This window comes from Seriola dumerili, unplaced genomic scaffold, assembly GCF_002260705.1.
Source record: "Seriola dumerili isolate Sdu_G_001 unplaced genomic scaffold, Sdu_1.0 BDQW01000091.1, whole genome shotgun sequence".
Taxonomy (NCBI): domain Eukaryota; kingdom Metazoa; phylum Chordata; class Actinopteri; order Carangiformes; family Carangidae; genus Seriola; species Seriola dumerili.
Window position 1 is genome coordinate 44,566 of NW_019174346.1, and position 72,089 is coordinate 116,654.

The following is a 72,089-nucleotide window of genomic DNA, read 5'->3' on the forward strand; positions in this document are numbered from 1 at the left end:
GTATACATATATATCTATATACACAAGATAAATATGTGCATAAATAGAAATATGTAAAGAAATGTGTAAGTGTATGAGTATTAGGATTGCACTTTACAAACTGCACTTTCCTATACGTATAATGAAATAAAAATAAATTATGAGGTCAAATTGACACTCAGAGGGAAGAGTTGTACAGTTTGATGGCCACAGCCATGGCACAGGCTGCCGCATGTGCACACAAGTTGGTGATTAATGCACACTCACAGGGTGATTAACAGCCTTATACAAATGTACAGATGAGAATATTGTGGTTGTTCACAGAGTAGAGAAGACGTGTTAAAATAGTGGTGTATCAAATCAAAAGTGGTGACATTGTTAAAATTTGTGAATTTTCCTTGAGAGTTGGAGACAGAGTTGTGAAAAGAAGCCTGCACAGGACTTGTGGATACTGCCTTTAGTTTAGACACTGTAGTGTTTCAACAGGGTGCTGGAGTGCTCCAGAGAAGAATGGGACAGAACAGACAGGTGGCTAAAATTATGAAAATACCGCGATAAGAGATATCGCATGCACCTCTAAGGCGCCTACGGGACAGTGAATAGTTATTGCATGTGCAGCTCAGCAGCACTGGCCAGAGAGTGTATATAGTGTGTGTTAATACTGCTAAAGATAAGTAGTTGTTTAAAATAGTAAAACGGTGTTCAAACTGTGTTTGTTGTTAAACTGTACATACCCTTAGGGAGACCAATACTGATGAATGAGGGTGGTGAAGTAGTGGTGAAGATGAAGTGTCTTTTTTAAAACATTATGAGAATGAAGGAGATATAGAGACAGGGAGTGAAAACACATTTTTAGTTAGAGCAAACCTACAGAGGCAAGGAGGGTTTGGAGCTTTGGCAAGATGAACAGCAAATTAATCAAAAGCTGTGGCAAAATCTCCAAGTTTGTTAAGTGCAAAGGGAGTTTCCTGAAATACAGTGGAAGGAGGTACACAGTACACAAATAAATGTCTAGCAGAGGGCTTTGTGGAAAGCCCAACAATTTTTAACAGGGTGCTAGCTCAATTCCCTGGTGGATGATTTGTTAATTTGTTATCTGACAAAACAACAGTGTGAAAAAGACTCTAGCAAAAGGAGGACACAAAGTCAGTAAGGAGAAACTTCAATTCTATCAAAAAGAAGTTGAATGCTTAGGAAGAAATCTATGTGGGGATAAGAGGCTAATTGTCCACATCACAGTTAGAAACTATGGCTAAAGCTCCAAAACCAGAAACAGTGGGACAAATGCTCTCTTTTCTGGGTATGGCGGAATTCAGTCGCCTGTTGCTTTGTGACTATGCTATTAAAACAGCGCCCTCATACAGGGGGCAGGACAAACAAACAACTCAGCCTAACTACAGTGGACAGAGGAAGCTGAAGGAGCCTTCAAAGCACTAAAAGGGGACTTGCAATCTGCCCCAGCACTGGGAAATCCTGATTACTCCAAGCACTTTCATTTATATGTTGCAGAAAAATCTGGTTATGCAAGTGCAGCATTGATGCAAGAGACACCAACAAGCAAGCAGCCATTAGCCTTTTACAGCACCAAAGTAGACAACATTGCCTGCCACTCTGTTGCCAGGGATTGGCAGTGGCAACCTTCGCTTTTCAAAAGGGCCTCAACATTGTCAACGGGGCACAAAGTGTTCCTATATACATCTCACCAATTGCATGCCTTGCTCACAAGTCCAAGGTTCATTCTAACCTAAGCTAGAAAAATAGGTTATGAAGTTACACTTTCAGCACCTGAACGCACTATCCAATGATGCAACACAGTGAATCCTGCAATTAAGATAGTGTTACCTATAGATGGAAGAATGACTGTGTCCAAGCAACAGACACTTGCATGCAAGCACGTGATGATCTGTATAATCAACCAATCACAGCAAATCATAGCAGATCTCACGTTGTTTGTCAATGGCTCCTGTTTCAGAGATGCTACAGGAAACCATGCTGTACTTGTGAGCAAGGCATGTACAATTAGATAAAGATAGCACTTTAACAGAAATTCATGCAACCAGGGTTGGACAACCATGTTCTGCATAGCTAGCAGAAATCAGAGCTTTAACAGCTGCATTTAAGTTGGCACAAGGACAGCATTTTAATGTATACACTGATTCAGCATATGCTTATGGTGTGTGTCACATACATGGAAACATTTTGAATGCATTTAGATGCAATGCACCTCCCAAAGGCTGCTGCCATTATTAAGTGTCCAGCACATCAGAAAACAGACTCCTTAATTTCCAAAGGTAATAACTTGGCAGGTGAAGCTGCAAAACAGGCAGCTCCTAGCACTACCATGGGCCCATTGTTGGTAGATGATGACTGTGTACCTCTGACAACCCTATCTTCTCTTATACTGGCACAGTAATGAGCTGATCCGTTTGAAAAGTTGTGTGGTTGAAAAGGGGGGCTATCAAGGTCACACAAGATGGACTCTAAAAAGGGTTATGGAGAAGTTCTCATAGTTGTCTTGTGCTGCCTGTTTCATTGTTGCGGTTTTTCTATAAGAAATGTGCCTGGTTCTGACCATTGCACAAGGGGGTAGGTTATCAAATGCCTTGAAGTAGTCTGGTGGTCACCATTTTTGGTACCCACAGTTGATAGAACATTGTGTTGGGTCTGAGCTCTACCTCGTGAGCTGGACACCAAATATATTGGATTTCGGTTGTCTATCAATTTATTGGCTATCATAAATTAAGAAAATATCAATAGTAAAAATATTAATATTAAATAATAACTTTTAAAATTAATTAAAGTCCTCAGGGCACCAGCCTAAACTAATAGACAAAATAGCCAATATGGTTTTAGTCTCAATTTATTACCATTAATCTGGAACTCTGATTAACAATTAGTTTACTAACTATAACCAAATTACCAAATCAACAGTAAGTTAAAGTTAAAGGATTGGAATTTTACAAAGTAGAGGTTGGCAATATTCACGCTTGTGCAACATTAAACACACCAGTAGTTATACTTAAAGGCATTTATTTACAATGGAGCAGAGTAAAACACAATGTTTAATCTAGTATATACAGGTGTGTGTATGTGAGTGTATAGGGGTATGTGTGTGTGTCTGTGGTGACACAAACAAAGGCAAGATTGCTGATTCAAAGTGATCACTGTGACCACATGACCTGAACAAAGACTACACAAAATGGCAGTAAACAAAGAAACTACTCAAAATGGCCGCTGAGACCACCTGGTGTGTGTGGGAGGGAAGGTGTGAGTTTCGTGGTTAGCCTAGCTCATGTAATCTAAAGGTACCAGGTTAGAGGGAGGAGGTTAGCTTCATGCAGGTTCTAGAACTGAGACGTACTACTATGTGTGTGAACATACGAGTACCCGATTAACTGTATGACTGACCACAACCTAAGCAAACATTACAACAACAAGACATCAATCAACAAGTACATTAACAAAGTTAAGACTTCTGCTGCTTAGCTATGCTGCGCTGTGCTATTCTGTGCTGGGAAAGGTTAGGCCCAGTCAGAGGTCCTTTCCAGTGTTGTTGTAAAGTCCAGTGAGTTGGGTGGTTTCCTGGGGGAGTGAATTCCTGTCTGGCTGTGTTGCTTTGCTGTTATCTCCTTTGTTCTCCTCACAGAGTTAGCTGTTCCACGCTAACTCTGCTATGACTCCTGTTGCTTGGAAAATCAGCTGGCCTTGTGTCGTAGCTGCTGATTCTGAAGAGAACTTGGTTCACTCTTAGTTAATCCGAAGCAGGTCACTGCTGTTGAGGAGAAAAGCGTTTGCAGGCTGCTGTGAGCAGGCCGGCGAGAGAGCTGGTTTCTCAGATAGCAAGGCTGACCTGGGCTGGGGCCTTGTTGCCCTTTGAAGAGCCGAGAGGAAAGAGCAGGAGCTGCTCTCCAGAGCAAGCGAAGAAGAGAAGAGAGAGAGAAGAGGGCCAGAGGACTGGTTTTGTTTGGTGACAGCCTTGGGGGGTCACATGTCACACACTGACCCACACCGGCTGGCCAGTTAGGTCCGTGGGGGGAAGGGTCGTCCCCAGGTGTGAACGGTGAGCATTTGTGGGGTGTGAGTTCCTTTGTCCAGTGGAGCAAAGACACATCTGGTCTCTTGAATGATGAGTCCCAACAATTGCATGAATGAGAAGTTTGTGCAGAATATAACACAAGGAAAGCCTTTTCAGCTCCAATTGTACACATTCCTCCACCAGACGGTCCAATTGGCACCTACTGATAGATTATGTGGACATGATAATACGAATAGTGAGAATGAGATACATCTTGGTTGTGGTTGATAGATTTAGCAGATGGATTGAAGCAACAACAACAATGCAATCAAAAACAGTGGCCAAGTTTTTGTGCAGAGAGGTTTTTCCACAGTTTGTTCTGCCAGATACTATCAGCTCAGACAATGGACAAGATTTTGTAGCACAAGCTACCAAGATAACGTTAAAGATACTAGGGATAGAGCAGAAGTTTGGGTGTGTGTATCACCTTCAGTCACATGGAGCAGTGGAACGAGCTAATGGTACCTTAAAAGCAAAATTTGCTAAAATAATGGCAGACACCAATGTTTACCTTAATTGGATGGAGGCTTTACCACTGGCACTTATGTCTATGAGGTCACAGACCTACAGACTAACACACCTAAAACCTCACGAGATGTGCACAGGGCGACCAAAGCCTGTGCCATATCTTAGAGGAGGACCCTCATATGGTCGTAAAGAGTTAACCAGTTATGTACAGCATTAACTTGAATCCATAAAGTTATCTTCCAACAGGTGAAAGGTGCCACTGAGGAGAGGGAAGCTGCCATCCCAGACCAACTGCAGAGGATGCGCCCAGGAGAGTGGGTATACATTAAGGCGTTCAAAAGAAAGTGGGACAAACCCAGGTCTGAAGGCCCCTTTAAAGTCATCTCAGCAACACCAACAGCTCTAAAGGTTGAAGGTAAGAAAGTTTGGGTCCACCTCAACCACTGCTGCACAGCAGATGACCCAGAAAGAACACTTGAAGTCTACAGAAGAAGGACATGTCAAGTATTGGATCATTAGGAGCAAGGCAGGGAACTGAATCAGACACAGAAGATGAACTCACAAACCCAGCAGAAAGTCAAAGAGGGCAGGAATCAGACACAGCGGGACCATCAGGAACATGAAGACAGAGAAACCAAATACAGAGGTTATGGAGATTAAGGGCCATAATTATGATGATATTCTTGCTAATACATGGAGTTTTAATACAGAACTTTAAAAAGTTAGAGCCAACCATATAAAAAGGGCAGTTGAATAATTGTGCATTAGCAGGAAAAATCACAGTACCACTAACTAAACATGTCGAAACACTGACCCAAAGCCCAGATAGCAGCAAAATAGACAATCTTGCTGATGAACGGCACAAAACCAAAGGGGTGATGAATCAGTAAAACTCCATCAAAAACAAAGTGTGCTTAGAAGTCTACATGGAATACTTGGTAAACTGAAAACATCAAAATGGGAAAATAATATGTTTTAACAGTGGATGCAGTATGTTGCAAGTAAGCACGCAGTCTTGGGTGACATGTTGCAACACTAAGAGAATTCCCCAAATGATGCCCCTTCCAAGTTTTGACTCAAAAGGCTAATGAAAAGGAGACATGCTTTGCATACTGTGTGGTACACATGGCGGGAGGATATGGGAGATGGAGTGACAATGGGAGAAATTGTCCTGTATACTTATCGGATGAACTGGAGTCTTGGATACCACTTGTGGTCAACATGGTAGAGGACACAGTATTCCCATATTGTATAGCACATGGAAATGATATGATAGCAGTGATAAGACTAGATAAGAAGGACCCCCGTGTACAGTGTCAATGCAAGATGTTCCATGTATTACATACAAGAAAATGGATGCTTCAAGTACAAAACTGTGCAACACAACTAAGAAGGCAGCTTTTCAATGTCAGCAGGTAGTAATGGATGGCTCTATAAGGTTCTATAAGGTTTTATAATTCTATATCAATAGACGGATCTATTTGTCATGGAAGAGGACAAAAATCCCAAACCTTACAATAGGATCACGACCACTGGCAGATGTGTTTTGGTTGTGTGATGACAATAAAAAGGTAACAGTAGTACTACCAGCAAACTGGACAGGAATTTGCACACTGGTTATGCTGACAAGACAAGTAACAGTACTTGGTTCTCCATCACAAAATAAAAAGTAGAACTGAACAAAGTCTAAATTCTATATTGAAGATGGATGAACGCATTTACGTTGCCTGGAACCAGGAACCACACGGAGTGCCCTCAGATAATCAGGCAGTAGGGGAAGACTGGATCATTTCAGGACAAGTATTAGGGAGCATACCACAACCAATTATAGGTGCAATGACTAATGCACACTAAATAGCACATAACAGCAGATTGATAAACTATTTATGGTACAATCAGCAAAGATTTATTAACTGGTCCATATCAGCAATAGGGTCCATGCATGAACAACTGCTTGCAACATCCTTGATGGCTTTGCAAAATAGGTTTGCTTTGGAAGAAATACTAGCAGAATAACAATGAGTCTTTAGTTACACTGGAGAAGAATGCTGTATTGTTATTCCAATGCAAACAGGTGAGGAAGGAAACCTGACAAAAATATTACAAAAGTTAAAGACATAAGGGATGAACATGTGGAAAATTCTAACCGGAATACCAAGGCACATGCCTGGTTTAACAATCTGTCTTGGAGAAAATTCCTACAGTTCATAGGAGTGGTGATTGGAACACTGTTGTTGATTGTCATGGTGGTCATGTGTTGGGGCGGCTGTTGCTCAGGAGGTAGAGCAGGTCTTCCACTAATAAGAAGGCTGGTGGTTCGATCCCCAGCTCCTCCAGGTCGCATGTTGAAGTATTCTTGGGCAAGATGCTCTTCTAGTCTTACTGACAAGACTAGAAAAACACAATATAAGTCCATTTACCATGAGTTGTGTGTTTCCACTTATTCAAATAATAATCGGACAATTTCCCCTTCAAATTCACAATGAAATTCCGTATATGATCATCCACGTGAATGTGTGTATGAGGAAATGAATGTACAGGCAGCAGGTGACCAACCACATGAATGTGTTTGTAAGGAGGTGGATTTGAAGGATGTACAGATTAATTTATTATTAATTGATAAAAATTACAAAATGGCAGAACAACCAAAAAGACAAAAAAACGATGGAAAGGAATCACGACCCAAGAATAAAGGAAAGGCTGAAAAACAATATAATGAACTCCAACCCACATTAGCTCTGTTACCATTTGGTCCAATACAGCTTCCATGCATCTAAAACTGTCTTACAATACTTAGGCTACTCAATGCAATCAAAAGGGTATCTGTTACTATCACCACCCTATGACATCTGTTTGGAAAGAGCTCACTGCAAGAACTGGCAAGCAGCAGAATGTTACATACTAAGACAGTCCATACTGTTTGGCACTCACACTACAATAGCAAGGTATGGGAAGAAAAGCATAGAAAAGCTTTCTGACAAATACAAACACAGTTACAGCCTATATAAAGACAAACTTATGCTTCACACTGGTTGTCATGTACGTTTATATCATATGGACTATGCTAAGGGTTGTATCGTTAAAAAAGTGAACTAATTAAACTTTATGTTATCTTGATAGATAGTCATGGTAGAAGGCCCAGGATACAGTTGGGACAACAACCAACCCTTTTGTCCACCCTCACAAGTCCAATTCCACGAGAATCGGGGCTATTACACAAGGTTCAGATACATCTCCAGTGTAGACTTCAGGTAATCCCCTTTGATCCAGCTAAGATGAGACCAGGCATAGGGTTCTCCCCTCAAGGACCCTACAGGGAACCAATGGTACCAATAGGGATATGCTCCAGGCCCCTCAGGCGCAGGTCCAACTCTGCAGGGATATGCTCCAGGCCCCTCAGGTGTGGGACCAGCTCCAGGACCAGCAGAACTAGGATGGATGGCCCAGCAAAAGAGAGCATCAGGTCAAGCAGTTCCAATCCAAGGGGTACCAACGTAGGAACCTTTCTACCTTCTGCACCACCACCATCAAAGCCCTCACTGCTGTTCTAGCTGGTCCAACAACAAGATATGTCAGTCGAACAGCAAGACATGTCAGTCGAACAGCAAGACATGTCAGTCCAACATCAAGAGATGTCAGTCCCACAGCAAGAACCACCAGCTATGAAAAGAGCCAGAAGAGGAGTCCTACTCTCCAACCTCACCTAGCCTAGGTCCTTAACCTACATGGCCATGGTCACCACCGAATGATCCTGACAGGCAGGCCCAACCTATTGAGGATCCACTCCCACAGCCATCAACTAGCACTGATGCTGAAGATCAAGCTGCCAATGCTGAACCACCCATTGAAGTTGGAGACAAAAACACATTGGCTGATATGATGCTGCAGGAGTTTTGCCACATGATATCCAACCACCCAAAAGAAGAGGGACAGGCACTGAGCCTCATGAAGAGTAAGGAGCTGAAGTGGCACTATAACAAAAATACCTGATTGACAAACATTGTCATTACAGACAACTTTAACAACAGGTGTGGGAATTTGGCCCTTGACAGGGATCTTGTTGCCCACCGCATGAGACTCTGTATCAATGTCCTTGTAGTAAACTTTCATTAAAATGCATTCAGCATTATCAATATACTGAATGTTAAACTTATAAACTCAATGTATCAGCTATATCCACAGCTGAAGTTAAGTTTGTTATAGCATGTAACCTGGAAGGAAGGGTTTAAGTTTTTTTTTTTTTTTTTATGGTTGGAAAGTCCCTGGAAACAATGGTATCAGGGTTCCCTGGATTTGAGGAAATCCAGGGAAGGCTGGACACCATTGTTCCCGGGGCGTTGATAGGTTGTTTTTAGAAAAATAGCTGGAAAATTCACCTGAGAAGGAGGGATGGTTTTAATACATAAGATAAAAGATATAAGAAGGAGCTGGCTTGGGTTTGTCCTGTGAAAAGGAATAAACTCTATTACATGACCATCTCCAGTTAATTCCTCAAACTTTTGAGACTCCAGTATCTGTGCATCACTGTTGTTACATGTTGGTGAAAATGTCCAGACTTAAACTCGGGCCCAGACCTGGACTCCTGCCCTCCAACAGCTATCAAATGCACTAATTAAATCAGAATGAATATTAGTTGTATACAAATTTTCTAGGCTGTTGAAAAACATATTATGAATCATTCATTTGACCTAGCTTGGAGAGACAGTGCAACTATGCCAACCCAATGTGCACACAGAGAGGGAGAGGGAGAGGGAGAGAGAGAGAGAGAGAGAGTTATAGAGAGAAAGCTGGTCATATCAAAATACCGATAGAAAACTTAGAAAGTATGAAAGCTGATGGTTACCATAGTTATTTAAACCTTTATTTGTAAGTGTGTGAAAAACATTTGAACAAATCCTTTCTGCATGTAGAACAAATTAGGTAGACCACACTGCAGTTTTAATCATTGGGATTTATGCTGCCTCAACAACAATAAATCACTAAATGCCTTATGTACTGTATTTTCATTGTTTAACAAACTGTGTTCTTTTAGTTCCCTCACTCGTTAGATGGGCAATATACAATGCCTATTTGTAGGTGAAGAAGATACCATAATATGGTAATACTGTAAGCCAAAGCCAAATCCTGGATAGCCAGCTAGTATAGGCTACCAGCAAAACAACTGGGCAAGCATGTGTCCTACCAGTACACTGTAAGATGAATGACAAAGTTCAAATGTCCTCCTCTTACTCCTCATCACCAGTTACCTAATCATCAACGTTCTCAACTACCAGTTTGTTGTTGAACTATTCCTCCTCGTCATTTTCCTCCTCACCATTCTCCTCCTCCTCCCCCTTCTTCAACTTCTTCAACTATCCCTGTCTTGGCTGAGCTAACAGCACTCGTCCTGCACATTGCTCTAATTCTCTGAAACAGTGGATTAGGTGGTCCTCGCTGCCGTCAGCTGCCCTTTTCAGGCCGCACACCTTGAAGGATGATGATACAATTGAATTTACACACTCACTCCCTCTCTCTCTTGCCTTCTCTCTCTCTCTCTCCATCTCTCTCTCTCTCTCACACACACACACACACACACACACACACACACACGCACACACACACACACACACAAACACCTTGGAGTCTTTCACCAGCTCTGTACTCAACTTTATGTGTCTACCTTGTGTCTGATAGTTGAGTCTCCTCATCTCCACAGGGTCTGAGGAGTGGGCCAGTAGTGAGTCCTTGAAAACTGCCATGTGCTCATCCTTGGCTGGAGATGTTCGCTTCCTAGGGGAAGAAGTGGCGTGATGAGAGAAGGTCACCATTTAACCATTAAACCATATAGGACACAAATTAGTGCAGTTTTGAAATTTAATGTGATGCAAAAATGTTTTCAGCATCATGTTCACCAAGTATAGCTTTGATCATTGTTGAAATATTATGAAAGCTGTGAAGTGAGAATCTCTATAAATATCACACAGAAACCAAGCAATTGCTATGCGAGAAATAAAATTGAATAATGGATTCGCAGTGTATTTTGGAACTTTGGACAAAACCATGCTACCTGCTTTCCCCTTCTGAAAGATGAGATTCCTCTCTCAGAAAGAAAGAGCACTGAAAAAAATAAATAAATACTTAAAAAATGTGAAATCAAATTACTTTCCTCATAGTGTGTTGTGGATTTAATAGATTGGTTTTGGTTTTGAGCAAGGATATTCTTCAGGGTTGCGTTATAAAGTTCAGTGCCATGTCTTTAACACTGTTTGACAAAGGCATTTTTTGAAGTGTAGGTGCAAACTAAAGGGCTGTCACTGCACAATTTGGTATTTTACAGAGCAGAAAGTATGAATTTGAGGAAACAAATTAAATCATCTTGACAAAAAGTAAATAAACAAACTAGCAATTTAATTAGGAAGAGAAGAAATGAACACTAGGAAAAGAAGAACATTTATCAAGCTCTATATTTGAACATTTCTGTTTTCTGCAAGAAAGTATTGTTCAGGCATCAATTTTTATGAAAGAATTTTAGATTTTTCAGGTGTGGCGTTTGTTTTGCAGGCAAAGCTACAGGTGTGAGAGTGACTGAGAGATGAAAAAAACACAGACAGGATTATTCTGAGGGCAAGCTAAGAAGGATTTGTGAATTCAGCATTCAGAGGTGAACAGCAGAAAGCACACCTGAAGAAACAAAAATGCTAAAGCATACACAATCACTAACACACAAGACACACATGCTTACAAGCACTGTCGGTTAAAGCCTTTTTTCCCTTTTACACATGTAAGGTAAAAAAAAGGCTTGAAGACAGCTAGAGAAGCTGGCATGACACTATGGAAGTGTGACAACAATCTGTCACGTCTCATTATCACTGTTAGAAAATACGAGGAGGATGTGCAGAAGCGAAGTGGGACGTAAAGTAGTGTAAAAGAACTGACAGACTCACTAACCTTTCTTGTTTGCTGCATCCAAAGAAAGCAGGCAGAGAGTACCACACAGCGTCGCAGTAAACAGGTGTTTAAAGTGCCACGTTTATCAGTTTGATACATCAATATGGCCACATGGCACGCACACAACATGTGTTGGACAAGGTGGACAAGGCAATGACATATCTCAAGAGGACAGATTACAGATAGAATTTTCTCAACAACTGCAATGAACGCTACCAAAAATTAGCGTTCTCATGGACAGTAAGAGTATGAGTGCTCCACACACTTATCTGAGCTTCTCTAGTAATCTAATTATGTTCATTTGGACAGCTACAAGCCGCATTTTTGTTTCTGGATCCTCAGGGAAAATCACTGGAATTTGTCTGTCCGATGCATAGAATAATAATAGAAAAGAATTTGTTTTGTCCTTATAACCAATTTAAGACAAAACATGAGAGGATCTAGAAAATCAGACCAACATGTTTTGCACTAAGTCTGAGTCTGATGGGTTCATGCAGACACGCAGACACACACACACACACACACACACACACGCACACACTTTCAGTGTTTTGTTAGCTAGATTGTGTTGTAAGCTATCTCTATGCAGCGGTCAATGGCAAAATAAAGGCTGTAATATTGGGGACAGTGATTACTTTTAGCACAGTTAGTTATGTATGTTAGTTATTAGTTAGTGGTTTCCTGTTTTAGTTATTTTTCCTGCTGGATTTGTTTTCCATCAACAGTAAACTGCTGTCCAGGAGCCTATTCATAATTCAGAACTCTCAGCAGCAGACTTTTGGATAGCAATGGAACCATAATTAGGAACACATTTAGCAGTGATGTGATAAATATTTGGCTTGTAAGAATAAAATATGCAAAACATCAACTTGGACTTAGATCAGCAAATGATTTAAGATAGCTATGGGTATCTGAAATTCAGACACATGAAGAGAGAACAAGAGTAAAAGGAGGAATGAAAAAATGACAAAATGAGTGTTGCTATTTGAGCAAAGCAGCAGCCATATGGACGCTGGGGGGCGGGGGACCAAAGACCTCTCCTCTAGTCCATAGCCCTCCCAGTCCACCAGGTACTGACATCCATGTCCCTGATGGCGCATTGCCAGGAGGCGCTTAACAGTGAAGGCAGGAACCCCATTGATGACCCAGGGGGGTGAAGGGTCTGGAGCAGGGAACCATTGCGCTTTCTTTCACAGGTTTGGCACAGAAGACATGGAATGTGGGTTCAACCCTCCAGGGCATGGGGAAATTGAGGCATTCTGCCGTCAAGTTGACCACATTGGAGATGGGGAAGGGACCAATGAAACAAGGAGCCAGTTTATGGACTCCACTTGCAGAGGAAGGTCTTGAGCTGATAACCAGACTCTCTGACCAGGACGACAGGCTAGAGCTAGAGTATGCCGGCAGCCCACGTGCATCTTGTTATATTCTGCTGTTTTCAGAAGTTGGGCACGGGTCCCTCCAGGTACATCAACACCTGTGTATGAAAGCCAATGCCAAGGGAACCCCCATCTCCACCTCCAGATCTGGGAACAAGGGAGGCCTTTAGCTGTAAGCACACTGGAAAGGAGAAAGACAAATGGCAGAACAGGGTTGGGTGTTGTGTGCATAATCAGCCCACACAAGGTTCTTACTCCAGGTGGAGGGGTTGTGTGTAGACAGGTCTCCAATTCCTGGTTCATCCTTTCTGTTTGGGGGTGGTAACCAGACGAGAGGCTGACTGAGGCACCCAACAAAGTACAGAATGCCTTCCAGAACTGTGAGATGAACTGGGGGCCCCTGGTTGAACACAACATCCCTAGGGAATCCATGTATATGAAAAACATCACCTCTGCCATCGCCTTGGCAGTGGGTAACTTGGGCAATGGAATGAAATGCACAATTTTGGAGAAACGACCCACCACCCTGAGAATGGTGGTGTTACCATCAGAAAGTGGAAGTCCAGTAACAAGGTCCAGGGAAATGTCTGACCAGGTCTGATGTGGAACATGCACTTTTGTTCCAGGAACACACAGGCAGACTGCCACATATTTCAAAACCTGCTTCTCCATGGCTGGCCACTAGAAGATGGTCCTCCTAATCCCAGGATGACAGGAGACAAAAGAGGTGTGTGCCCAGAGGATAACCTGAGAACAGATGGACACTGGAGAGAAACATAACCTCCCGCCTGACCTTGTCCTCAATATCCCACATAACTGCACCCACCACACAGGAGGCGGGCAGAATGTCAGAGAATGATAGAGTCACTAGAGGAGTCATTGTCAAACTGACGGGACAAGGCATCAGGCTAACATTCTTGGAGCCAGGGTGATAAGATAAAGCAAACTTGAATCTTTTAAAAAACAGAACCCACCTGGATTGTTGAGAGTTCAGTCTTGTGCATATATATTCCAGATTCCGCCCACACCAAAAAACTTTGCCCCATCCAACCAATGCCTCCACTCCTCCAAACGCCACCTTAACTGCCAGCAGCTCACGGTTACCCACATCATAGTTATGTTTGGCTTTGGACAGTTTCCTGGACAAGAAGGTGCATAGATGGAGTTTGTTGTCCTTGGGGGACTGCTGGGTCCCTATGCCCACATAATAATACCATAGAAATACCTGTTTTTAATGGCAATATCATTGAAGATGAGAGATGTAGGGCCCAAGGAAGGATCTGGAAGAGACTATTAAAAAGGATCTGGATCAACCCACATAGACTACTCTGAACTGGAACTCGGGGAACAGAAAGAAGGCAAACAGATAAGAGAGCAATTTTTTCCCCAGCCCGTTACCTCTCCAGTGGCCCAGTTGATACTGGGATTGTGCTGGACGAGCCACAGGAGACCCAGAATGAGTGGACGGAGAGGTGAGCTGTATAGGTGGAAGAAAAGCTCTTTGGAGTGTCCATGAGCCATGACGATCTTGACAGGTTGAGTGCAATGAATAACTCTGCGTTAGCCTCAAGGGTCTTAGGTATGGAAAACACTGAGAGCTTTAATTATTTATTTATAATTATCGTATCGTAAGGTCGTCTCCCGCTTATCCGGATCCTGGTCGTGGGGGCAGCAGCCTCAACAGAGAGGTCCAGACGGCCCTCTCCCGTTCTTCCTCCGGGAGAATCCCGAGGCGTTCCAAGGCCAGCTGAGAGATATAATCCCTCCAGCGTGTCCTTGGTCGACCTCGAGGTCTCCTCCCGGTGGGACATGCCCGTAACACCTCCCTGGGGAGGCGTCCAGGAGGCATCCTCACCAGATGCCCGAACCACCTCAGCTGGCTCCTCTCGACATGGAGGAGCAGCGGCTCTACTCCGAGTCCCTCCCGGATGACCGAGCTCCTCACCCTATCTCTAAGGCTGAGCCCGGCCACCCTGCGGAGGAAACTCATTTCGGCTGCTTGTATTTGCGATCTCGTTCTTTCCGTCATTACCCAAAGCTCATGACCATAGGTGAGGATCGGAACGTAGATCGACCAGAAAATTGAGAGCTTCGCCTTCCGGCTTAGCTCCCTCTTCCCCACAACAGACCAATTCAGCGTCCGCATCACTGCTGACGCCGCCCCAATCCGCCTGTCGATCTCCCGCTCCATCCTACCCTCACTCGTGAACAAGATCCCGAGATACTTAAACTCCTCTACTTGAGGCAAAGCCTCCCCCCCGACCTGAAGCGGGCAATCCACCCGTTTCCGGCTGAGAACCATGGCCTCAGACTTGGAGGTGCTGATTTTCATCCCAGCCGTTTCACACTCGGCCACGAACCGCCCAAGCGAGAGCTGAAGGTCGGCGTTCGATGAAGCTAGGAGGACCACATCATCCGCAAAAAGCAGAGATGAGATCCTCCCGCCACCGAAACCAAACCCGTCCACCACCCGGCTGTGCCTAGAAATTCTGTCCATAAAAGTTATGAACAGAACCGGTGACAAAGGGCAGCCCTGGCGGAGTCCAACCCTCACCGGGAACAGGTCCGACTTACTGCCGGCTACGCGAACCAGACTCACACTCCTTTGGTACAGGGATTTAATGGCCACTAACAAGGGGCCATCCACCCCATACTCCCGGAGTGCCCCCCACAGGGTGCCCCTGGGAACACGGTCGTAAGCCTTCTCCAAATCCACAAAACACATGTGGACTGGATTGGCAAACTCCCATGCTCCCTCCAGCACCCTAGCGAGGGTAAAGAGCTGGTCCACAGTTCCACGCCCAGGACGAAAACCACATTGCTCCTCCTCGATCTGAGGTTCAACTATCGATCGGACCCTCTTTTCCAGTACCCTGGCATAGACCTTACCAGGGAGGCTGAGGAGTGTAATTCCACGGTAGTTGGAACACACCCTCTGGTCACCCTTCTTAAAGATGGGGACCACCACCCCGGTTTGCCACTCCAAAGGCACTGCCCCCGATGTCCACGCAATGTTGCAGAGGCGTGTCAACCAAGACAGCCCTACAACATCCAGAGCCTTGAGATACCCAGGGCGGATCTCATCAACCCCCGGGGCTCTGCCACCGCGCAGTTGTTTCACTACGTCGGCGACTTCTGCCCCGGAGATTAGATCATCCATCCCCAGGTCTCTTGGCTCTGTTTCCTCTACGGAATACGTGTTGGTGGGATTGAGGAGCTCCTCAAAGTATTCCTTCCACCGTCCCACTATATCCTCAGTTGACGTCAGCAGCTCCCCGCCCCCACTGTAAACAGTGTGAGCGAGTTGCCGCCTTCCCCCCCTGAGGCGCCGGACGGTTTGCCAGAACCTTTTTGGAGCCGATCGATAGTCTTCCTCCATTGTCTCACCGAACTCCTCCCACGTCCGAGTTTTTGCCTCAGCAACTGCCGCAGCTGCACTCCGCTTGGCCCGCCGGTACCAGTCAGCTGATTCCTGAGACCCACAGGCCAACCACGCCCTGTAGGCCTCCTTCTTCAGCCTGACGGCTTCCCCCACCGCCGGTGTCCACCAGCGGGTACGGGGGTTACCGCCACGACTGGCCCCAGCTACCTTGCGGCCGCAGCTTGCAACAGCCGCCTCAACAATAGCAGAGCGGAACAAGGCCCATTCGGACTCAATGTCCCCCACTGCCCTCGGGACGCGGTCGAAACTCTGCCGGAGGTGTGCGTTGAAAATCATCTTGACGGGTTCTTCCGCCAGGTTTTCCCAGCAGACCCTCACAACCCGTTTGGGCCTGCCAGGTCTGCGCGGCGTCTTCCCCCGCCATCTGATCCAACTCATCACCAGGTGGTGGTCGGTTGACAACTCTGCTCCTCTCTTTACCCGAGTGTCCAAAACATGCGGCCGCAGGTCTGATGATACGACTACAAAGTCGATCATAGACCTGCGACCTAGGGTGTCCTGGTGCCAAGTGCACCTGTGGACATCCTTATGTTTGAACATGGTGTTAGTTATGGCCAAGCTGTGACTAGCACAGAAGTCCAATAACTGAACGCCGCTCGGGTTCAGATCGGGCAGGCCGTTCCTCCCCACCACACCCTTCCAGGTCACGCTGTCATTGCCCATGTGAGCGTTGAAGTCTCCCAGTAGGACAATGGAGTCCCCTTTCGGGGCACTTTCCAGCACCCGTCCCAAGTATTCCAAAAAGGGCGGGGAGTCTGAACTGCTGTTCGGTGCATAAGCACTGACAACAATCAGAACCCGATCCCCGACCCGAAGGCGCAGGGACGCAACCCTTTCGTCCACTGGGGTAAACTCCAACATACAGGCAGAGAGCCTGGGGGACACCAAAAAGCCCACCCCGGCCCTCCGCCTCTCACCCGGAGCAACTCCAGCAAAGAGGAGAGACCAGCCCCTCTCAAGGACTTGGGTTCCGGAGCCGACGCTATGTGTCGAGGTGAGGCCGACTATATCTAGCCGGTATCGCTCAACCTCTTCCACAAGCTCCCGCTCCTTCCCCGCCAGAGAGGTGACGTTCCATGTTCCAAAAACCAGTTTCCGTAACCGAGGATCGGATCGCCAAGGCCCCCACCTTGGTCTGCTGCCCAATCCACAATGCACCGGATCCCTCTGACTCTTCCTGCAGGTGGTGAGCCCACTGGGAGACGAACCCATGTAGCCGGTTCGGGCTGGGCCCGGCCAGGCCCCATGGGCTAAGGCCTGGCCACCAGGCGCTCGTCCACGGGCCCCAACCCCAGGCCTGGCTCCAGGGCGGGGCCCCAGTGTCCCTCCGGGCCGGGTACTCGGGTTCTTGATAGTATTTATCATTAGGATCTTCTGAACCGTTCTTCGTCTGGCCCTTCACCTAGGACCAATCTGCCTTGGGAGACCCTACCAGGGGCAAAATGCCCCCGACAACATAGCTCCTAGGGTCATTAGGGCTCTCAAACTCCTCCACCACGGTAAGGTGACGGTTCAAGGAGGAGTATTTATAAAATATTTATAATTATTCATTTATTTATTATTTTCGCTAGTTTCCAATCCATAAAGCTTTCGTCAGCACCAGAATCAACTAATGATGGAGGACAATGAAGACAGGGTGATTAGCTGAAGCTGAGTCAGGGGGTGAGATAAGAGGGCAGAAGAGGTTATTTGGCTCACCGATGCCCTCTTCTACAGTGGTGATCCCATGCTGCTCACAGTAGATATACTGTCCCTCCTGAAGATGGCGATGTCACTCCTCCAGAGAGATGAGCTTGACCCAACTGCAAAGGCTCCTTCAAGGAGTATGTGAGTGCTACAGGAGACCTCTGGCGAGACAAGGAAGTGGAAAAGCTGGATCTGTCTTTCTCTACATCAGTCAACTGTCAATCTCAATCGCTAGAAAGATGGAGGAGTCCCGGTCAGCAGGGTGATCTACGGCCTGATCTACGGAGTTGTGTGCACACTCTGGCGTGGCCCAAGCCTCAGCCCGACAAGTGAGATGAGAAATAATACAGGCTACCTTGGTTTGTTCCGTGGGAAAGGCTGCCACCTGCATCTCAAAATGGAGCCCACAGTCCAACAGTTTTCAGAGTCTCCAGAAAAACGTTCAGTTTCCACCATCGCAGGAGCAGAAGCCACTGGATGCAGAGCTGGCAAAGTCAATGAGTCAAACCGACTCAACAGCTGTTGCATTTGTTTATTCAGGTGACTGACTTGGTCTGAGATGGAGGACTGGATGCCCTCATGGTAAGCGTTGAGCTCATGCACTCCATGGAATACAAAGGGAAGCTGCTCCTCATGTTTTCTGAGTTGACAGCCTTGAGAACGGATCGCAGCCTAAATGGTGGAAGAGATGGCTGAGTCCATTGTGGCCAGTTCGTGCTGTCACAAACACTGGATAAGGACTCAAAAATGCACGATTCAGAGCAGCAATCACAGGCAGGGTCTTTAATGGAAACCAGGTCAGTACATAGGAGGTCAGTCAAACAAGGCAAACAAATCCAAGGGCTGAGGCAAAAAGCTGGGTCAGTCACACCAATTCCCACGCGAAATAAACGAACGACGTAAGGTACTGTACCCCATCTTCAAACAACACCAACAAAACAACAAACGTGCAAACCTGGTTGTGGACAAATTATACATTGAAGGGCAATGTATAATTGCGTTATGAAACTGTATTTTCGCTTTTGTGTTTTTATATTTACATGTCAATCACCAGCGTTTTGTCCGTCAGCTCTCACTCTGCGTTTTTCCTCATTTCCCTTCCCTTTCCCTTCACACCTCTGCACACACACCCACACGCACCTACGTGCGCAGACACACACACACACACACACACACACACACACACACACACACATACACACCTCGTAATACCTTGTATTTCTATAACACCTAGACTACTACTAGAACATTTTATGGTACTCCCAATAACAATTACATCCTGGAATGTAAGAGGTATCAGCTCCCCAGCAAAAAGAACAAAAATATTAAACCACTTAGATAAAATAAAATCCAATATCTGCTTCCTTCAGAAAACCCACCTAACGGAAGGAGAATCTTTGAAACTTAAAGCCAAATGGATTAACCAGGCATACCACTCCGTTTATAATTCAAAAAAATGTGGCACCTCAATTTTAATCAGTAAGAATATCCCATTTGCTCACATCTCAACACTGGCTGACCCAGAAGGCCGCTATACAATTGTAACCGGATCCATTGGAAAAGACACCATGACACTAGCAAATATCTACGGCCCCAACACAGACTCCCAATCCTTCTTTCACTCCCTATTTGCAGCACTATCCAAATTCCCAAACTCTTGCGTTATCCTAGGCGGTGATTTTAACATAACACTAGACTCACACATGGACCACTCCTCATCAACTTCTACAAATGAATCTAATCGCCCCTCAACCCTGCTAAAACAATACATGTCAGATTACGGACTGATTGACATTTGGAGACTAAACAACCCCAGTAACTCTGAATACACATATTACTCACCCTACCACAAATCATACTCCAGAATAGACTATTTTATGGTTAACAATTCCATCACATACAAAATTATAAACTCTACAATTCATAACATCATCATCTCCGACCATGCCCCTATAAGCATCACTTTCCTAGCAGAACACCAACCCAACTTTCCCTTAAAATGGCGCTTCAACAACTCATTACTCAAAGATAAAGAATTTTTAGAATTTTTCAAACAGGAATGGGCATCAATCATCGAGACAAATAACACCCCAGGAATAATGGCAGATACACTATGGGAAACAGGAAAGACTGTCATGAGAGGCAAAATAATATCATACAATTCCTATAAAAAAAGAAAGAAATTGAGAAAGAAAATACTCTCCAAAAAGCAGCAAAGAGATTGGACCACCTAGCTTCCCATACTCCCACCAACTCAGTCATAAAAGAACAAAACACGAACTAAACAACATTCTACATAAAAAAACAGAAGACATTCTCCTCAAGCTCCGACAACAGCAATTTGAATTTGGAAACAAAACGGGAAAATTCTTAGCAAATCAACTTAAACAACAAACTGAAAGATCAATCATTACTGCAATAAAAGACTCATCTGGTACCATCAGTCAAAACCCGTCCACTATCAACGATTGTTTCAGATCATTCTATTCGAATTTATACACCTCGGTCCAGAATAACACAGAGAAGGATGTCGAGCAATTTCTAAAGAATGCCTCCTTACCCAAACTAAATCAAACCCAGTCAGAAACCTTAGAAGACCTCTCACTATAGCAGAAATCACAAAAGCACTTCAACACATGCCAAATAATAAATCACCCGGACCAGACGGTTACACAATAGAATTTTATAAACAGTTCTGGCACCTTCTTTCACCACTGTTCTTCCAAGTAACAGCAGAAATTCACAAAAATAAAACTATTCCCCATCATATGAATACGGCTTACATAACACTCATCCCAAAATCAAACAAGGACCACACACACTGTTAAGGCTTCTGTTATTAACATTATTTATCATTATTTGAGGATTTAGTCTTCTGTCATTTTATTTTGAAATGGTTCGTTTTATGGTGAAAAGCCTCGGTGGCTTCCGGTTTATTGTGATCCCGGCAGTTGCACGTGAGGTTTAGGCAGAAGCACACCGTCCATTGGTAAGCATGTTGAGATGTGACCGCTAATGATATGAATCGTAGATGTTTGTGTTATAATACTAGATGTTAAGCTTTAAGCTGTCTTGCTGTCTTGCTCTGATGAGACTATCGTAGAGTCTTTGCGGTTAGCGCGGTTAGCGTTGCTAGCGCTAACTAGCGGTTATGCTAGGTTCCGCTAGCGTGCTAGGCTAACTTCATTGGCATTTCGGGCTAGCGCTTAGCTAGCTCCTATAAACATTTGGCTATTGATGTAAGCACTAGTATTAGCTGAGAAACACAAGTGTTTGGATAAATGGGTCTTTGAATTTGATTCAGTTCCTTACATTTATTATTTAAGGGAATTAATGCTTTTGTTTATTAAAGGAGTAAATGCAGTTGAATGAAACACAATTTCTGTAATAATATTATGTAACCTTTTATTTTGGTTTAATTTCAGGTTTATGACCTGTGGCTGCCTTTGGTGATTATTTTGAAATAAAAGAACACCTAGGAGAAAAATACCACGAGTTATGGCTTCAGTGTGCTTCTTGGTCTGCCTTTTCGGAGGGCCTTGATTCATATATCCGAACAGTCATAAACCAAGGTCCTGGCCTTTTAAAGTAGTTAAGCGCGGAAAACTTGAGCACGGACAAAGCCCGAAGACCAGAAGAAAGTAAAGGACTGTCTAACCTATCTGACTGTGAGCTAACAGCCCTTCATAACGCAGCCTGCTCATCTGCTAACTTGCTAGCCACAAATAAATCACCTGAAGCCAGAAGAGGTAAAAAGTCTACAAGCCCAGTTGAGGTAAAAGACTATTAAATCCAAAGTGGCAAGAGGCTTGTATTTCGGTTGACGCAAGGGAAAAGTAGCAACATGGCAGCAACAAAGGAGGAGCTTGAGAAGCTTAAGCAGAGGCGTTCTGCAGCCCAGACTGCTTTCACCAAAAGAGCTAACTATCTCACCTCCAGGTCTAACGCACTGGGAGAAAGTGAAATGGTAAGCGAGTGGAGGAATTTTAAATCGGAGTACTCAAGAGTCAGAGATGCAGGATTCGAATACGTCACAGCCCTGAGAGAAGCTGACGATGATCGTGCCGAAGAAATGGCAGAGCACATAGACGGAAAAACAGCAGAATGCGACCGTAAGTATGATGAAACTGAACAGATCGTCCTCATGAGCTTCTGGACCAGGTTTGCTGGGGAGACAATTACCACCCTCGCCCGTGAGGCTGAATCAGCCATGGACCAGGCCGAGGCAACTGACTACAAGCAGATGACCAGGAAGCAACGTGACCTGCTAAATAGGAGTCTGGAACGGGAGAGTTTCGAACTGGAAAAAGAGGTAAATGATTGGATGGAGTTGATACCTAGACCCAAGTTAACAGAGTCAAAGGACTGCATTAGGAAGCTGAAAAAGCGGCGTGAGAAACTAATGGATGAATGGGCATGGCGAGACAATAGTCAAGGCTGGGTCCTGTCTGGTGTTGAAGAGGAGGAGCCAGATGAAGGGACAAAGCAAACCCAAGATGGACAACGGAGCGAGCCAGGTGAGGAGGCAGCGTCTGTTGGAGCTCGACCTAAATCTGAGCCGTTCCACCCTGGAATCACTCAACCTCCAGGAGGGGGCGTCCAGCCCAGCTTGCCCAGCCTGCCCCCAAATCTCAGCTACAGTGTATTTCCAGATGCTGTGGGTGTACCACAAGCCAACGCACTGCAAGGTGGTTCTGGCATGAACCCGGGGACTTATGATGTTAAACCCCTAATCATGCTGGAGCGTGCACGCCTACCTGTATTTTCTGGTGATGTGAGGGATTACTACCGTTGGAAAGCTGAGTGGGAAGACTTACAGCGGCTGGGAAATCCACATGGATTGGACAACGTGAGGAGATTCCACCTCCTCAGCAGCTTAGACGACAAAGTCAAGAGGGACCTTGTGTTGTCCAGCTGTAGATCCGCCGACGATGTTTTCAGAATCCTGGACAATAAGTATGGAAACAAGCCAAAAATAGTGCTGCTAATCTCAAAAGAAGTACAAGAACTTCCTCCCATAAAAGGAAACCAACCAAGAAAGACAATTGAAATGATTCAGGCCGTGGAGAGAGCACTTCACGATCTTCAAGTCCTAGGAGAGGAAGATGCTGTAAAAAATCGGGTAATAGCACAGTCAATTGAGAGTAAGCTGCCTAATTCCCTAAAAGAGAAGTGGGTAACGCACAAGAATGATCCTGCAAGCGGGTTTTCGTCACAGAACCACTTCGACTGTTTACTGCAGTACTTAAAAAGGCAGGAAGACATTCTTGAGGAACTGGATCAGCTGCAGCTACAGCCTAGCCCAGTTGAAAAACCTGAGAGGATAAAGGAGAAGAAAACATTCACCAGAGCCACGTCGGGGAACACTGAAAAGAGCTCTCAATTAAATCCATGCATTGTGTGTGGAGACGACGTGCATGCAGGAAAACTGTTTGCCTGCAAAGTCTTCAAAAGGCTCAACCTGTCAAGTAAGAAGGCTCAGCTGAAGAAAGCAGGAGCATGCATCACGTGCTTGCGGCACCATGGCGAAGATGGTAGTTGCACTCTTAAGTATCTCTGCTCAAAGGATGACTGTCGAAGAGGAGGGTCCTCAGATCACAACTACTTGCTCTGTCCGAAACCACCAATCAAGAGGAGAGATAAGGCAAGTAGAGAGCAGAGTGATCCAAAAGTAGAAAGGAGAGGACTTGGATTAACAGGAAGAGCTCCTTGCTAAACTTTCTCCATAACTGAAAGCGGAGTTCAAGGAAGCTTTCTCCAATAAAGTCTCGACAACAGTATGTGCCAGCACCAGTAATGAGCCGAGAGAGTACCCAGTCATAATGATGCTACTAGAAGTGACAACGAACTCAGGCCAGCTAGTTGGCACTTTGATTGACCTTGCGTCGGATACCAATTACATCTCCAATGAAGCCGCCGAGCGTCTCAAGTTAAATGGTGAGAACATTAAGATGATTGTCCAAGGAGTTGGAGGAATGGAAAAGACGGTGGCTACCAGAAGGTATACCCTGAGGTTGAGAATTAAAACTCCCAAAGGAACAGTAACAGAACACAAACTCCTCTGTTACGGCTTAGAGGAAATTGCTAAGGTGAACCAAGCAGTTACACCACAGAAACTACTAAGGTTCTTCCCTGATATTGAAGCGGAGGATTTGGTCCAACCTGAGAAGATTGATCTGCTAATTAGTCACAGGGAAGGTCGCCTGGTCCCACAGCAAATCAAAGTTGTGGGAGACCTCGTTCTATGGGATGGTCCCCTGGGAAAGACTGTTGGTGGGACTCATCCGGACCTTTTCGAGGAAGTAAACCTCGCAGTACATAGGTCTGAAACTCACTTTGCGAGATCAATGAGAACAGCTTCAAAGGCGTACAGAGAAATCCTCATGGACCCGACAAGATCTAGCAAATCCCAAGTGGAAAATGGAGAAATAATCATCCGGAGTACTGCAACTACCAACAAAGAAATGTTTGAGTGGTTCAGATGGGACAGTGTTGGCGCAGCTTGTGATCCTCAATGTGGTGGCTGCAAATGCGGTAGGTGTCCACCTGGAGGCAAAGAAATGACCCTAGGAGAAGAAAGGGATCTAGAAAAAATCAAGGAGTGCCTCACCTACGTGCGGGCAGACAAGCATTGCAGAACCCCTCACTGGGATGCAGCTTACCCGTGGAAAGGAGATCTTGAGACGCTTCCTGATAACTGCGTGCAGTAGAGGCAACCTTCCTGAACACGGAGAAGCGTCTCGAAAAGGAGCCACAATGGAAAGCTGCATACAGAGAGCAAATTCACGAAATGGTTTCAAGAGGAGCTGCCGTTAAACTCACTAAAGAGGAAATCGACTGCTGGAAAGGACGTAAGTGGTACATCAGTCATCTAGTCGCTCCTAATCCTCACTCAACTACTACGCCTGTAAGGATCGTTTGGAACAGTAGCCAAGAATTCATGGGAGTAAGTTTGAACGATCTTCTGCACAAGGGACCAGACGTCCTCAATCCGATCAGAGGCGTTCTCCTGAGGTTCAGGAGTGGGTTGTACGCCGCCTTAGGTGATGTGAGAAAAATGTACAACTCCGTTTGGCTTAAAGACAAAGAAGTCCAGCTTCACCGTTTCCTCTGGAGGGACAATCCGGAGGACGACATTGAGGTATTCGCTGTCGTCAGAGTCAACATGGGTGATAAGCCTGCAGGCTGTATAGCTCAAGTTGCTATGAGAGAAACTGCGAGCCTTCCTCAGTTCGCCGCCATGGTTGAAGAACGCCGAGTTTTGGTGGAAGACAGCTATGTGGACGATATCTTAACGTCACACAATGACATCAAGACGCTGGAAAAGATCACTAGAGGAGTGGAAGAGATCTTAAAAGCTGGGGGTTTCTCCCTTAAACCTTGGATCTTCTCTGGCCAAAGTGGGAGGTCAGGAGCCACTGCCAACTCCAGTAACAGTGAAATAGTCATGTCTACACCCAAGACTCTGGTTTTACCTAACCAAATGCAGGACGAAGAGAGCAAAGCATTGGGAGTCGGCTACGAACCAGAGACTGACAAACTTCGCATAATGATGTCCATCAATTTCTCGAAGAAGCGAGGTAAAATGAGGACTGAACCAGACTTGCGCGAAGAAGTCAGAAGTAAGACCCCAAATCCCTTGACACGTCGAGTGCTCCTAAGTCAGGTTGCTGCATGCTATGACCCCATTGGTCTAGCCACACCAGCTAAGCAGAAAGGGGTGATGCTTGTGAGGGAATCTTACCAAGAAGCAGGGAGGGACAACCTGGATAGAGATACTTGGGATGACCCCCTCTCGCCAAAACTCCGAGAGGCATCTATAAAACTCTTTGAGGAGTACGTGAGACTTGGTAACATCAAGTTCGAGAGAAGCCTCACGCCACCAGGAGCCATGGGCCGTCCTGTGGGAGTCACGTTTTCAGACGGGAGTGAGGCCTCCTACGGAGCAGTGCTCTATCTTCGGTGGGAGACACAGAACGGGGTCATCGTAAGACTGGTTGAGTCAAAAGCCAAGCTTACTCCCCTTAACCAAAAAGGGGATGTGATTAAGGCAGAGTTATGTGGCGCTGTCTTCGCGACTCGTCTGAAAAGGTACTTTGAGAAGCATTGTCGCATCAAGGTCACTCACTGGATCCACTTTGTAGATAGCCAAACAATCCTGGGCGCGATCCAGAAAGATAGTTATGGTTATCAGACCTTCTTCGCTAATCGCATTGGGGAAATCCAGAAGGCTGGATCGGTAGAAGATTGGAGGTGGATTAAGGGAAACATCAACATATCAGACATCATTACAAGGGGAGCGTCTCCCGAGGAGCTGAATGAAGAGTTGGAGTGGCAAAGAGGTCCTGAGTTCCTCAAATGGCCAGAAGCTGCGTGGCCAATGAAGACAGCCAGGGAAATAGTGACCACTGTTGCTGACGATATTAGAAAGCTCAAAAGAAAAGCTTTCTCAGCTGTGGTCACGCGAGCCCAGCTAAAGAAATTATCTGACCTTAGCAAAACTGACGTCAGTGTAGACATGAGAGACTCATCTGATAAAGATGGCCATCCCACAATGCACCCGCCACCAAAAGGTTGGGGTCCAGAGTTGGCGGTGGAGAGACCAGAGAGGAAACCCTGGAGTTTAAATCTTGTGCGCCTTGTTGAGCCAAAGCGGTTCAGCACCCTGTCAAAACTATGTGGAACCGTTGCCTGGACTCGAAGAGCTGCAGAATCCTGGCTGAATAGAGAGCGTCAAGCCTCGGATCCAGCAAAGTGGGAGGCAAAGAATTCCACCCTGTCTGCAGAAGAAAGAGCAATTGCCTTCCAAGATCTGGTCCTTGAAGCCCAGGACGGCGAGGAATTTCACAACACGACCCTAAACCGCCTGGTTGTGTTTAAGGATGATAATACAGGACTATTGCTGTGTGGTGGTAGAATCCAGTCTTGGAACGAAGATGGTGCAGCTGTCCCATTAATTCCTTTCCAATCCTGGCTTGGTACTTTGCTGGCAGGAGAAGCTCATGAGTCAAATCATGAGGGCATTGCTGCCACACTGCTGCGCACAAGAAGAAAGGCCTGGATAGTGCAAGGTCGGAGGACGGTCAAGAAGGTGATCAACGGGTGCCTTACTTGTAAGAAGCAGAAAGCCAGATTATGCCAGCAGGTGATGAGCGACCTCCCTCAGGAACGTACCAGCAGGGCAAATCCATTTGAATACACCACGCTAGACCTCTTCGGTCGCTTTGAGGTGAGAGATGCTGTAAAAAAGAGAGCTAAGAAAAAGGTCTGGGGAATAGTGTACTGCTGTATGGCTTCCAGAGCCGTTCATGCTGACCTTGTTGATGACCAGTCGACGGAAAGCTTCCTTCAGGCCTACAGCCGCTTCACCGCTCTGAGGGGACACCCAAAGAAGCTCTGGTCGGACAGAGGCTCAAACTTCGTGGGCGCTAGGCCTGCACTAAAGGAGCTGCACAAGCACCTGGCCTGCTTGCAGAGGGTGTCTGTTGAAGACGTGGCTGCCAGGAATGGCACAGAGTGGAATTGGGAATTCCATCCTGCTGACGCGCCTCACAGGAATGGAGCAGCCGAAGCAGCGGTCAAGCTTATTAAAAGAGCGCTTAATAACCTCTGTGGAACGACTGGCTGCTACACCTGGGGGGAGTTCCAGACCCTTCTCTTCTCGGCAGCTAATTTGACTAACGATCGTCCCATTGATGCCAAAGCGCAGGAGCAGGAAGATACAGTGAAGTATCTAACTCCTAACTCCCTTCTTCTAGGACGCACCGGACAAAGAGGAGATATGCTCGGGATTGACATGGAAACCCACCCTTGGCGGAGGCTGAGGGCTGTCCAGGCTGGAGTGGACAAGTTCTGGTTGAAGTGGAGCGAGTTGGCCGGCCCAAACTTGTTTATCCGGCAGAAGTGGCACAGAACAGAGAGATGTGTCAAGGTTGGAGATGTGGTTTGGGTGGCAGACCAGAATGCTTTAAGAGGACAGTTCCGGCTCGGCCGAGTTGTTACTGCATACCCGGATAAAAAGGGGGTTGTCCGAGATGTGGACTTGAGGATCTGGGTCTTCCCGGCCCTTTTGTGTCCAGGGTCCGGAAAGAACACTCTGGCCTGCCCACGACCATCATCATTCGCAGGGATGTGAGGAGGCTGGTGGTTTTGATTCCAGTCGAGGACCAACAGGAGCATGACGAGTCCTCGCCAAGGGTTACCCAAGAGACTGGACTGTTTTAGTTAATAGGTAACCCTGGGAGGCAACTGAGTGATGAGAGGGCAAACCTACACTCAGTGGGAGGAAAGGTGGTGGTGCCTCCCTCCTTAGTTAGCCTTTGTGTTTATGATGCTCTAGGAGGTACTTTGGATTTCATTTAAAAGGGCTATAAAAGCCAGTCCGGACATTTGAGAGACTCAAGTGTGTGTTGTGTTAATTGTGACCTCTTTTGATCTGTGATCAGTCGGTCAAGTGGGAGGTGTGAAGACTTCTGTTATTAACATTACTTTATCGTTATTTGAGGATTTAGTCTTCTGTCATTTTATTTTGAAATGGTTCGTTTTATGGTGAAAAGCCTCGGTGGCTTCCGGTTTATTGTGATCCCGGCAGTTGCACCTGAGGTTTAGGCAGAAGCACACCGGTCCATTGGTAAGCATTTGAGACGTGACCGCTAATGATATGAATCGTAGATGTTTGTGTTTAATACTAGATTTAAGCTTTAAGCTGTCTTGCTGTCTTGCTTCTGATGAGACTATCGTAGAGTCTTTGCGGTTAGCGCGGTTAGCGTTGCTAGCGCTAACTAGCGGTTATGCTAGGTTCCGCTAGCGTGCTAGGCTAACTTCGTTGGCATTTCGGGCTAGCGCTTAGCTAGCTCCTATAAACATTTGGCTATTGATGTAAGCACTAGTATTAGCTGAGAAACACAAGTGTTTGGATAAAGGGTCTTTGAATTTGATTCAGTTCCTTACATTTATTATTTAAGGGAATTAATGCTTTGTTTATTAAAGGAGTAAATGCAGTTGAATGAAACACAATTTCTGTAATAATATTATGTAACCTTTTATTTTGGTTTAATTTCAGTTTATGACTGTGGCTGCCTTTGGTGATTATTTTGAAATAAAAGAACACCTAGGAGAAAATACCACGAGTTATGGCTTCAGTGTGCTTCTGGTCTGCCTTTCGGAGGCCTTGATCATAGTCCGAACACACACTGCTCTAATTACCGCCCAATATCATTAATTAACACAGACATAAAATGAATTAGTGTAGTAGTATGGTATGCTGCTGGGGCTGATTACATTTAAGTCTGCCGCCCCGCACTTTACCTGGCGCTGTAGCCTATCAAGGCAGAGGGCGAGGGGATTTAGTCTTCTGTCATTTTATTTTGAAATGGTTCGTTTTATGGTGAAAAGCCTCGGTGGCTTCCGGTTTATTGTGATCCCGGCAGTTGCACCTGAGGTTTAGGCAGAAGCACACCGTCCATTGGTAAGCATGTTGAGACGTGACCGCTAATGATATGAATCGTAGATGTTTGTGTTATAATACTAGATGTTAAGCTTTAAGCTGTCTTGCTGTCTTGCTCTGATGAGACTATCGTAGAGTCTTTGCGGTTAGCGCGGTTAGCGTTGCTAGCGCTAACTAGCGGTTATGCTAGGTTCCGCTAGCGTGCTAGGCTAACTTCGTTGGCATTTCGGGCTAGCGCTTAGCTAGCTCCTATAAACATTTGGCTATTGATGTAAGCACTAGTATTAGCTGAGAAACACAAGTGTTTGGATAAATGGGTCTTTGAATTTGATTCAGTTCCTTACATTTATTATTTAAGGGAATTAATGCTTTTGTCCTCTCACTTCCTGGTTCGAAGCCCCTCCCGCTTCCCGGCCTTCCGCTTCTTCCTCTGCTCTCGAGTCGGGTAGGTGCGTGGCTGCAGTCTCTGCAGGTTGCTTCTTTTTAATCACATTAACCTCTGCATTGAATTGTTTAACTTTGTGTGGGTGTGTAGTGGTCCCTGGTGGTTGAGGAGATGGTGGCGATTCTCCCTGTTTGCTATAAACATTAACGGACAAGGTACAGACACCTTAACATTTATGTTCAATTCCAACTATAGCCGTTAGCCCAGGTGTTAAACACCTCACCTGTCCAATTTTTTATAGCGGATCCCGAACGCACCGGATCGGGTATTTTTATGAATGTTTATGAATATCAATTTCTAAGAATGTATTGTTTTGAGCTAATTGGTTGGTCATTTATCATTTAGTTTATTTCAATTGAAGGATTGCGTTCATTGGTTAATTTCTTTCTTTTCTTTATTTACTTCTTGTTTTGAGTTTCAGTCCTAGACTGTTAATATTGTTTGGTTTTGTTTTTTTTGGACAATTGTTAGTTTACGTTTTTTTATAAGGGGTTTGTGTTATTGTGCCTTGTGTTAATTAATTGTGTTTTCCCTTCCCTCCATAGTTGCTGAGAGCCGACGGTGGTGTCGGTGTCCTGGGTGGTGGGTCTCCTTTTGTGTGCCGTGATTTTGGATTTGGTTGTTTCGCACTTCACCTTTGTATGCGTGTCACGTGAGAGTGGGGTGCCCTTTTCTTTCGTTTGGACCCCCTCCCTCTACATTTTCCTCCACCGTTGGTCAGCTTCAGCTATTGGAGTAGGGCATTAATTATTAGTTTTGTTTTGAAATACCCTTCCTTTAACTTGTGTGACCAACCTATAATAAACGTGTTAATTATTTTTTTTGCTACTGTGAACCACGTCTCCTGCCCTTCTTTGTATGACTTACCTGTGTGCCTCCTCCTTATAGTCATATTAATTTACAGTTCCCTGGGTGCAATTCCCAGGGTGGCGTTGTTGGTTTCTTTCTCAAATTTTATAATTGAACTGGTATTATAATATTCTGGGCCCTCGTATCACCACAACAGCAAAACTTTAGCCATTAGACTGGAATCAGTAATACCCTCATTAGTCCACATAGATCAAACTGGCTTCATAAAAGGGAGACACTCTTCAGAAAACACCAGAAGACTATTCAATCTTATAAATCTCTACAACAACAACACACACCTAAAAACCACACCCTTTATTATAGCAACCCTCGATGCAGAAAAGGCTTTTGACAAAGTAAACTGGCCCTTTCTCTTCTCCTCCCTAAACCAATTCGGATTTCAGTCATATTTTACCACCTGGATTAAAACTCTCTACAGTTCCCCCTCGGCTTCCGTTATCACCAATGGAATCATATCAAGACCCTTCAAACTACAACGAGGCACTCGTCAAGGATGCCCCCTATCACCCTTTCTGTTTGCACTCTTTCTTGAACCTCTGGCTGCCTCCATTAGACAATGCGATGCCATCTCAGGCATAAAACTAAAAAGCACCCACCATAAAATAAGCCTATATGCTGACGACATTTTACTATTCATTACAAATCCGTTATCCTCACTTCCTGAAATCCACAATCTAATCGACAAATACAGCAAGATATCAGGCTACTCTATAAACTAGACAAAATCCAAGATTTTACCAATCGGTGGGTGGGACAGACAGCTGCAACACCCTCTTCTCAGCCACACAGTTAAATCAATTAAATATCTTGGAATCCACATCTCCTCCAACCCTAATGAATTATTAAAACTCAACCACACACCTTTATTACAAGAAATAAAAGACAATCTAGAAAGATGGAATAAATTACCACTCTCCTTGATCGGACGCATCTCAACGGTCAAAATGAAAATCCTTCCAAAAATAAATTACCTCTTTGCCATGATCCCTATAGCCCCACCCCAAAGCTGGTTCTCCTCTCTGAATAGCACAATCACCAAATTTTACTAGAAAAATAAACAACCAAGAATAAAACTATCCACATTTCAAAAACTTAAGGAATATGGAGGACTCAAGGCCCCTAATTTTTATTACTACTTCCTTTCACAACAACTGCTGTATATCCACCACTGGACAAAAAACACAAACTCACCATGGTTAGATGTTGAAAACAGCCTAACTCAAGAACTGGGCACTAAAAATCTCCCAATCATTGATAACTCCATAAAGCCCCACCCTGGCTACAAACACAACACAATCAACACTACTCTCAACCCATGGTGGAAAGCAAATAAAATCTTCCAATACAAAATATCACTTTCAACGCAAACTCCCATATGGAATAACCCTATGCTTCTGATCAATAATAAACCCTTCATCTTCCAAACCTGGATTACAAGAGGGATCACGACCTTGGGACAGCTACTCAATGATGGCCGGATCACAACCTTCGATTCCATAAAAACAAAATATAATCTACCAGACCGTTGCTACTTTCAATATATCCAGATATGAGATGTGATAAATAAATGCTTCAACACCACAGAAATGAATAACTACATTTCTCCCCTCTACCTAAAATTACACGCACTCAAACCTAAAAAGATGCTGTCCCAGATATATAATCTCCTAATATCCACCGACTCAACAATATCAATCCCCATACACAAATGGACGAGAGACATAAACAGCATACCAATCGACACCAACTGGCAAACAATATGTAACAACATATATTCCATGACAGGCAATTCCAAAACTCAACTAATACAGTACAAAATCCTTCACAGAACCCAAATAACCAACCACAAACTCCACTGTATGGGTCTCAAACAAAGCAACACCTGCACACTCTGCACAACTACAATGGACAATCACATCCACGCCCTCTGGTATTGCCCCCCAATCCAAAACTTCTGGACAAATGTACTAGATAAGCTATCCGAGATGCTTAGCACAAACATCCCATTAAGTCCTATTATTGCCCTTCTCGGCAATCTGTCTGCAACAAACATATCTGAAAACCATAAACCATTCATATTAATAACACTTACCATTGCCAAAAAGATCGTACTACTGAACGACAAAGACAAAACTAAGGTATCTACTCAACACTGGCTCAACGTATTGACAGACCACTCAAACCTAGAAAAACTCACAGCAACTCTGAAAAATAATCTCAAACTGTATGAAGAAACCTGGTCCCCATTTTTAAAATACATTCAGAACTGATTCCTCTTACAACAAAGGACTTTAACACCATTCAACTCTCACCACCATCAATCTAATTATCTGAATCAGACCCCATTCCTCCCTTCACCATCATCATTGGCAATATGACTTGGCCCTTCTTCTACTTCTCCTTCCTTCCTCTTCTTTTCTCGGTTAGTCCTATAAAAATTATACACTATATATTATATCTCTTTACCTTTTAACCTTTCATTTTATTAGAAAACTTATCACTTACTTTTCTGATGTGGGATTATATTGTTATTATGATAATTATACATATATATGTATTTGTTTAATTATTATTATTACTATAACTTTTATTTACCTATTTATTTATTTATATAATATTGTTTTTGTCAATTCTACAACAATCATCATAGCCAGATTACCAGTTGTTTTTTTTTTGTTCTGTTTTGTTTTTGTTTTTGTTTTTTGTTTTTTGTTTTTGTTGTTTTTTTGTTTGTTTTTTTCCTCTTATTATTATTATTATTATTATTATTATTGTTATTATTTAGAATTAAGTATGATGGCCCCCCTCGACCACTATCGATAATGTCCTCCCTTGCCAGTTATTTTGTGAGTTAGCTTGCCACCAGCGGGTTCCTGGGAGCAACGGGAACACAATTTCTTCCCAATCTCTTCACCCTATAAATCGAATTTTATTACTAAATCCAGTTTTTTTTCTCTCTCTTTCGCTTATCCTACTTCATTATTACTATTACTATTGATATTATTTATTACTTCCCAATCCCCATATGTTTTATTTTTATTTTATTTATTTAATTATTCTTTTTTTTATATATATAATATACATACATATATATATATATATATATATATATATATATATATCTTTTTTATTTTATGTACTTACTCCTTTCTTTTTTCTTTTTTTTTGACTTAACTTCTTTCTATCATTAAGATTACTACTGTCATTACTTAATTATAACTATATCATTACTATTATTAATATATTTATTATTATTAATATATTTATATATCATCAGTAATATATTTATATATCATCATCATACTTGTTTACATCATATTTATTATCATCAGTATTATTATTACTTTGGTTATTATCTTCGTATTCTACACACCTGCTCCTATAATACAATCACAATATTTCCACTGCACACCCATGCACAACACACCCCCACACAACACACACACACAAGTATCCACACACAACCTAGGCACAACACTCTCTTGCCGGGAAGTTTGTCCAATGTATGTATTGTATGTTATGTATGTATGTATGTTATCACTTTGTCTTGTCCTATTACACTTAATAAAAAAAAAAGAAAAAGAAAACAGGTCATACACACATTAGACTATACACAGAAAGAATACTTGTACGTTTGCTACAAAGAACGAAGACGAACTGGCACAGAAGACAGGAAGCATACAGACTAAATACACTAGGAGGGGGAAGACAATTGGACACAGGTGCAACACATTAGGGGCAGGGGTCAACAATCACAGTAGCGGGAAACAAACAATGGCAGGAAGTGGAAATCTGAAATGAGAGGAAAAGTTAGACAACCCAAAATACAACAGGAAGATGTGCTGTTGTAGAAAAAGTGGCACAATAACTGTAAATCAATTATTGATTACATGTTTATCAGTAAACATGCGAAAAGGGTGTTCAGTTTTTTCCTGCAACCTGAAAAGATTGTAATATAGTGTTCTGATTAATTTCAACCCAAGTATACATGTCACATTTAACTGGGAAATAGAAAAAGAGGGTGTGTTGCTATTTTTCAATTATCTTATATCCAGAGTTCCAAGGATCAACTCTGCATGAAAGTAGTCAAACATACCTGTTTGCAAAAACAGTGGCTTTAAAAAGCTTCACCCCATGAATCACAAGTTTATATCATAACACATGTCTACTGTTTTGTCATACTCACCTCTTGAAGAGTAGAATAGCAATGACTATGACGATGATGAGAATGACAGCCAGGACTGGACCCATCACCCACGGCATCTCTGGGTCCTCAGTTTGTTGGGTCATCCCATGGTGGAGCTTCACCATGATGGGCTCGGAGAACGGGCTAGCCGCAAAAGTTGTGTGCTGCAAATGACCAGAAGATGATCCAGTGCCAGGTCAGTCACTGAGTTATACACAAGAGAACATCTTTGATAAAGGCCCTATTCAAACATGGATTACCTACTTTAGGTTGACATGCTGCTGAGTTAAAATAATCCTGTGTCATCCAGTTCTCATCCAGCTAATTTAGTTCTTTGAAAGCAGTTTTAAGTTTGGTAGGTGATGTGAACATGAATGTTTCGATTACTGTGTTGTTTATTGATTTCCAACAGCAATAAATAAATTATATAAATGTTCTTGTCAGTGAAAATATGTTTTATTTACCTGAAGAGTAGAAACACATGGCATTTTGAGATGCCATGATTATATATACATACTGTATATCTAATACTGTAAATTTGGATGGATGGGATTCAGTATCCTTCTGAATAATAAGAATTGCTTTAATCTGACTGTAACTTCCCCACTTCCAAATATAACGGTTGCCATATTTGAAAGTTAATTTATAATACTGAAAAACTGATTATGACACAGATATGGGAAATTTATTTCATACCCATCCTGCTGCTTCGAGTGTAAACATGAGAAGACAAGAGCTTCTAAATTAGAGCAGTGCAGAAAACGTGATCCAGTAAGCATGTGGTATATAAAACATCCATACTTTTCTTGTGGAAGATCCATACTATCACTCTCCCTGGGTGCTCTCACACTCATCATCCTACGATCATAAATATCATCTTTCCCAAGTCATTCACCATGAGAGTGACATCACTTGGTATGCAGGAATGACACTTGCTACAGCTGTTCATTATCACTAATTTAATTTTCAAAAATAATTATTTACAGTTTATGTCAATAGAAACTGGAAACACAAAGCAATTTGTAGGAAGTGGGTTAGTCCAGCATCACTGCATATTATTTTTGTGTCTCACATGAAAGATGGCTTCAGCCTTAAATATCATAGTTGGACTGTTGGGAGTCATTCTACCATCTACCAACTGTGAGGAATCACTTGAAACAAGATCACACACCACTACATGACAGAACAAACCTCAAACCAGACCAGATTTGCCAGTTACTGGATTTATGCCTCACAACCACATATTTCCAGTTTAACGGCAACTTCTACAGACAAAAGCACGGCTGTGCTATGGGCTCACCTGTGTCCCCCATTGTGGCCAATCTATACATGGAAATGGTAGAGCGAAAGGCCCTCAACTCCTTCAAGGGAACTCCACCAAGCCACTGGTTTAGGTATGTGGATGACACATGGGTAAAGATTAAAACACAAGATCTACAAGCCTTTACCCAACACATCAACTCAGTGGACAAGAACATCAAATTCACAAGAGAGGATGTCAAAGACAACCACCTACCTTTCCTTGACTGTGATGTCCACCTTGCTGGGGACAGGAGCCTCCACATTGGAGTATACAGGAAGCCCACGCACACAGACCAATACCTACTCTTTGACTCACATCATCCATTGGAGCACAAAATGGGTGTTATCAGAACCCTGCAACACAGGGCTGACAACATACCAACCTCCACTCGGGCCCAAGCAGAAGAACATAAACATCTAAAGGGAGCTCTGAAAACTTGTGGCTATCCGAGTTGGACTTTTGGCAAAACAACAACACGCTCCAGAAAGAATACCAACACGGAGGATGCTGAGAAAATGAAAGATAAACGCAGAAACATCGTCATTCCATACGTGTCTGGGGTCTCAGAGAAACTCAGGAGGATTTTTAACAAACATCAAATCCCTGTATGTTTCAAACCCACTAACACGCTCAGGCAGAAACTGGTACATCCCAAAGACAAAACACCACACAATCAGAAAAGCAACCTGATATATGCGGTCAAATGCAGTGAGGAATGCAATGACCTATATATTGGGGAAACTAAACAACCTTTAAACAAACGTATGGCCCAACACAGAAGGGCAAACTCTTCAGGCCCTGTCTCAGCTGTCTACTCCCACCTAAAGGAAAAGGCACACTCCTTTGAAGACAGCAATGTCAAAATCTTGGACAGGGAGGACAGATGGTTTGAAAGGGGAGTCAAGGAAGCCATCTATGTAAAAGTGGAGAGGCCATCGCTAAACAGGGGAGGGGGTCTGCGACACCATCTATCCCCCATCTACAATGTCGCCCTTTCATCGGTACCCAGGAGAGTCAACAACATAACCTCAGACGACTCTCAACGATCGTCATCCACCAGGGGCTCACCTGACCCTAACGACTGTCGTTCACACGGGATAACAACAGGGTCACCTGACCCTAATGACGGTCGTCCACATGAGACCACAACAATGGTCAGGTGAAACCAGTACTTTCACAGGTACTTTGGTGGACCCACCCACAAGAGGTTAAATACCTGGGTCCTACTCCACTTTCTTGGTCAGACTAGTGCGGACTAGAGAGACCAATACATAAGAACTGATGAAGCTGCTTGGATAAGAGGCGAAACGTCTTCCACAGACAAATACAAGTCCAGTTGCCTTCGATTTAATTTGAGAGAGAGATTCTTGTGAATAGCAAACTCAGTATGTCTGAGAATTGTTGGGTGTACTGCAACAGCAGATCAAGTTACACCATTGGTCAGCCAGCTGAGTGTTGGAGTTTCTCATGTGGTTGTTGTGCTTTCAAAACAATTTAGGGGGAAGAAGCAGTAAGCAGCAGTGCCAATTTAGCACATTTGTTGCTAGATTTACTAACTTTTCAGATCCCTTTTGCACATTTTTACAAGTTAATATTGCTGAAATCACAGTTCAGCCATTATCTGTATGTGTATAGTGATTTTGTCAGATCACGTTGTGGTTATAAAATTAGGATTTTAGCAGTGCAAAGCAGCAGCTTGGAAATGGCTTGGAGGTTAGTGCTGGGTTGCTGCATTTCACTCACTATTTCATACTTGTTCTGTTGTTGGACAACAGACACAAAAATTTAAATGAGAACAAGCTTTATTGGAAATTCAGCTGTATTAAAATGCTGTATGTGAGCATAAAGAGTATGAGAGAATCAAACAGAGAAAGGGCTGAAACCAGCTGACACTAGACAGGAAGCTATATACTAGACTTGTTTGTATTATTTTTGCTTAAATACACAAATACACATTTCTTTTTATTTTGTGGTAAATTAACACTCATGAACATGTTATTATACAGTTTAGTGTGCTTTGACACTCATTATTTCCATTATCCCCTATTTTTTATTTTTTATTTATTTATTTTTTTTTAATGTTTTTATTGGTTTTTTCAAAAGAAGTTAACAGTTCAACATAAAGAGACTGGGCACGAAAAACATACAAAAATAGACATGGTAACAATAAGAAAAACAACAAGCAAAAAAACAAAAACATAACAAAAAAAAACAAACAAACAAACAGACAATTACATATTGCAGTTGCGTAAAACGAAAAAGATTAGTACATTATGATGAGCTATGTGGCAAATGTGTACATGATGTGAAGTGGTAGAAGTCCATTACATCTGGGGTGCATTAAGAAACAAGGGGAATTAAAGCTTATTTTTAATGTAGTCCATGAATGGCTTCCAAATTTTCTCAAAGTTATCTGAGGATCCACATACTGTGTATCTCAACTTTTCAAGTTTAAGAAGCTGTAAGATTTCCCTCAGCCACTGAGTCCAGCTCAGGCTGTACCACCATTTTGAAAACTTCTGATAGTGTGTTGAAAATCGAGCTCCAGTAGGTGTGTAAGTAAGGACAAAGCCAGAAAGAGTGTGCCAGAGAGCCTGGTGAGAGCCCGCATCTATCACACAATGGGTCCACACTCGGGAACATTCTCGAGAGTCTAACCTTGGAAAAGTGAAGGCGATGCAGTACCTCAAATTGGATGAGGCCATGTCGGGCACAGATTGAGGCTGTCTGCACTCCCTCTTGGGCTCTTTTCCATTGCTCTGCTGTCAGGATCACCCTCCCATGCAGACTTTATAAGTTCTAATGATAGGTTTTGTTGATTGGATAAGAGATTATAAACGAAGGAAATAGCACCCCTCTTTGAGGGTTTGAAGGAAAATAAGGTTTCCAAAGGGGACTCCTCAGACTGATTGGGATAGGAGGGTGTGTTTGTTTTAACATAACTACGAATCTGAAAGAATTTGAAAAGGTGTGACTGTGGTAAATTAAATTTCCTCTGCAATTGTGAAAAGGTGGGAAATATTTTATCTATGAATAGAGCCTTCATATTGATTATGCCATTACGTTTCCAAATATCAAAAGAATCATCCATAACAGACGGGGAGAAAAGGTGGCTTGGATAGACAGGAGCGAGTAGGGAACCACTGTGCCAACCATACTGTTTTCTCACACCAGACCATATTTTCAGGGATTGGGTTACAATGGGGTTACTCCTAACACAGTGCATTGACAAAGGCATTGGAGAAAACAAGAGAGCAGTCAAAGATGTCAAACCACAGGAATTATGTTCCATCTGTACCCAAAATGGATTCTCGTCCTACTTATCAAACTGAGCCCAAAATGAGAGAGTGCGAATATTACACGACCAATAATAAAGCTGAAAATTAGGTAGTCCCATCCCTCCACCCAGTTTGGTCGCTGTATATAAGCTTTCCTAATTCTAGGTCTCTTCTTATTCCATATGAAATTAGAAATGATTTTGTCAAGGGTCATGAAAAAGGACCTCCGTATTACTATTGGGATAGTTTGAAATAAAAACAGAAATTTTGGAAGGATGTTCATTTTTATAGCATTGGTTCTACCTGCCAGAGTGATATGAAGATGGGACCACCTCTCCAGATCTTGAATAGTGCGTTCAAGCAGCGGTTTGAAGTTTGCAGCAAACAGACCAGCTATACTTCTTGTCACCACCACACCCAAATGTCTAAAAGAATTTGTCGTAATTTTGAAAGGAAAGTGAGAATATGAGAGACTCTGTGCAGACTTATTAATTGGGAAAAGCTCACTTTTAGAGTAATTTAGTTTATAGCCAGAACCATTATCCCCTATTTTTTATAAAAAAAATATATACTGTGCATGTGTAACTAGTGTGAGTAATTTTCATCAATATCAGAACAGTGAGTGGGTACCATTTGACAGACAGCATGCTCCCCGCTTACCTTCCCACAGCCAACCAGTCTCTGCAACCAGAATTGCAACCAAATATCTTATTTGCTTGACAGCCTGGCACTTACTGTCAGCACAGAGGATGTCAGGAAAGTACTCCAGGGTGTTAACCCCAGGAAAGCAAATGGTCCTGATGCCATCCTGGGGAGGGCACTCAGAGACTGTACAGATCAGCTGGCAGAGGTATTCAGCAAAATCTTCAATCTGTCTCTTTCAACATGCACCATTCCCAAATGCCTTAAATCTGCCACCAATGTGGCTGTCCCAAAGCAAACATCTATTAGTTGCCTTAATGACTTCAGACCAGTGGCTTTCACCGCCACTGTAATGAAGTGCTTTAAGAGGCTGGTCCTGAGGCACATCAAATCAGCACTTCCACCAGCCCTGGATCAACACCAGTTTGCCTACAGAGCCAACAGGTCAACGGAGGATGCCATCAACACAGCCCTGCACACTGCACTGTCCCATCTGGAACATCCTGGCACATACCGTACGTAAGGATGCTGTTTTTGGACTTCAGTTCCGCATTCAACAAGACCATCCCCAGCAGAATGGAGACCAAACTGCTGGACCTGTGCATGAGTCAGCACACATGCAGCTGGATCAAGGACTTCCTAACCAACCGATCACAGTCAGTCAGGTTGGGGACCCACCACTCTTCAACCCTGACACTCAACACTGGAGCCCTACAAGGGTGTATGCTGAGCCCTCTTCTGTTTTCCCTCTACACACGACTGTATACCAACTCAAAGCATAAATACTAAAATAGAATTTGCTGACAACACCCCTGTGGTTGGACTGATACACAATGGTGATGAGTCTGAAGACTGACAGAATGGTGTACCACTAACAATTTAGCACTCAACATCTCCAAAACAAAGGAGAAGATATTCAGCTTCAGGAAACAGGGTGTAGAACCTGCTCACATCAGAGGAGATACAGTGGAGAGAGTATCTTCCCTCAGATTCCTAGGCACACACATCTCACAGGACCTAACATGGACCCTAAACATCACAGCTCTGGTGAAGAAAGCACAGAAGCGGCTGTATTTTCTCAGGACACTGAGGAGAGCCAACCTGTCCCAGCAGCTGCTTCTGTCTTTCTATCGCAGCAACATTGAAAGTATCCTCAACTATGGCATAGTGGTATGGTTTGCCAGCTGCACTTCAGCTGACAGGAAAGCTCTTCACAGAGTCAGGAAATTAGCACAACAAATCACTGGCACTCAGTTACCATTACTTGAGGACATTTACAGAACCTGCTGCCTTCTATGGGCCACAAACATCATCAGAGATTCATCTCACCCAGGTCACCACCTTTCCACCCTGCTGCCCTCTGGAAGGAGATACAGATCCTTAAGATCTCACACTTCCAGATTCCTGGCAAGTTTTTACCCAAGTGCTATCAGTGTACTTAATGGCTGAACATCAGGCAACATATGTCACACGGTGAGGTCAAGTTGGGGTTTTTTGTCCTGTCTCCATGTCTTGTCATTTCCTGTTTTATTTTGAAAAGTAACTCTCCTCTCGTCTTCCCTGATTCCTGATTGTGTCCACCTGTTTCCTATTTGCCCTCATGTGTCTTATAGTCTGTGTCTCCCTTTGTCTTGTGCCAGAGTGTTTCGTTCTGTTCGTGCACCCCAGCCAGTTATCACAGATCTTGCCTTGCCTTGTCGTATGTATTCTTTACCTCCATGCGAGTGATTTTTTGTTTGTATTTTCATAGTTTAGAGTCATCTGTTTTGTCAAGTTTATAGCAGTTTTTGTAGCCTCCTTTGAAGTGAATTTTTGTTCTAATTGTTGTTGCTTAAGTGTAATTGTAGAGCCTCTGTTTTTTGAGTTTAGTGTAGTGTTCATAGTGTTTAGCTTTTGTCTTCCTCCTAGTGGAGTGATTTTCTGTTGGTTTATTCCTTTTTGTTTCTGCAGTTTTGTCCCTCCATTTGGAGTGGTTTTTGTTTATTAGATTTTTTCCCTGATAAGTTTAGTCTTGACTTGTTAGTATAAATTCCATAGCTGGTTTATTTTTGTCACTCACAGCCGAGGTTGGAATATTAATAAAGTCTGCCTTATTGGATACTCTGCATCTGAGTCCTCTTTATAGTCCAGGCCTGACAACATAAGTGCAACCATATCCTTTGAATAATAACCATATCCTGTGAGTGTGCAATATTATGTGAATTACCTATGTGCAATAATAACTGAGTATATGGATTCACTCTGCTTTTATACTTCTGTTAATTTTTTTTTTTTATTTATATGTTTGGAATGTGTCTACCCTAGTTTCGCCACTATATGTACTTATGTTTACTCTGTGTATTACTCCATGTACCACTGGAGACATGTAATTTTGTTGTACAGTGTGCAATGACAATAAAGGCATTGAATTGAATTGAACTGAATTGAATTGAAATGTAAACAGTGATATAAGACATGAGGACCTCTCAGCCACTTTTATTTTGTCAGTGTGGCTTAAAGCCCAGGTAAGAATTGTTAGTTTTTCACCATATCTTAAGGGAACATTTATTATTTATTAGGGCCTGAGCGCCAAGGGTGCCAGGGCCAGAATGGTCCCTTCAGTGAGATAATTGGTCCTATCATAAAGGACATAATGCTTATTTTTCAAATCTTTTGAAATTTTCATTTTATGAACACGTTTTTGAGGTCTTTAGGATTCATATTAACTCACAAAAACTTTGCATACGTTTGTACTAGTGAGTAGTTTGATTTGATATTGCAATTGGGCATGTTGGCACTACAGCACCCCCTAATCACTAAGAGTGTTTTTGAGATGCTAGGAGTGCTCAAAAACTCACAAAACTGCACATACATCGAAAGTCGCATATGTCAATATTTGATATGGGTGTTGGGATTGGGTGTGGCAAAAAGGGCACAAGGGCATCCTAGACAATTTCAACAAAGTAGTGTAGTAAATTTTCACTAAAATATACTATGCATTACAAACACATTGAATGGTAAACTTATATGGCACCACTACTATAACCTGGCATGCCTGGTTTAGGGAAATTCCACGAAAAAATTATACTCAATTATACTCAAACCTGCTACTTTCCACTGACACAGAGAGTTTAGACCTGTGACTTTAACGTCACACGTCATGTCACCTTTGAGAAACTGGTCCCCCAGCACCTGGTATGTGACCGCCTCGATCCACTTCAGTCCGCATACCAGGCTGACATTGGTATCAACTTATCCAGTGCGTTTGACACTGTTCAGCGACTCTTAAGCTCTCTGTGATGCAGGTGGAGCAGAACCTTGTGACATGGATCACAGACCACCTCACATATGTCAGGCTACGAGGCTGCTTGTCAGATGTGGTGGTTAGCAACACTGGCACACCCTATGGTAATGCCCTGTCACCATTTCTATTTACCATCTACACCTCAGACTTGGGAACATGCCATCTGCAGAAGTTCTCATAAGACTCTTCCATCATCGGCTGTATCACAGACAAGGAGAAGGAGTACAGAGACCTGGTCAAGAGCTTTGTTGGATGGTGTGACAGAAACCACCTGCAGCAGCTCAACATTCGGAAAACCAAAGAGCTGGTGGTGGACTTCAAACACAGAAGGAGACCCCCTTCCCCTGTTGTCATTAAAAGGGTGGAGAAGGTGGATGGTGGAGATGGTGGATAGCTACAAGTTCCTGTTGGTGCAACCCTTACGACCAACTTTGTCACGTTTCTGCTTAAACGCATCACAGATAAAGAAACTGTCAGAAGAGTGAATGATGAATTAAAGGATGTTTTCTGTCTTTTTGTGTTCACTAATTAACCATTTAATTCACTGAGCAGCTCAGAGGCTACCAGCAGCTAACGGACACCTTTATGGTGGAATATTTTTTTGCGTGTTACTTGATGCATGATTGACTTATGGAAATCAATCAATACACTTTAAATGCCAATATGACAAATTTGACTTTTTTTATCAGCTCTCTACATATAAACACTTTAGTGATGACCGGATATTCAAGCATTTAAAAACGTAAATACATTTCAACTGAATTCTGAGAACTCTGGATATTTTATTTCATCAGTCTAAGAAAAAAAGTGGTGGAGCATTGTTCTGGTGGCTCTGGCAGCTCCAGCAGCACTACACCTATGCTCACCTGACCAGATCTCGTTGTGACAGACTCACACATCCACAGTAGAGAGAAGAGAAGAAATATATTAAAAGATCGATCTCAGGTTTTATGAATCAATATCGGATTATTGAAATTAAGATCGATTTTAATCAGAGAATCATTTTTTTCAGCCCAGCCCTAGTCATCAGTGTAGAGGATGAAGAGCAGAGGTGAAAGGACACAGCCCGAGTGAGGAGCCAGTTGAGGTGTGTAAGAGGTTTGAGAAGGTGTTGTTGACCAGCACTCTCTGTGACCTGTTGGTAAGAAAGTCCATTATCCACAGGATTGGTTGGTCATCTAGGTGTAGGTCGGTGATGAATTTCTCAGTGTTGGTGCAGTGCTCTGCCTCACACATGGGCACCATTGTGTTGGGCATTGGCTATCATAAATTAAGAAAATATTAATATTAAAAATATTAATATTAATCAGTAACCTTAAAATGAATCTCCATCCTAAAATGAAGCAATATCATACAAGAGGGAGTGATGGTGTACTGATTATCATCATCGCTGTGATACGATCAAATTTTTATACATTGGCTACTGTTGGAGAAAAAAGTCCAGGTCCACGCTAGAGTCTAAGTCTAGATCTCTTCACCAACATTTAACTTCAACAAAACTGCACTTTTACTGGAGCCAAAAAAAAAAAAAAAGTAATTGGAGATGGTCAGAGTCCAATGCAAAAGAATTTATTCTTTCAGAAGAATAAAAGCGAGATCAGATCCGGGTCCGAATTGAAAACAGAGTGCCTGTGCACCATCATACTTAGTTGAGTAATCCCTCTTTCTTAGGTGGGCTCTCCACCTATTTTCTAAAGTGAACCTATCAACGCTATGGCAACAGTTAGCCTGTGTAGATGCATAGAGAAGGCAAATCCAAGATATAAATTTATCCCCAAATCCGAATTTTTTGAGTACTGAAAAAAGATATTCCCACTCTACTTGTTCAAATCCTTAAACAGCTTATTCATGAAATTGGGATGATCCAAATTTTGCTGTGTATATATATATATTCACTAGCACCCCTGCATTTTGTAATAGCAGGCCTACAATAATCAAGTATCTGCCATTTTTATCCGCAACAACCATTTTGGGGAAAATTTGACACTTTTATTAACCCATTTATACCAGATGCTGGGTAGCGCAACATTGCCCCTTCCGCCGGTTGCTGCGTAGCGCAGCATTGAGTCTCCTGCCGGCTGCTGTGTAGCGAACCATTGTTGATTCCTTGTCATTTTCATGACGCATGCAGCATATAATGCACAATCATTGGTTCAAATACACATGTGGTGGGTGTTGATATTTTAAAACCACGTGACCAACAAAATGTCGTATGATTCGTTGACAATAACGTCAACCAATCAGGCATATACGTGCATTTGTTGAACTTTTTCACACCGGCAAAAATGGCTTCGATCGAGGAGTACTGCGACAGCGACGGCAGTGATTTTGAGTTGGGAGAGAGTGAGGAGTTGGAAAGTCAGGAGGAGATAGATGGGTTTGTACCTGACGATCCATTAGATCGAGCCCAGGAGTGGGATTTGTGGCAAGAAGAGGAGGAGGAAGACGAGTTTGTTGGGTTTCAGGTGGACTGGAAGACGGAGGGATACCGGCCCCGGAATCCCAAGCAATTCAATCGCAAACCAGGGCCGAAGGAGCCGATCTCAGTGGATGCAACCCCCCAGGATATATTTTCACTGATGAACTTTGGGAAATGTTGGTGACACAAACCAACATTTATGCTGATCAGACGCGCTGATCAGACACTCGAAGTGGAGCCCCGTCAAGAAAGTCGAAATGAAAACTTTTGACGGTCTCTGCATAACCTTCGGGATCCTGAAACTACCAGCACGCCGGGATTACTGGAGGCAGAACAAGTGGCTGTACCAGACATCGGTCCCCAAGGTCATGTCTTACACAGTAGAGTTAGCGCACTGGCGTCTCCGTCATGGCCAGTAATGATAGTGCTGATAGCCTTCTGCTACTAATAGTAATAATTATTATCATATATACTATTATATATTAATAGTATAATTATAATAATAATAATAATAATAATAATAATGATAATGCCATACTTATAGCATGATCAATAGCAGTGTTGTTGGGCAGTATTCACTACTGTAGCTTGGTGGCTTCACTTTATCCTGAATCAAGTAACCTGTAATAGCAAAACTCCTTGATTGATCAAGATGCTTGGCCACACAATATATGATTTTCTGGGGTATTTCTCTGGCTAAACACAGCACAACCGTTTGTAGTATTGACAATATCCTTGCAACATACAACCTCTTTGGAATTTTTTAAAACACAGATTCATTCTAATTTTTGATAGGGGCAACATATGATGTACTGCCAACTCCCCAGAACCTAAAACTCTGGGTAAATGGAGACCCGCTATGTTCATTGTGTTCAGGTACTGCAACTTTAAAGCACATTTTGTCAGGCTGTAAGGTTAGTCTGTCGCAAGGCCAGTATACGTGGCGACATAACCAGGTTTTAAAAAGCTTAGCTGCAGGAATTGAAGACTTTGGAATTGAAGTGGAAACTGCGGGGATTCATGGACCTCCTCGTCAAAAGATTCCAGGCCCTCTACGAGGTTAACGGCTTTTTCACTGTGGATGAGTGCATGGTCAAATACAAAGGAGGTCTGGCCTTCCAGCAGTACCTCCCCATGAAGCTGGTGAAGTGGGGAGTGAAGGTGTGGGTCATGGCAGAGAGCAAGACCGGCTATTTGAATAACTTCCAGGTCTACACGGGGGCCTTTCAGGGGAAGACCGAGAAAGACCTGGCACACCGCATTGTCTCCGACCTGGCCGGTCCTTACTATGGATCATACCTATCCATATACATGGACAATTTTTATACAGGCGTGCCATTGTTGGTGAACCTGAAGATAAGGGGGGTCCAAGCTTGTGGCACCGTGCGGGCGAACAGGAAGGGCCTGCCCAAAAGTCAGGAGCTCACGAAGAATGCTGGCATGGCCAGGCATGAATTCAGGGTGGTGCAGCAAGACGACCTGACCTTCTGTGTATGGCAGGACACCAAGGCAGTGATGGTCCTGTCCAACCACCATGACCCGACGGCTTTTGGCTTGATGAGAAGGAAGTCGAACGGTGAACGCCAGGTGGAGGTTCGGGTGCCAGCCTGCCTTGCTGACTACCAGAGCCATATGAAGGGGGTAGACCTGCTGGACCAGATGGTAGGTTACTACCAAATCCAGCACCAGTCTACCAAGTGGTGGAGGAGGCTGTTTTTTTATTTTCTTACGGTGTCATGCTACAATGCCTTTGTGGCTGCCAGGTCTGCAGGAGGAGCTGAATGGAAATACAGGAGGAGTGGCTTCAAAGACTGGCTGGAGGACCTTACCATGGAGCTGTGTGTCCCCGTCACAAAACGAAGTGCTCCCCAGGTGCTCCCCACCAGCTCAATTGGAGCCACAGCTGAACATGACCTGGCCCAGATCAACACAAAGAGGAAGACCTGCAGGGAGTGTTCGTTGAAGCACTGTGGCACCAACGTTCGTCCTGGGTCCACACTGATGGGGTGCAGGCAGTGTGACCTTCCTCTGCACTGCGAGTACTTTCATGCACCATGTTGTTCGCCATCAGAGATGATGCTACTTGTGTGTGTGTGTGTGTGTGAGAGAGTGTGTGTGAGAGTGTGTGTGTGAGTGAGTGAGTGAGTGTGTCAGTCAGTCTGTGTGAAGTCTGCTGTTCAAAAGTTCAAAATAGCCATAGAGCTCATAGTTGTGAGCCATGGAGCTCAGAGACTGAGATTGTTCCCAGTTCCACCTCAGGACTTTCCCCACCCCTCCCCACTCCTTTCCCACCTTTCTCTCATACCAAGGTGCCTTGGTCTGTGTGTTGGCATGTTGTAAATGTTATTCGTTATATGAATTAATCATATAAAATATATTTTTCCTTACCCATCTGACTTTGAGATTTTTTATGAAAATGTGTAGGTATGTTAGTGCTAAGGGAGAATGTTTTGATGAAACCTGAGAGTCTTACCTTTTTTAAATGCAATTTATTTCATGTTTCTATGTGCTTCAGAGGCTTAGATATTAAGGTTTTCATAGACGTTGACAATTCTTAGTATTTTTTTCAAAAAACCCTCAGGAGATAAGGACCTTTATCCAAGAATAGCATAGGTTTTCATAGGTGTTTTTTGCAGGCGTTTTAGGTATAAATGGGTTAATCTTGATTGTTACCCCTTTGGCTTTAGAAATGAAATATGAAAAATATTTGCAGCCCATGGGTATGAGAATCTAACATAGTCTTTATTGCATTATTGCATTGATGGGTGTATTGTAATAAAGCTATGTCAGTATAAAGGCGTTTCAAAAAAAAAAAAAAACAAGTTTTTAACATCAAATCATATCAAAATACTAAATCTGAAAACTTACTTCACTTGTTTTTTTGTATTGAAATTGGCAACTTTTCAATTGTCAAAGGACCTGGTCTCAAATTACCATGTTTATCTTAAAAGAACAGAAATATCCCCAATATCAGTTTTATTATATGTACAGAAAAAAAGGAAAATAATTGTACATTTGCAACAGTAATTAGAGGGTTGATCCCCTTGTAAACACTGCTACTTTCATTAGGGAAGAGAATAACAAAAAAGACCTATACTATCAAGCCTAGTATTTTAAATATAAAGATGCTCAAATCAGGAAAGTTACCTGGCTTGTCCACAGTAGGTGTGTATATCAAATAAAATAAAAAATTAGCCAAGTGTAGAAACAGGATATGGTCCCAAAATACCATGTTATTATCTTACAAAAACATCGCCAGCCTCAGGATTTAGTTGTGTGTTGTGTTGTATATACAGAGGATAAACTGTGCTTGTAAACCATTAATTATAGAATTAACCCACTTGGAAACACTTTCAGTGTGTCATGTAATAAACTACAGTATATCGTCCCATATTGCCTGTGTGTATTCGAAATGGTGTAATAATTTTACAAACTCCTTTTCCTCACCTTTGTATGTAACTAGTAGATGGCCTGCTGCAGTAGACCAAAGCGTAAACCTGGGATCTCTTGGGGCTGCTGTTGGACATCATTGAACGCTGTAAGTTCACGGGCTATTTTGGCCATGAGGTCCAGAAATATGGAGATATTTATGTCTTGAATCTTCATCTCCCTCGATCCCCTCACTTTCCGAAGAATGTCAGCACAGAGTAGTAATGTAATCTGGCTGTAACTGCACGAGGACGTTCTCCCGATTTGGGCTTTGGCTGAAGTGTGTGGTGGGCTCCGTCGAGTTGGGTTACTGTCTCAAGCTGGAAAGCCTCTTTGAGCAGGGTGGCCACTGCAGCAGTAGTGTAGAGACTGGCGTCTTGGGGAATACCCACAATCCTAATATTATTGCGTGGTGAGTGGGACTCCAAGTCTTTATTTTTTACAAGTTTGACAATTTGTGCAGAATGAAGTGCCACTGTTCCATGGAACACTGTGATGTTGTCCGTAGAAGTGGACAGAACTTTTAGCCCTGTAAAGTAGGTTTTAATTGTTGCTATGCTGTTAGCTGTTTTATGGCCTACAGCACAGTTTGATAGATTATAAATCATCCCCCAAAGCAGTTTTCAACTCTGTTTTGAAGATTTGTGCAATCTCTCTGAGGAATGAGGAGAGAAGCCTCACCTATTGTAGCCTCTACCAACATGGAGGAAGTTTCCTAGCTAGGTAAGTCTCTCTGAGACCCTATTATCCTTAGCATGACCATGTTGAGCTAACCGCAGATGCAGTGTATGCAGTAAATCGCCAAACAATCAACTTACGTTGACTGTGCCAAAAGAGTGCTGATGAAAAGGTGCCAAAAACCTTTAAGGTGGGTTAATTCTGCAGGAGCTCCCTCAATGTGTGTCTTACTCCATTGACTGCTACGCCGGAAGTCAGCATCACAAATTTGCATCATCATCATCATCATCATCATGTTTTATCTTTATCAATTTAAATATTAAACTGAAACTGGTCAGGTAATGTTTTTGCGATGTTCAAGAAGGCACAGTTGTGGAAAGTACATTACTAGGATTAATGTGTTTATTAAAAAGTTGGTTATATAATTGCTAACACACTTGGCTTGTTAGATAAGCTCTCAAAGGAAAAGGTTAGGAAAGCAACCCTAACCCCCTAAACCTAACCCTTAAAGAAGAGCCCTGTATGGGGTTTTCAGTAGCTTGTGTCTTAATCGACCAGATAAAGGTGCCCTGATGCTCCACGGAAAAAATGGCTTCACTTCCTGAGAGATACACCTGCAGATGACTCATGGACATGACTTGTATCATTGAGAGCCTGGGACTCTTTTGTTTCACAGATAGAAGGGAGGAAAAACATTGCTATTCATGACAAACTCACACTGAAGCTGCAAGAATGTGACCCACAGAATAGAAATCAAGTTTTTACATAGTTTTATGAAAACCCATCCTCATACAGTGGACAGCCATTCTGTCATCCTTTGGTGTAGTTTTATGATTCATTAAATGGCAAAAGGAGTCAAGCACAGCTTTACTGACATTGCACTGCTACATACATGGCAGACTGTAATTGTAAGCTTAATCCAGTCTAATGCTCAATTTTGCTTCTCTTTCACATTGCAGCTAGCTGTAATCAAAATGTTGGAGTATTGATCAAGTGCAACAAAACATTATAATGGAGAAAATAACAAAAACCCCTAGTACTCCCTGCATCCCTCTATCAGCACGTGGATACACAGGTACTGTTGTAAAGATGTTGTATGAATTAAGCAAAATTTTGTATCAACATTTCTGCTAACCGTCAACCGTTGACAGCACTATTCACAACACTTTATGCATTCCTTAAATCGTCTGACTGCAGGCTGAGCAGATGAATCTCTGGTAGGTAAGAAATTTTGGTCAGCTCTCTGCATCAATTCTTATTTCCCACATGGCTGCTAATGAACGGTCATCAGAATATTTATTATTATATTATAACAATTATGTTTAGTGGACTGATGAAACTAAGTTTTTTTGTGCTTACCTCCACACAGACAATAAGGGACAGTAAAATATACTTCCCATATTATTTCTTTAAATACTTATTTTCTGTTTTATTTATTTATCTTTTTTTCCAAGCAACTTTATGGTTGCCAATCCTATCCATAATCTGTGACTTTTATATTCCTGCACATCTTTCCAAAAACTTTCTTTCAAAGTTTGGAAACATACTACCTGGTCTTAAGCATAGGAAAACATATATACTTTTAAACAGTGAAAACAATTGGTAAAGTTAAAGGAACAGTTCGACATTTCGGGAAATACACATTTTCACATTGAAGTCCTTTCCAAGAACAAGGCAAGAATAGTGTTATCAATCTCATCTCTCAGCACAAAAAGTGAGGCTGGAGTTGAGGTCAGTTGAGGCTGGTCAGCCTAGCTCAGCAAGAAATAGTCCCAGCATAAAATCTCCCCTAAAACAAAAATGTCAAGATTGCAAAGTAATGTTGAGTGTATTTTTAGCAAAAACAAAGCACTTACGTTGTTAGGTATAAAGTTATTACCACCAATATTTTTTTTTCCATAAAACTATGAAAAAAATATGTTGTGATAAACCAGAGGGATCATTTAAGGTTAGACAAAGCTTTTACACAAGACTGATGACTGTCACAGTACTTCTGCATTTGCATCTAACATAACATAAACATGGGTCATTAAAACTGATAAGCTGAGCATACTACCCATGATGTTGTTTTCCTGCTGAGCACAGGACTTCCAGTGGTCTGAATACTACAGTTAAATAGTTAAATGTCAAAGGTGAGGCATCTACATCAATGGTCAAATCAAAGCCCCAATTTGTGTACATAGTCATAGATAGTAATTTTCAGAATCTATAATGAGACTGAATTTGCTTAGGTATATAAGGATTGCCAGATGATAGAAATTCCTTACAACTGAGTCTTGACAGAAAAGTATAATTGAGTATCTCGATACACAAATAGGTATCTCTTAATTCTAGTAAGTTCTGGTTTGTGACAGTATCGTTATCTCCTCACCACCTGCCCCAGAATCTATTGTGTATCTGTATCTATTGTCTACAGTGCAACATTCATGCTGCTGAATGCCCACTCACTTGACAATAAATCACTACTCATCCATGACATCATCACTGAAAATGTACTTAACTGAGACATGGCAAAATCAGCAGGAATTTATGTCACTTGATCAAGCCACTCCCTCAGGCTTTGTGTACATACAGAAGCTTCGCTCTAAGGGTCATGGCGGTGGGTTGGATCCCCCAACACCTTGGTGGATGGACTGGTTGCCCACTATCCCATATCTGGCAGCCTCGACTCCCTTGCCCCCCTCAAAACCTGGACTCCCACCCTGCCCCCTGGTTCACCACGGAACCTCATAACTTGAGGCCGCGGACTGGAGAGGCTCTATAAGATATCTGGCCTTACTGTCCACCTTGAGGCCTATAAAGAACATGTGAAGTCCTACAAAGCAGCTCTCTCCCAGGCCAAAACACAATACTACACCCTCATTGGCAACCAGCAAAGCCACCCCAGATTGCTCTTCTCCACCATAAACCAGCTACTTAGCCCCCTTGACCCACACCCCCCAGCTCCACCCTACGAGTGCCCCTGACCTCCGCTATAAGTTTCTGGACTTCTTCCAGGAAAAAGTTGACTCTATCCATCTGCAGCTTCTGGCACTTGCCCTCTACACACAAGCTTCAGGGCATTGCTCCCCCTGCTGCTCTCCCTCTCCTGCTCTCTGGACCCCATGCCCACAGCTTTGGTCAAGGCACCTGCTCTGTGCCCCCTCATGGTGGACATCATCAACTTCTCCTTGGAATCTGGTTTGGTACCTTCCAGCTTGAAAATTGCCTCAATCACTCCCATTCTCAAGAAGCCAGGTCTGGACCCCAATGACCTCAACAACTACCAGCTGATCTCCTACCTTCTTTTCCTGGAAAATCCTAAAATCCTGTAAAGAGTAGTGGCCGCCCAACTCCATCAACACATGTCCTCCCATGAGCTCTATGAACCCTTTCAATCCAGCTTCAGAGCACACCACAGCACAGACACCATCCTCATCAAAATTACTAATGGATTATTGGAGGATTCAGCTCCACCTATGCCAGAGTCAACCACGGTATGTCTCAAGGCTCTGTGCTTGGATCCCTCCTCTTCACCATCTACATGCTCCCCCTTGGTCATATCATCCAACACCACAGTTTCAGCTTCCATTCATATAATGGCAACACAAAGCTTTATCTCAGCACTAAACCCTCCACCCAGCTCCCCCCACAATAACTTGTCAACTGCCTGCATGAAATCAAAATCTGGATGTCATCTAACCTACTCAAACTCAACAGCAATAAAACAGAGCTCATGGTTGTGGCTCCCAAGGCCCTGCTCCAGAAGGTTGGAGATTTACAGTACTTCTGGACATTGATGGCTGATCCATCACCCCACCCCTGGAAGTCCGCAACTTGGGTGTAATCGTGGACTCCACTCTCTCATTCCAGGCACATATCAAGTCCATCACCAAATCTGCTTCTCTGCATTTCTCAATTCTGGCCATCACTCTCTGGCTCTGTAGCAGAGACCCTCATCCACGCCTTCATCACCAACTGTCTGGATTACTGCAATGGAGTCCTATTAGGAGTTCCAAGCAAAACCCTGGACAGGCTCCAGTATGTCCAAAACTCAGCTGCAAGGGTTCTCACCCACACTAAACCCTGGCATCATATTACCCCCACCCTCATCCAACTTCACTGGCTTCCAGTCAAATCCTGCATCCAGTACAAAATTCTCTCCCTCACCTAAAAATCCCTCCATGGTCTAGCCCCCCCAGTACCTGTCTGTCTGACCTCCTCCATCCCTATACCCCATCCCAGAACCCATGGTCTTCAGACACGGGTCTGCTCTCCACCCCCTACACCAGCCTGTGATCTTTCAGTGACAGAACATTCAGTGTGGCATCCCCTACACTCTGGAACTCTCTCCCAGCAGAGATCTGCACAGCCTCATCTCTGGACATTTACAAAAAACTGTTGAAAACCCACCTGTTCACCAAGGCCTATGGCCTCTAGCTCACTCATCTCCTACAATCTCCTCCCATCATTGCCATCCTCATTCTGTCTTGTCTAGTTTTCATTTATTTGTTTTATTTATTTACTTTGTGTCTTCTTACTCTGTAAAGTGACCTTGGGTACCTTGAAAAGTGCTATAAAAATAAAAAATTTAAAGTTTAAAATTATTATTATTATTATTATTATTTTGATATCTTGTAACATGAATGCAACTGTATGTCTTCCCCTCTCTGGATGTACAAAGTAATGTTATGTTCTACTTGGTAATAAATAGATAAAAAAGAAAATGAAAAAAAAGAAACGGCTGTCCTAGTTGTCAGAAAATTGTACTTTGGAAGATACTAGACTTTCTGATTAGACACGACTGGATTTGAAGAATTTGAGGTTGTGACTGTCAGGGGAAGTACAGATGGTCATGGGTTCTTTACAGAAGAGCAGCTGTTTCCATTCTTTCCAAATGTGTGAGTCTGTGTGTGTGTGTGACATCTTTCACTGCCATCTGCTCCCGATCTCCACCTTATGTTTATGTCATATTTACATGCTACTCATCAATGTTCACTGACATGCAGGGGAAATTGCCACTAAACTCACTGGAGAAACTTAAATAGTACTAGACCACAAACACAACAGTTTTTTTCAGTGTCTTGACAGCTCAATCATTTGTAAAGAAATGCAAATAAGTTTATCAACCAAAGTGGAATCCTTCGGGAAAACTGAAGCACAAGTAGGGTTGCAAAATTCCAGGAATTTTCAAAGTTTGGGAATGGGAATATATATGGTAATAAACAGGAATATATGGGAATAAATGGGAATAAACAGAAAATTTACAAAATTGAACCAGATTTAATGCAAGTACACTTGAATATCTATGCTATTCCTCAATCACATGCACACAGCACACTGCTTACTGCAGGGCTATTGAGGCCACACCCCCTACATGCACTGTACATTCCTCCATAACATGCACAGATGATTTCTAGAACCCTGGAGGATTGAAGCCACACATTTGAGCCCACGGACTACATAAAGTCAAGTAAGTGTTGATAATATTATGGAGTAAATATATTTGATATATGGTATTAATATTTAACTTGCAAATATTAAATGAAAATGTATTTATACAGTAGCTAGCTAGCTGGTAAGTTAGGTGCTAAATGTAAGCTATGTAGCACCATTTCATTGACCATTTAAGAGGCTAGTTTATCATGATGCTGGCTACCTCAAATGTGATGCTGTTTCTTCTGTCTCCTGCAAGACGGTTTTTTTGTGACCATACAAGAATTTATACAACATCAATTGTAAGATATTTTGAAAACCATTCCAGTTGTTTAGCTAACTATATATCTGTTCATGCCATTGCATTAGTGTTTTTACAAGTTTTTTGTCATCTTATTCTACAGGAAAATGCTACGTTCGCCTTCCAATGTGGGGAAGCATTTGACACAAGCTAATGTTGATGGAAAGTCTTTGTATGTGTATACTTAGGGTGAGTGGATCATCACCCTCTCTGATGCGGACAAGTTGGTAGGCGTTGCGATGGTCAAGCTTGGTGAAGATGGTGGAACCCTGAAGCAGTTTGAAGGCTGACGAGATGAGAGGCAGAGGGTACTGGTTCATAATGGCGATGCAGTTCAGACCCCGGTAGTCTCAGAGTCTTATCTTTCTTTTTCCTGAAAAAAAAAAAAACAGACGCCCCGGCCGGACATGAAGAGGGGCAGATGATGCCTGCAGCCAGGGAGTCATTACAGTAGATCTCCATGGCCTTCCTTTCAGGAGCAGACAGGGAGTACAGACAGCCCTTGGCTGGTGACGTGCCAGGCAGAAGATCGATGGCACAGCACCATCAGGTGATTAATGGTGAAGGCCACCCTCACCTCCTCAGCGGCAAAGGTGAAAGGCTGAAGCGAGAATAGCAAAGAACAGTTAGGAAGGGGTCACAAGTCTCTGGGTCTCCATCATAGTGCTCTGGGGTTCCCACCAATGGCTCAGGGGCATCTCGGGGCGACGGGGAAGCTGGAACTGGTTCCTGTGCAGTTGGAGCCGGTGAGGGCCTGGGAGCAGCAGGCTGAGTGAGAACAGCCATTAGCTGCTGCATTTGTCCTACTAATGCCGCTAATACTGAGAGATACGTGGATAGGGCGAAGGCACCATTGGGGGGCAGGCAGGAATCCTGAACAATGAGGATGCAGAGTCGCCAACAGACGGGCAGGCAGCGAAGCAAACAAACCTAGAGGGAGCAGGCAGAAGTGTTTTCACCACAAATGAACGTGGAGTCGAACACGAAGCCTGGATCACCCCGGTCCCTCTCCATGTCTTCTCTGAGTCTGTTTTTGGTCGCACTCAGTCACTGACACTTATGGCAGGAAGTGGCTTTGCAGAGTATCTCCTGTTGTAGGTGTATTCGTAGGCCTGCTTAGCTTTGGGATCTGTCCTCCTGACTGTAGACAGATTAGGCCACTCTGGTTTCAGCTGATGGTGGAACTTGGGGACTGTAGTGCGTAGTCTCCTTCCCATAAGGAGCCTGGCTGGGCTTTCTTTTGTCGGCTCTGTGGCTGTGTCCCTGTAGGTCAGGAGCGCTAGCTTGGGGTCCGGTTGCCTTAGGATGCTCTTAGCTGTCCTGACAGCTCGCTCCGCCATCCTGTTAGCTTGGGGATAGTATGGGCTTGATGTAGTATGCTGAATGTCATACTTGGATGTGAAGACCTGGAACTGCTGAGAGGTGAATTGCGGGCCGCTATCAGCTCTTCTGGTATCCCGAACCGTGTGAATATACTCATCAGTTTACTTATAACTGCCTCACTTGTGGTCTGGGTGAGACTCAATACTTCAAGCCATCTTGAATAGTAGTCTATGACAACCTTACCAAGCTTTCCTTTAAACTCACAAAGGTCTGCAGCGAGTCTTTGCCATGGGAGTTTTGGTAAAGGTGTTGTGATGAGCGGTTCCCGGCCTTGGCTTGGTTTGTGCTCATTACAGTGTGGGCATGAGGAGACTTTCTCTTTTACCACGTGGCTGATCTTTGGCCACCAGATGGCATCCTTGTATCTCTTCCGGGATTTGTTTAGGCCTTGATGCCCATCGTGGATCCTCTTCAGCATCTCAGTTCTCATTGTTTGTGGGATAACTATTTGGTTTCCCCTTTTCACCAGTCCGTTATGTTCACTAAGACTACTTCTCTCCATAAAATAGTCTAATGCTGGTTTAACCACGTTTTGTTTGTATCGCGGCCAACCAGACTGAATGTATTTTCTGACCTTCTGCAGGGTCTCATCCTTCTCTGTCTCTGCCTTTATGCGCTCCAGGACTGTTTTAGGCCTCTCTTGCTACTCGATAGCATCCACGTAAGCCTGGACATCCTCGCACAGTCTTGAGTCGTCTATTTTCGACTCTGGGTGCCTTGACAACACATCTAGTACTATCAGGTTCTTACCAGGGATGTACTCAGCGACAGGGTTGAACTTCATTAGACGGATCAGAAGTCGCTGGCACCGCAGCTGAGTTTTTCCAAGGTCTCTGTTGTTGATGAGTGTCACCAGTGGTTTGTGGTCAGTAAGTAGTTTGTAGCTTTCCAGACCACACAGATACATATAAAACTTTTCTGAAGCCCATACACTAGCAAGACATTCCTTTTCTATCTGTGCGTACTTCTTTTCTGCTTCATTAAGTGTACGAGAGCAGTAGACCACTGGTTTGAGCTTGCCTCCATGGTTTTGCAGCAGTACTCCACCTAATCCATAACTAGATGCGTCAGCACCTACTACAGTGGGCAGTTTTGGATCAAAGTACTGAAGAACAGGGGCAGACGAAATCAGTGTTTTTACCTTTCTGAAGGCTGCTTCTTGCTGCGAGTCCCACACCCAAGCTACTGTGCTCTTTAACAGCTAGTTAAGGGGTTGAAGGATTTGTGACAAGTTGGGTATGTATCTGCCAACATAATTTACCATGCCAAGTACCCTTTTTAACTCACTCACATTTTTAGGTGTCTCCAGGGCGGTTATGGCGGACACTCTTTCTGGGCTTGGAGCCACGCCCTCCTGACTGATAACCTGGCCTGGGAAGTGAAGGGAAGTCTGCCTGAACTTACACTTCTGGTGGTTGAGTTTCCAGATGCTCGAATGGTCTCCATCACCCTTTTCAGGCGGCTGTCGTGCTCTTCCTCAGTAGATCCGAACACGAGTATGTCATCCATGTACGACTGTTCCCTCGTGATCCTGCAGTAGCTCTTGCATCCTCCTCTGGAATATCTCTGGTGCGGATGTTATCCCAAATGGGAGCCGTTTAAAACAGTAGCCATTTGGTGTTATGAAGGTGATCAGCTTTGAACTTTCCTCATTTAGAGCCATTTGCCAAAATCCACTGGCTGCATCCAGAGTTGTGTACACCTTGCTTCCGGCCAGTTTGTGCAAGATGCTTTCTGTGGTCGGCAAGATGAACTTTTCCCTTTTCACGTTCTCATTCAGTTTAGTGAGACCAACACAGATTCTTACTTTCCCAGTCTTAGACTTAACCACGGGCACCATCAGTGCTACCCATTCTGTGGGCTCTGTTACGCGCTCTATTATGCCATTTTCCTCCATTCGCTTTAACTCCTCTTCTACTTTAGGCAGCAGCGGGATGGGTATACGGCAAGGGGCTGCAATGCTGTATGGCTTGGCGTTTTCTTTTAGGACTATCTTTATGTGATCACCTTTAAGCAGTCCTAACTCGCCGAACACACTGACTTCTTCAATGCGTTGTATCAGGCCCAGGCGGACACCGACAGATCTGCTCAGCAGGTTATCACATGTAGACTTTGCCACTACAACCCTGAAGTAACAGTCTGTTGTTTTTCCCCCTTTTTGCACCTGTATCTTGGCTAGGAATTGTCCCCGACAGGCTACTGTTCCTCCTGGACTGTCCAGTTTAGAGGTAACTGGACTAAGTTTTGGCTTAACACGGAGACGGTTATATGTAGCCTCATTTATTATAGTCGTGTCAGCACCAGAATCAATCTTGAAATTGACAGCTGTTTGGCATATCACTAGAGTTGTGCGCCATGCTGGCTCTGTATCGGTGATTACTTCATCCACTGTAACCCCGTTCTCAGTTGCAGTTTCCTCTATTGAGCCTAAGAATAAGCTGTCAACTTCTTCAGTCACTTCTTGTATCATTCTGGTTTTGCATTTGTTAGCAAAGTGACCAATTTTGTGGCATTTATTGCATTCTCTGTCCTTAGCTGGGCATTTGTCTCTCGCATGCCTGCACCCACATCTGCCATGTGTTTTTCCATTTACTTTTATAGGACTTTGATTTGACTTCATCAACATGCCCTGATGCTCCAGCCTCACAGTTGTGTTGCTTCACTAGCTCTGAGTGCCTGGCCATGTCGACTGCCCTTTTCAGAGTGAGGTCGCTTGTCATTTGTAGCTTCAGTGAAAGATCTTAGTCTTTAATACCTATGACAAGTCTGTCCCTTATTTCCTCCTTTTCACGAAAGTCACAGTGTATAAAAAGATCCTCCCTCTGTGCATGTTTTTTCATTGTTTTTGCCGCATTGTGAATTCCTACACGGCAGAGGTCCTTGAACGCACCACATACGTATTGCTCGGCTCAGAGGAAACATCGGCTGAACTATTTCTCAATATATCTACAGTGTGTGCGTCCATTGAGCCGTGAGTTATGATGTTTATTTCTATGTTACACTCCGTTGATGTTTATATTGTTCCATGTGAGTCTGTTTGATGACTTCATAGTAGTTTTTGCCATCAGTTTGTATTATGCGATGAGCAATTAGCCGCTAATGAGCGACATGGAGCTAGCTGCTAATTAGCAATAGCCTGAGAGGTTTAAGTTGCTATATTGCTTATTTCTGTTGTTTATACCTTACCTACTGCTGTTAATTTATCAGTGACAGCGTATGTTCAGCTTATGTTGTATCCAACCCTGTAGATTAATGCTGACTGTGACTTCATTACTTCATTACTAATCTTGAGCTGTATTTTCAGTTGTTATCTGGATAGAGATATCTAGCTCAGTATCTTATGTCTAAGTTGTATTTTAATTCTAATCCATCTGTATTGTTGTGCTTGTATTGCAGAAACCACACACACACACACACACACACACACTCATTAACCCAAAACTCAGATAAACAGCTTGAACTTTATTAAAGGACTCTGCCTCTTCTTAAGCACCCTGAATATTCCAACCGTGTCTTGACCCGACACTCTGAAGCGATTGCTGCCACCTAAGATCCTATATAGTCAGTCTGTCATACACACAGTGAGCTGCGAGTTCATACAGGTGTCTTATGTACTGTTCAACGGACTCACCCACTTCTTGCGTCCGCGAGTGAAAACGTGCTCTTTCATAAATAACGTTTCTCTTTGGCACAAAGTGCTCATCAAACAGTCCCAGTACATAATCAAAATCCTCCCCCTCGTCATCCTCCAAGACGAATGATTTGTACACTTGTTCAGCCTCCGGGCCCATGGAATAAATCAAGGCGCTGACCTGGACATCGGCTGGCTCTTTGCTAAGCTTCGTAGCTATCCGGTACCTGGAGAAGTGTTGTTTCCAATCGGGCCATTCCTCCGGTTTAGCGAAGTTAAACGTGCGCGTGCCCTTCCAGTTTTCTTCTGACACCATGTGATGTGTGGGGTAACCTTCGTCTAATATATATATATATATATTCAACAACATGAGAACAGTCTTCCTTGCCTTGTTTACTACCGTGTCACCTACGCATACGTGCATGCTGACGTAACTTCAGTCAGAGCTCATCACAGGTTTACGTGACAGTCTACACGCGCGATCTTTTATTTTATAAGCCAACTCAAGACCAACTGAACCAAAACAACAGTGTTTGTGCCTCACAGTAACTTTTAATTATTATCAAGTTTTCTTTTTTGATGATTTTTGACAACTTTAGAGTCATCTGGTCAACGCAAGTCTCTTCTAAAGTTATCCAGCCAAAGTGAAGTGTTAGAGTTTATTTTGCATCAACCCACAAGAATCGCCAGCAGATAACACATCTGCCCATGCACAACCGCCTGCAGACAGGCCAACCAGAAATCAAGAGTGCCTGAGACAGAAAGTCTCCTGGCAAACTCCACCAGAGCTGAACCGCTGAGACACCGGCAGAATCCGTCACCATGATAACAGGACACATCCTCCAGGAGAATCCATCTAGATCCCGCGTCTCCAGGGTTACCATGGCAACCACAGCCACCTGGGTTCCAGCCAAGGGTCCTCAGCTACAGCACAACTCACAGTAGGCTGATCTTAACCCTCTGCTCACGACTGGGTTGATGATTAAATATAGTCATATTTAATTACCAAATCTCATTCGTAGACGTTACATCATTAGCTGTATAGCCATAGTATATAGCCATAACATATACTCTCCCAACATTGCCAACTCATCACACTGCTCATTTCATTATTATTTTCATCTTTATGATTATTACATCTTGCATTTACTCTGTAGATAGTAGTTTAGTTAATAAACTCATTTATTTACACCCAGCTGTTGCCCTATTGTGTTCTTTTGACGTAGAGACTGGAGATCCATTTAATCAAGAAGTCATGGCTTCTGATATGAGATTGATAAATTTATCAATGAAGTATTTCATTGTTGTCCTCCCAGAGGACTGGTCCTTCAATGAGAGTAAATTCTAAATTATGGCGTTAATGCTACATCTGGAATGATCGACATGAAGGATTTGGGAATCCATATCATATCCCCTAATTCTAAAATCTTCAGCCTTAATGGTCCATAAAGAACGACATAAAGGATGACATCAACAGAAGGCTTGCCTTACCTCTTGACTTTGTCTCTTTGGGGTAGAGCAGAAATATTGAAAATTAAGATGCCACTAGGACTGTTCCTCTTAAATTTCCTCAAAACTGGTTTAAAGAAATCAAATCAAATTTTATTTGATTCCTATGGAATAACAAAAAGCCCAGAATTGCATAGATGTAATTAATCATATCCAGATTTGGGTTAGGGTTAGGGTTAGGGGCGGGGGGTCTAGGAGTGCCAGATGTAGAGTATTTCAGCATCTTGCATACCATGCAAAGTATCTATTAACATGGGTCTGTGAACCTGATTCTGAGGTAGGCAACTGGGAATGGCTGGAGAAGATCAGCATGTCTAGAAATAAGAAAATATCTTATCATTGTGGTACTGACCAAAACCACCACTCACCTCCTTTATGTCCATGTCTTCAGGATTCTGCCATCTGCTCAGAGAAGCCAGGGTGACAAGGACAACCACTATGTAGCACCACCTGAATCAAACACAAAAGCACAACTGCATCACACACCCTTATTCCATGTATACATAGACACATAACATACATTCATACATGCTATTTAATATTTCAGTCATCTACTGCTAATGTAGTGTTTGCACTGACTGTAATTAACACCAAACTGCAACTTCAGTGTGTCACATCTTACTGAAACTTTTTGAGTGGAAGAAAATTAAACGTGACACTGCAGCAGGCATCTTTTTCAAAACTGCCTGGAATTGCACAAATATTGTAAGCTTACCAACTCCTGAGAATAAACAAAACCTTTTCTTTACAAGAATTCTACCTCTAGTCCTATAATCTTGATGACTCTGAATCTTAGTGACTGGTGTGGGTTGGCTTGGTGTTGCAAATATTCTCGAATTGGGGATGCAGCTGTGAGACTGCCACTCTTAGCTCATTTTCAATGTCCAGCGTTGTTCTTAATTGAGGCAACTGCAAAAAAACTAAAACTATTTAACACAGGATGTGGCAAAAGCAAGGAGTGTGATCAGGGCTCTCATGCCTTGCTGTGGGTAGTCGTATTCCACTCCAATCCAAAATGCAGCCAATGTCTTGGACTTAAACTGCAGCATCATTATTGAATCAGAGGATGTCATCCATGAACTGTTCCTCTCCTGCAGTGCTGAAGTCAGCAACTGTTATTGCACTGAAGGGTCTCGGATCCAGTCATATTGTACAGAATGATGCACTGAAAAATACCTCTGGAAATTTTTTTTCAAGGCAGAGATAGGAGTTTTCATAGATGGGACCACTGTGTTCAGCAGCTTGTTGACCTTGATGAATGATTTCAGGCTCTCAAATTAATCAATATTCCTCTCTTTCACTTGCTGCTCCCACATCTCCAGTTTTCTTTTGAATGATGTGATTTTATCTGCCCGCTGTGGAAGATGTTAGTTGGTGCCCTTTATCTGCAGATGTAGCTCATTGACTTTCTGAAACATGTCATTGAGTTTCATGAGGAAGTTGTTATTTGTTGTTACTTCCCATGTGATATCATGGCTTGCTGGGAAACAAAACAAATATTAGATCAGGTCCCTTTTCCTTGCACAGTATGGGAAAAATTGAGGCTTTTAGATGTCTGTCATTACATCATTCAGTTTGAGACTCAGTTGTTTCGGTGTATCATACAATTTGTCCACTACTCATTGGAGGAAAGGTGCTTGTATAGAACTCGCAGCTCCCTTTGTTTCTCAGCCATTGTTTGAGCCCCATCGGTCATAGTCCTCCCAGTTCAGATCATCAAGTAAATGTAAATGATTTTGAACAGTTCTTCTGCAGTGACTCTGTTTGTTACATGTTTGTAAGCAAATCCTCCCTCAAATCATCTGCATCGATGAATCTGATGTATGTTATCAATAAACTTTCTTTATTACTGTCAGTCACTTCATCCATCTGCAGAGCTAAAAAATTGTCTCAAATCTTGTCATTAAGCTGCTTGAGTGTTCTAAAACTTTTTTTACATGGGTAGTGTAGAGATTGTATTACTTGTTTTTTTCCATCCGCCTGCTTCTCTCATTACAGCTTACTTGTGGGTCATTTCTACAGAGAAACAAACACTTGAAACACAATTAAGGCCAAATATTTTTACAGTGCCTGTCTTCTTGACTGAGCTGGGTAATAAAAAATAACTTTGTACTAAAATGCAGCCTCTGCACTGGGATTTTCTTGGCTGATTAATTGTTGTTTAAAGCTCAACCCTTAAATAAATTGCTTTCTGGTATTAGACAAGTGCTAGGGAGTGGCAGTGAGGTTACTGTTAAAATGGTCATGTGATTATGGATTGTAATCATTGCATTGTAGGGACTGAATGTTTTGTTTTCTTAAAACTACTCTGACCTAAAAGAACTATCTGTTGCAACATATAATGGAATATCTGGAAAAGAACAAGAAGTAAATAAACCGGACCTCTAATGGCTGTTGAATCTCAGGCAACAGCCATTAAAGGTACTTCATACTTCCATACTGAAGAAAAAATAAAAATGTAACAATCTTCCAGCACAGTGGTCCCCTACCACCAGGCCCTGGACTGGTATCTTGGCATATTTACCTTTTGGCATATATTGGCTGCAAGCATAGAACGAATTACTCATCTATTTATTTATTTTTAATCGGTTAAATGTCGTGATTAGTGTGAACAGCAGAAGATCTGGAAAAGTAAAAGGCCAATAAGAACTTTAGCAAACAAGCAACAAACAGAAAAGAGATATTTTCATCTATTTTGTCTGCTGGCTCCCAGTATCTTTTACACAACATCATGAGCTAATAGTGAATTGTTAGGAAAAGCTAAAATGAAAGCTGTCAGGATGTAAGTCTAACTGATTATCTTAGTTTACCATGAACTGAGCAACTGGCTGAGACAAACCAGTCCAATCAATTCATACCTTGTGGAACTTGTTGCAGCGTGGTGAGAAAAAACAACAAAAAATTGAATTGTTCACTTGTTTAATTGTTTAATTGAAACTTTAAAGAAGGGATATCAAATAAATAAATAAATATATGCAGAATGGTGATTTCAAAGTAAAATATCTCAAAGCTTAAGTAATACCTATATTTCAACTTTAAGAATTTACTGGTGTTCAAATTTCACACTCCAGTATCATTACAGCTATTATTTGCTTTCATATAAAGCCAATCTTAATTACTTTCTGTCACTCTAAAATCAAACTGAGAGAGAGGAGAGAGGATACTTCAGAGCCATTGCTGAAATTACAAATCATCCTTTTTTTTGTATGATTTCCCCTCAGACATACAGTCGAAACAGACCTGATAGGTGCTCCAGCAGGGACCCTGGGCAGACTGATGGTCACTTTACCACCCTCCTCATCGTGTTGGTATCAAACAGGTTTCATCTTCAGCAGGTCTGGAGCTGTTCGAATGGAAACCTGCTGCTGGAGGCCGCCAGCACTGTTCCCCCGGCTCATCAGCACAAAAGAATAATCAGTATCTGGTTGCAGTTGTGTGATTAGCTTCCTCTTCAGGTTGCCTTGAACTTCCACACTCTGCTGGTTGTACAGGATCTGAAGCCAGTTTAAGTACAGTTTAATTGCATAGATAATCACTGATTGTCTATGATGAGAATTGTAACTGATTCTTAGACTTATTTTCTTTTTTTACTCTGGACGGAGTAATAAAATTATATTACAATGAAATATTTTTACCTTAGCAACATGTATTATAAAAGCTGAATATCATCAGTGTAATTGATGATTTTTCCCTCTTTGCATTGTACCCTCTGATCTTACAGGGATATTCAACAATGTGGGAAATACTAAACCCAGCAACCTCACTGTGACAGTAAGACTTCTGGGAGTTGCTCACAGTCACTGCTCAGGATGTTGTTTGCCAAGAAAATGTTCCAGTACCAAATTCGCTATAAAACTAGACTTACTAGGCGTTGTTTGCCTTCGCCAACCAGCCAAGTTGCAGTTAATATGGTCTCAATCTCTCTTTCCTGAGTTACCACGTTGAATAATGTCCAGAAATGTTTTTGCAGAACATTATGATGTAACATTGAAATTGACCTTTGACCATTTGAATATAAAATGATATCACTTCCTAGAAATTACGGTTATATTCAACTAAACTGCAACAACAAATACATTTCTGGAAACATAAGTGCAACTGAATTACATTTCCTTAATGTTCCACCATAATATGCGATGCAGTACAATCTCCACCTGTAGTGACTCTAGCATCATTAAACAGATTTATGGTTCTGTTTAGACTGTTACAGCACTGGTCTGGGTTAATACAGAAAAAGTTCACAGTTACTTTAGAAACAATCTGTTTATCTACATTTAACCAAAACCATCATCTTTTCCCTGACCTTAACCAAAGTGCTGTTGCTGTTGCAACCCTGGTCACTGTGACTGTCAAGCACTTTACATGTTCACCATCCACCCAAAACATTTGCTGTTGCAGTTTAGCTGTATATAAATTCTGGCAGACAGGGTTGCCCAAAAAGCTTTCGGTTTTGGTTAGTATATTTGTTCATACAGCCAGGATACCTGTTTCGTCCTGCTTCCAGTCTTTAGCTAGCCTAAACCCATACCAAATGCACATGACACAAGACACAATATTTTTTCGAAAAATATTGAAGAATTCCTTCAATGTCTGTGAGTAGGTTTGCTTTGGCTGTACAACAGCCGTCATATTAGGCCAGTGCTATCATTACCTTTACTGAATGTGATATCATTGTTATTTGTAGCTTCAATTCACTTTTCTACTTGCACCAAACTTTGTGACCTTGACAGTACTCTCTGCTCCTGATGTGTTTGTGAGGGCAGATATGCATTACATATGCTAAATAAATAAAATTTGATTAGTTACTTACTATTATTTAGTAATATTATATATACACAGCTACATAGTACCACATGCTGAATGACAAGACAGACAGGTCCCTTATAAATGGCCAGTCATAAAGTACAGTTAGAGGCAAAATTTAATATGGGGGGAATTGATTTTCTTTTTGCTTTATGGAGCAGCTCTTCTTGTAAGGATGCCAATGCTGTAAAAAGTTTCATAAAGTTAGTATTTTGTTTGGTTATTGTAGTTGAAATGTAAAAAAGTATTTTTTCTTATTATAGTATTTTGATTATATTGTGTAAAAGGTGCCACTTCCTGCCTGCACATACAGTCTCTACTATACAGAAGGGTCAGTCACAATTGATTTCATACCCAACAGTAAATTACAACTCATGAATGATTAAATGAGCACTGACTACTAAGTTCTAACTTATCAGTTAATAACCTCTATCAGTTATTAAACTGAGTGTCTAATGTCTTTGAGTGATGTAGCTGATGTCTGGATTGAACTGTGGGCTTATCTTACCTTAAGAGGTACTTGAGATTTGTAGGTTTTTGGAGGGAGGGGGTTTCTAAAGCTATCTGATGATCTGATGCAGCTTGGACAGAGTATAAACCCTGCTTGACTTCCCTGCCTCTTTGATAAAGCTACTTCCCTAAACCACTCTCCTGCAGTGGATGAGAAAGTCCAGTTTTTGATGTATCGTTTGTGTGTTCCATGAGTTTCCCACAACAACTTGTAGAATGTTGTATCTTTTCTGTGGAGCTGATATACCTATAGTCATCAGGAACAAGTGCAGCAGCAGGAATGATGTGTGCTCAATGATAGTCTCTGATTTGAGAGATGGGCTTTGGGTAATTTTACTCCCAGATGGCACAGTAGCAGAAACTTCAGTGATTATTTAAATTTTCAGACATGATAACAGGCCCAGTCAGAATTTAACAGTAATTAGTGTTCTGTGTTTTTCTAAATATCACTAGAAAGCTATTTTTCACAGATTAAGAGAAGCTGAACAGTAATATCACATGGTATCATATTAACTTTGTTTCATCTGGAGATCAAAATATTTTATTTGTCATATCAATAGGATAATTACAGTAGGTTTTCCATTTTTTTCCACTTGCAGTCATATTTATAAATATTTGCAGCTATTGCTCCAGGGCAGTGAAAAGCTAAGTGAAAATATTTTAAAGCAACTTCACACGTCAGGGTCATTTAAAAAAAAAAAAGTCTTTGCAGCAGACTTCTTTCAGTTTTCAAACCTATAACCTCCCGGGGTCTGTTTCCCATACAATGACGCAAGTTAGCACTGAACTAACATGGTACAATGCATTAAACTAAGTTCTGACCATCGAACTACAATGTGTCCAGATGTGTTCGGTCTGATTTTCACAGCAGAAAAGCTTTGGCATTTCTTTTGTTTTCTTTTCCTTTATTTGTGATTCCAAAACAAGTGAAGACAAGTGTAATAGTGAAAAAGATTGAACCAAACACGTGAGAAAACAACAAAGAAAAATAATAAGAATTGAATACTTTTGTGTTGATTGACTGTGTGTGTGTGTGTGTGTGTGTGTGTGTGTGTGTGAGTGTCAATCTGTGTGTGAGTGTAACAGCTATATAAAAGCTACTAATAGAGATGGAGAAAAGAGAAAAGTAGTTATGCCTAAAAATGACAGTTGTGATGATATTGTCATGGGTTGCCATGATGGACAATTCATGTTTTCAGCTTTTGTGTTATGTGTATTAGTTTGGTCAGTTAGTCTGCTCATGTCCCCTGTGTTACCAGTCCAAGTTCCTTGTGTTACCTTGTGCTTCTGGTTTCTGTTTGAAGTCCCCTGTGTTTCCTTGTGCTTCAGCTTCCTGTTTAACTCCCCAGTGTTACTTTGTGCTTTAGCTTGCTGTTCTTGTTCCTTGTGTTACCTTGTGCTTTTGGTTCCTGTTCATGTCCCCTGTGTTATCTGTTGAAGTTCCCTGTGTTTCCCCGTGCTTCTGCTTCCTGTTTGGTTAGTTCCCCAGTTTTTGTAGGTTCTTCTGTTTATTAAACATTTTTCACTGTCTCCCTTGTCTTGGCTGCATTTAGGTCCAACCTTACTTAATATCGTGACAGTACGAACCGACCAAAAAATGGACCCAGCAGCCTACGCCAGCTTCGTAGCCAGCTTTTTTGAGGTTGCCTTACAGCAAGCCTAAATCTTCCCAGCCAGCACTCCCATCGGTTGTCAGACCCCCCCACCTTGGCTGACCCACTGTCAGATTTGGATCAGGAGGACCCTGAGCCGTCTCCTTTTTGGGAAACCCGGCTAGCCTTTCCTGGTAGGTATCTAGGGGTCGGAGCCCCTGGCAAGAAATGCAGGTCATGGAGACGCTGGTTCCCAAAGCAGCCTCAGCCACAGGACTCAGGCTACCAGCCCTGGGTCTCCAGGTTCCAGCCCAAGCCACAGTCCCATTCCACCATAAATGGACTCCTCTCCCTCAGATCCCATCTTTCCTCTATCCCTCTGAGGAAGCACCAAGTGTGCGAAACGTCAGGGACTCCTGACCATGTTGGAAGCAGTTTGCCTCCTTTTGATTTTAATTTGCTCTTAAAAAGGTACACAGTTTCCCACCTCCACCTTTTAATTAAGGAAATAAAAGTTAAGTTTTAGAATACCGAAATAGAGCGCTACACCTGGTGAGCACCAATTCCATATCCACCCTCCCCGGCCATGGGGAATCAAACCGACCTGGCCGGGGAATCACATCGGACTGCTCTCTGTATAAGGATTACACCACTGTCTCTCAGTATCTCCACCAGGAAAAATATGTCTTCCAGGAACCACCCAAGCCACAGCACCAGGGAAACCAGGCCTCAACACCGACAGGACCTGTGGAGACCGGAGACACAAAACCACCAGGTGAGCTCTTATTTTGGTAATGGGTCGGAGGTAGCAGGACACCAGCATGGTCAGGGGTTGGGGTTAGATGGTAGGGCCACTACTAGCCACCATTCATCCACTCATGCCCCACCCAGACAGGGAAACCCCACAAATAGGGAACCACGGGCCCCCAGAAGACAGACAGGAAGAGGGAACATCACCACCAACCACCCACCTTCACCACCTAGACTAGCCTTAGATCCGGACACCAGAACAGCTGCCAAGACCCACTTCAAGCTCAATCAAGCCGTCCACCACCAAAGAATAATAGACAGAGCAATAGTAGCACAGACACTACCTACAGGAATGTCAAGACAGGTCACAAGGCTCACTCAGTTTATTAAACCATCATCACCCACACAGCTAGTTTATGACCAGGTTCAGACAAACACAGACAACTGGATGAAGAATAACATGTACATATTACAGCAACACTATAAAGACACCATCTCCATACTCATTGAAAGCCCGGGGAACGAACTGGCCCAAAAAGTTGGTACAAGCTGGGCCATCAGACACTTTGGGGCCAGACTAGAACCCCAGGTTCTCGACACAGTCACAATGCTGCTAGAACAGGATTCAATATCACTCTCTTCTGCTTCCTCCTCTTCATCCATCCACTCCTCATCAGCCTTAACCACCCTTCCTCCCCCACTCCATAGCCCAGAGCCAGAAGAGGGCTATAGAATCCTCCATGACCAGGTGGGAGAGGGGCTGGACCTGGACAGTGAGGACGAGCATCTGGTCTTGCCTGTAAACAATAACCCATACCCTGAATTAAACTCACCCATTCCCAATCCGGAACCCTCTGTACAACCCAATCCGGGCCACAGAACCATAGAACCCCCAACCCTCCAACCTCACAGAGGAAGGACCCCCACTTACTTAGTATTCATCCAAGCAGGCAAGACCAACACAGAGACGACCATCCTCCTCTGTTCCTCCGCCTCAGGCTCTTCGCCTCTCTCCCCAAACTGCATACTCTGCCAGACCCCAGAGTTCTAATGGTCATTATCTCCCCCTCTCCTCTGACAGTAACCCACATCAGGGAACAGCAGATGCTCTCCACTCCTGCGGTAGCTGGCGGCCTGGAAAAAAGACAACTGAAGCTACACAGACAGCCACACAACAAGAAACTACAACAACACACAACAATAAAATTGAAAAACAATGCACTTACCTCTGTAACCATAACCCGGTGCAGATACAGGATGAAACCACTCTGGTCCCTGTAACACAATCCCCAGCAGAGGGCGCCCACAAACCACCCACACCAGAAGCCTCCTCTCAGCTGCACCCTATAAGAACACCTGGTGTCTCCAACACTGTGGGTAGTGGCAAAATGATGAAAAGGCTCAATCAGAAAGTCAAACTGACAGACTCTGAAACCACTTCTGAACCAACTACAGATACCCACCGGGTGCAGCAAGGGGAGGAAGAGGAAGGTAGGACACTGGGCGCCTCTGACAATGAGAATAACCTGCCAGAACAGAAAGACACAACCACAACATTCACCCCCACATACCACCAGGCCAGACAGAGCAGAAAAATACAAGACTGGCAATTTCAGAGCACCAAAACCATCCTAATTCTTGGTGACTCTAATATTCAAACAATTCCCCCTTACAATAACCCCAGCATACAGGCTGACAGCTACCCGGGAGCAAACTTTTACCATTTCATGCAAATCATGGAAAAAACACCCCCAGATCCATTCACCAGATTGGTGATTCTCTCAGTGGGAATAAATAACAGAGACCAGGATCCTCACAAAACATCCATCAAACAGCTCCGTACTCTGTACAGGAGGGCCAAACAAGCCTTCCCCAACGCTGAAATCAGGATCCCAATCATTAACTTTTCTTACCTCTTACCCACAGAACAACAGCAAAATCTGGAGATCAACACACACATTGAAAATAACCTACTGTATTTAGATGCACTCCCACAGGAACACTTCTTCACCACCGATGACCAAATCCACTGGACCACCAGCACGGCAAGGAGGATGTTCTCCCATTGGTGTACACAATTACACCTATAACCGATTGTTAATTAACCCAATTGCTTTTAGGTTACACCAGTGGGGGGACCCACCTACCACCTCACTCTGTCTACACCCACAACTAATCCCCTCTCCATCACAGGACACTGGACACTATGAACAACTTTATTAAACTACAACCTAAGTATACAAATTATACATACATAACA

At 43.1% G+C, this 72,089-nt stretch overlaps 1 long non-coding RNA gene across 1 annotated transcript; it reads right to left on the reverse strand.

Moving 5' to 3' along the window:
• Nucleotides 1–10,192: 10,192 nt before the first annotated feature.
• Nucleotides 10,193–34,969, reverse strand: LOC111222148. Its single transcript, XR_002665119.1, has 3 exons — nucleotides 34,904–34,969; nucleotides 11,450–11,461; nucleotides 10,193–10,291 (listed from the first exon to the last, which is right to left on the reverse strand). It is a non-coding gene; the product is annotated as an uncharacterized LOC111222148 (long non-coding RNA).
• Between the last annotated feature and the right edge of the window lie 37,120 nt (nucleotides 34,970–72,089).